We start from the raw sequence: 70,030 nt of genomic DNA, 5'->3' as shown, positions 1-70,030 counted from the left end.
GCTCAGCCTTCCTCCCTCCCTGGTTCTACCTAGCTTAGCTCAGCCTTCCACGCTCCCTGGTTCTACCTAGATTAGCTCAGCCTTCCACGCTCCCTGGTTCAACCTAGATTAGCTCAGCCTTCCACGCTCCCTGGTTCTACCTAGCCTAGCTCAGCCTTCCTCCCTCCCTGGTTCTACCTAGCCTAGCCTAGCTCAGCCTTCCTCCCTCCCTGGTTCTATCTAGACGAGCTTAGCCTTCCTCCCTCCCTGGTTCTACCTAGTTTAGATCAGCCTTCCGCTCTCTGGTTGAACCTAGCCTCGCTCAGCCTTCCTCCCTCCCTGGTTCTACTTGGCTTAGCTTAGCCTTCCTCCCTCCCTCCCTGGTTCTACCTAGCCTAGCTCAGCCTTCCTCCCTTCTCTCTGTTCCCCCTCCCTCCCTCCCTTCTCTCTGTTCCCCCATCTACCTAGCTTAGCTTAGCCTTCCACACTCCCTGGTTCTACCTAGCCTAGCTTAGCCTTCCACACTCCCTGGTTCTACCTAGCCTAGCTTATCCTTCCTCACTCCCTGGTTCTGCTTAGCCTGGTCCTCCCTTCTCTCTGTTTCCCTCTCCCTTCTCTCTGTTCCCCCCTCCCTCCCTTCTCTCTGTTCCCCCATCCCTCCCTTCTCTCTGTTACCCCATCCCTCCCTTCTCCCTTTCCCCCCTCCCTCCCTCCCTTCTCTCTTTCCTCCCTCCCTTCTCTCTGTTCCCCCTCCCTCCCTTCTCTCTGTTCCCCCCTCCCTCCCTTCTCTCTGTTTCCCCCTCCCTCCCTTCTCTCTGTTCCCCCTCCCTCCCTTCTCTCTGTTTTCCCCTTCCCTCCCTTCTCTCTGTTTCCCCCCTCCCTCCCTTCTCACCGTTCCCACCTCCCTCCCTTATCTCTGTTTCCTCCCTCCCTTATCTCTGCTTCCTCCCTCCCTTCTCTCTGTTTCCTCCCTCCCTTATCTCTGTTTCCTCCCTCCACTATCTCTGTTTCCTAGCCTCAGCCTTCCACCTCCCTTTCCCTCCTCCCTCCCTTCTCCTCTGTTCCCCCTCCCTCCCTTCTCTCTGTTCCCCCCCTGGTTCTCCCTCCCTTCTCTGTTTCCCTCCACCCCTCCCTTCTCTCTTTCCCCCTCCCTCCCTCCCTTCTCTCTGTTCCCCCTCCCTCCCTTCTCTCTGTTCCCCGCTCCCTCCCTTCTCTCTGTTTCCCCCTCCCTCCCTCCCTTCCCTCTGTTTCCCCCCCTCCCTCCCTTCTCTCTGTTCCCCCTCCCTCCCTTCTCTCTGTTCCCCCCTCCCTCCCTTCTCTCTGTTTCCCCCTCCCTTCTCTCTGTTTCCCCCCTCCCTCCCTTCTCTCTGTTTCCTCCCTGCCTTCTCTCTGTCCCCCCCTCCCTCCCTTCTCTCTGTTTCCTCCCTCCCTTCTCTCTGTTTCCTCCCCTCCCTTCTCTCTGTTTCCCCGCTCCCTCCCTCCTTCTCTGTTTCCCCACTCCCTCCCTTCTCTCTGTTTCCTCCCTCCCTCCCTTCTCTCTGTTTCCCCCTTCCTCCCTTCTCTCTGTTCCCCCTCCCTCCCTTCTCTCTGTTTCCCCCTCCCTCCCTTCTCTCTGTTCCCCCATCCCTCCCTTCTCTCTGTTTCCCCCTCCCTCCCTCTTCTCTGTTTCCCCCCTCCCTCCCTTCTCTCTGTTTCCCCCTCCCTCCCTTCTCTCTGTTCCCCCTCCATCCCTTCTATCTGTTTCCCCCTCCCCCTCCCTTCTCTCCCCTCTCTCTGTTCCCCCTCCCTCCCTTCTTTCTGTTCCCCCTCCCTCCCTTCTCTCTGTTTCCCCCTCCCTCCCTTCTCTCTGTTCCCCCTCCCTCCCTTCTCTCTGTTTCCCCCTCCCTCCCTTCCCTCTGTTTCCTCCCTCCCTTCCTCTGTTTCCTCCCTCCCTTCTCTCTGTTTCCTCCCTCCCTTCTCTCTGTTTCCCCCTCCCTCCCTTCTCTCTGTTTCCTCCCTCCCCCTTCCCTCTGTTTCCCCCCCTCCCTTCTCTCTGTTTCTCCCCTCCCTCCCTTCCCTCTGTTTCCCCTCCCTCCCTTCCCTTCTCTGTTTCCTCCCCCTCCCTTCTCTCTGTTCCCCCTCCCTCCCTTCTCTCTGTTTCCCCCTCCCTCCCTTCTCTCTGTTTCCCCCTCCCTCCCTTCTCTCTGTTTCCCCCTCCCTCCCTCCCTCCCCCCCCCTCCCTTCTCTGTTTCCCCCCCTCCCTTATCTCTGTTTCCCCCTCCCTTTCTCTCTGTTTCCCCCTCCCTCCCTTCTCTGTTTCCCCCCTCCCTCCCTTCTCTCTGTTTCCCCTCCCTCCCTTCTCTCTGTTTCCCCCCTCCCTCCCTCCCTTCTCTCTTTCCCCCCCTCCCTCCCTCCTTTCTCTCTGTTTCCCCCCCTCCCTCCCTCCCTTCCCTCTGTTTTCCCCCTCCCTTCTCTCTGTTTCCCCCCTCCCTCCCTTCCCTCTGTTTCCCCCTCCCTCCCTTCTCTCTGTTTCCCCCTCCCTCCCTTCTCTCTGTTTCCCCCTCCCTCCCTTCTCTCCCTTCCCTCCCTTCTCTGTTTCCCTCCCTCCCTTCTCTCTGTTTCCCCCTCCCTCCCTTCCTGTTTCCCCCCCTCCCTCCCTGTCTCTCCCCTCCCCTCCCTTCTCTCTGTTTCCCCCTCCCTCCCTTCCCTCTGTTTCCCCCTCCCTCCCCTTCCCTCTGTTTCCCCCTCCCTCCCTTCTCTCTCCCCCCCTCCCTCCCTTCCTCTGTTTCCCCCTCCCTCCCTTACCCCTGTTTCCCCGCTCCCTTCCCTTCTCTTTTCCCCTCTTTTCTCTCTGTTCACCCTCTCCCTCCCTTCTCTCTGTTTCCCCCTCCCTCCCTTCTCTGTTTCCCCCTCCCTCCCTTCCCTCTGTTTCCCCCTCCCTCCCTTCCCTCTGTTTCCCCCTCCCTCCTCTCCCCTCCCTCCCTGTTTCCCCCTCCCTCCCTTCTCTCTGTTTCCCCCTCCCTCCCTTCTCTCTGTTTCCCCTCCCTTCCCTCTGTTTCCCCCTCCCTCCCTTCCCTCTGTTTCCCCCTCCCTCCCTTCTCTCTGTTTCCCCCTCCCTCCCTTCTCTGTTTCCCCCCCTCCCTTAACTCTGTTCCCCCTCCCTTCTCTCTGTTAACCCTCTCCCTCCCTTCTCTCTGTTTCCCCCCCCTCCCTTCTCTCTGTTTCCCCCTCCCTCCCTTCTCTCTGTTTCCCCCTCCCTCCTCTGTTTCCTCTGTTTCCCCCTCCCTTCCCTCTGTTTCCCCCTCCCTCCCTTCCCCTGTTTCCCCGCTCCCTCCCTCCCCCTTCTCTTTTCCCCCTCCCTCTCTGTTCCCCCTCCCTCCCTTCTCTCTGTTTCCCCCTCCCTCCCTTCCCTCTGTTTCCCCCTCCCTCCCTTCTCTCTGTTTCCCCCTCCCTCCCTTCTCTCTGTTTCCCCCCCCTCCCTCCCTTCTCTCTGTTTCCCCCCTCCCTCCCTTCTCTCTGTTTCCCCCCTCCCTCCCTTCCCTCTGTTTCCCCCTCCCTCCCTTCTCTCTGTTTCCTCCCCCTCCCTTCCCCTGTTTCCCCGCTCCCTTCCCTTATCTTTTCCCTCTTTTTCTCTCTGTTCACCCTCTCCCTCCCTTCCCTCTGTTTCCCCCCTCCCTCCCTTCCCTCTGTTTCCCCCTCCCTCCCTTCCCTCTGTTTCCCCCTCCCTCCCTTCCCTCTGTTTCCCCCTCCCTCCCTTCTCTCTGTTTCCCCCTCCCTCCCTTCCCTCTGTTTCCCCCTCCCCTCCCTTCTCTCTGTTCCCCCCTCCCTCCCTTCTCTCTGTTCCCCCTCCCCCATCCCTCCCTTCTCTCTGTTTCCCCCTCCCTCCCTTCTCTCTGTTTCCCCCTCCCTCCCTTCTCTCTGTTCCCCCTCCCTTTCCCCCCCCCCTCCCTCCCTTCTCTGTTTCCCCCTCCCTTATCTCTGTTTCCCCCTCCCTTATCTCTGTTTCCTCCCTCCCTTATCTGTTTCCTCCCTCCCTTCTCTCTGTTTCCCCCTCCCTCCCTTCTCTCTGTTTCCCCCTCCCTCCCTTCTCTCTGTTTCCCCCTCCCTCCCTTCCTCTCTCTGTCCCCCCTCCCTCCCTCCCTTATCTCTGTTTCCCCCTCCCTCCCTTCTCTCTGTTTCCCCCTCCCCCTTCCCTCTGTTTCCCCCCTCCCTCCCTTCTCTCTGTTTCCCCCTCCCTCCCTTCCCTCTGTTTCCCCCTCCCTCCCTTCTCCCTGTTTCCCCCTCCCTCCCTTCCCTCTGTTTCCCCCCTCCCTCCCTTCTCTCTGTTTCCCCTCTCCCTTCTCTCTGTTTCCCCCTCCCTCCCTTCTCTCTGTTTCCCCCCTCCCTCCCTTCCCTCTGTTTCCCCCTCCCTCCCTTCTCTCTGTTTCCCCCTCCCTCCCTTCTCTCCCCCCTCCCTTTCCCTGTTCCCCTCCCCCTTCTCTCTGTTTCCCCTCCCTCCCTTCTCTCTGTTTCCCCCTCCCTCCCTTCCCTCTGTTTCCCCCCTCCCTCCCTTCCCTCTGTTTCCCCTCCCTCCCTTCTCTCTGTTTCCCTCTCTGTTTCCCCCTCCCTCCCTTCTCTCTGTTTCCCCCTCCCTCCCTTCCTCTGTTCCCCCTCCCTCCCTCCCCCCCTTTTCTCTCTGTTCCCCCTCCCTCCCTTCTCTCTGTTCCCCCTCCCTCCCTTCTCTCTGTTTCCCCCCCCTCCCTCCCTCCCTTCCCTCTGTTTCCCCCTCCCTCCCTTCTCTCTGTTCCCCCTCCCTCCCCTTCTCTCTGTTTCCCCCTCCCTCCCTCTCTCTGTTTCCCCCCCCTCCCTTCTCTCTGTTTCCCCTCCCTCCCTTCTCTCTGTTTCCCCTCCCTCCCTTCTCTCTGTTTCCCCCTCCCTCCTTTCCTCTGTTTCCTCCCTCCCTTCTCTCTGTTTCCCCCTCCCTCCCTTCCCCCCTCCCTCCCTTCTCTGTTTCCCCCTCCCTCCCTTCCCTCCCTTCTCCCTCTGTTTCCCCCTCCCTCCCCCTTCTCTCTGTTTCCCCCTCCCTCCCTTCTCTCTGTTTCCCCCTCCCTCCCTTCTCTCTGTTCCCCCTCCCTCCCTTCTCTCTGTTTCCCCCTCCCTCCCTTCTCTCTGTTTCCCCCTCCCTCCCTTCTCTCTGTTTCCCCCTCCCTCCCTTGTTTCTCTCTTCTCTCTGTTCCCCCTCCATCCCTTCTCTCTGTTTCCCCCTCCCTCCCTTCTCTCCCTTCTCTCTGTTTCCCCCTCCCTCCCTTCTTCTGTTTCCCCCTCCCTCCCTTCTCTCTGTTCCCCCTCCCCCTCTTTTCTCTCTGTTCCCCCTCCCTCCCTTCTCTCTGTTTCCCCCTCCCTCCCTTCTCTCTGTTTCCCCCTCCCTTCTCTCTGTTTCCCTCCCTCCCTTCTCTCTGTTTCCCCTCCCTCCCTTCTCTCTGTTCCCCCTCCCTCCCTTCTCTCTGTTTCCCCCTCCCTTCCCTCTGTTTCTCTCTGTTTCCCCCTCCCTCCCTTCCCTCTGTTTCCCCCTCCCTCCCTCCCCTGTTTCCCCCTCCCTCCCTTCTCTTTTCCCCCTCCCTTCCTCTGTTTCCTCCCTCCCTTCTCTCTGTTTCCTCCCTCCCTTCTCTCTTTCCCCCTCCCTCCCTTCTCTGTTTCCCCCTCCCTCCCTTCTCTCTGTTTCCCCCCCTCCCTCCCTTCTCTCTGTTTCCCCCTCCCTCCCTTCTCTCTGTTTCCCCCCCTCCCTCCCTCCCTTCCCTCCCTCTGTTTCCCCCTCCCTCCCTTATCTCTGTTTCCCCCTCCCTTATCTCTGTTTCCTCCCTCCCTTATCTGTTTCCCCCTCCCTCCCTTCTCTGTTTCCCCCCCCTCCCTCCCTTCTCTCTGTTTCCCCCATCCCTCCCTTCTCTCTTTTCCCCCCTCCCTCCCTCCTTTCTCTCTGTTTCCCCCCCCTCCCTCCCTTCTCTCTGTTTCCCCCTCCCCCTTCTCTCTGTTTCCCCCTCCCTCCCTTCCCTCTGTTTCCCCCCCCCCTTCTCTCTCCCTTCTCTCTGTTTCCCCCTCCCTCCCTTCTCTCTGTTTCCCCCTCCCTCCCTTCTCTCTGTTTCCTTCCCTCCCTTCTCTCTGTTTCCCCCTCCCCCTTCCCTTCTCTGTTTCCCCCTCCCTCCCTTCTCTCTGTTTCCCCCTCCCTCCCTTCTCTCTGTTTCCCCCTCCCTCCCTTCTCTCTGTTTCCCCCTCCCTCCCTTCCCTCTGTTTCCCCCCTCCCTCCCTTCTCTCTGTTTCCCCCTCCCTCCCTTCCCTCTGTTTCCCCCTCCCTCCCTTACCCCTGTTTCCCCCTCCTTCCCTTCTCTTTTCCCCTCCCTTTCTCTCTGTTCACCCCCTCTCCCTCCCTTCTCTCTGTTTCCCCCTCCCTCCCTTCCCTCTGTTTCCCCCTCCCTCCCTTCCCTCTGTTTCCCCCTCCCTCCCTTCTCTCTGTTTCCCCCTTTCCCTCTGTTTCCCCCCCCTCCCTTCTCTCTGTTTCCCCCCTCCCTCCCTTCTCTCTGTTTCCCTCCCTCCCTTCTCTGTTTCCCCCCTCCCTCCCTTTTCCTGTTTCCCCCTCCCCTCCCTTCCCTCTGTTTCCCCCCCCCTCCCTCCCTTAACTCTGTTCCCCCTCCCTCCCTTCTCTTCTCTCCTTCCCTCTGTTCCCCGCCCTCCCTCCCTTCTCTCTGTTTCCCCCCCCTCCCTTCTCTCTGTTTCCCCTCCCTCCCTTCTCTCTGTTTCCCCCTCCCTCCCTTCTCTGTTTCCCCCCCTCCCTTCTCTCTGTTTCCCCCTCCCTCCCTTCCCTCTGTTTCCCCCTCCCTCCCTTCCCCCTGTTTCCCCGCTCCCTCCCTTCTCTTTTCCCCTCTTTTCTCTCTGTTCACCCTCTCCCTCCCTTCTCTCTGTTCCCCCTCCCTCCCTTCCTCTGTTTCCCCCTCCCTCCCTTCTCTCTGTTTCCCCCCTCCCTCCCTTCTCTCTGTTTCCCCCTCCCTCCCTTCTCTCTGTTTCCCCCTCCCTCCCTTCTCTCTGTTTCCCCCTCCCTCCCTTCCCTCTGTTTCCCCCTCCCTCCCTTCCCTCTCTGTTTCCCCTCCCTCCCTTCCCCCTGTTTCCCCGCTCCCTCCCTTTATCTTTTCCCCTCTTTTCTCTCTGTTCACCCTCTCCCTCCCTTCCCTCTGTTTCCCCCCTCCCTCCCTTCCCTCTGTTTCCCCCCCTCCCTCCCTTCCCTCTGTTTCCCCCTCCCTCCCTTCCTTCTCTCTGTTTCCCCCTCCCTCCCTTCTCTCTGTTTCCCCCTCCCTCCCTTCCCTCTGTTTCCCCCTCCCTCCCCCTTCTCTCTGTTTCCCCCTCCCTCCCTTCTCTCTGTTTCCCTGTTTCCCCCTCCCTCCCTTCCCTCTGTTTCCCCCTCCCTCCCTTCTCCCTGTTTCCCCGCTCCTTCCCTTCTCTTTTCCCCTCTTTTCTCTCTGTTCACCCTCTCCCTCCCTTCTCTCTGTTTCCCCCTCCCTCCCTTCTCTCTGTTTCCCCCCTCCCTTCCCTCTGTTCCCCCTCCCTCCCTCCCTTCTCTCTGTTTCCCCCTCCCTCCCTTCTCTCTGTTTCCCCCCTCCCTCCCTTCTCTCTGTTTTCCCCCCCCTCCCTTCTGTTTCCCTTCCCCTCTGTTTCCCCCTCCCTCCCTTCTGTTTCCCCGCTCCCTCCCTTATCTTTTCCCCTCCCTCCCTTCTCTCTGTTTCCCCCTCCCTCCCTTCTCTGTTTCCCCCTCCCTCCCTTCTCTCTGTTTCCCCTCCCTCCCTTCTCTCTGTTTCCCCCTCCCTCCCTTCTCTCTGTTTCCCCTCCCTCCCTTCTCTCTGTTTCCCCCTCCCTCCCCCCCTCCCTCCCTTACCCTGTTTCCCCCTCCCTCCCTTCTCTGTTTCCCCTCCCTTTTCTCTCTGTTCACCCTCCCTCCCTCCCTTCTCTCTGTTTCCCCCCCCTCCCTTCCTCTGTTTCCCCCCCTCCCTTCCTCTGTTTCCCCCTCCCTCCCTTCTCTCTGTTTCCCCCTCCCTCCCTTCTCTCTGTTTCCCCCTCCCTCCCTTCTCTCTGTTTCCCCCTCCCTCCCTTCCCTCTGTTTCCCCCTCCCTCCCTTCCCTCTGTTTCCCCTCCCTTCCCTCTGTTTCCCCCTCCCTCCCTTCTCTCTGTTTCCCCCTCCCTCCCTTCCTCTCTGTTTCCCCCCCTCCCTCCCTTCCTCTGTTTCCCCCTCCCTCCCTTCTCTCTGTTTCCCCCTCCCTCCCTTCCCTCTGTTTCCCCCTCCCTCCCTTCTTTTCTCTGTTTCCCCGCTCCCTCCCTTCTCTTTTCCCCCCTCCCTCCCTTCTCTCTGTTCCCCTCTCCCTCCCTTCCCTCTGTTTCCCCCTCCCTCCCTTCCCTCTGTTTCCCCCTCCCTCCCTTCTCTCTGTTTCCCCCCCCCTCCCTTCTCTCTGTTTCCCCCTCCCTCCCTTCCCTCTGTTTCCCCCTCCCTCCCTTCTCTCTGTTTCCCCCCCCCTCCCTTCTCTCTGTTTCCCCCTCCCTCCCTTCCCTCTGTTTCCCCCTCCCTCCCTTCTCTCTGTTTCCCCCTCCCTCCCTTCCCTCTGTTTCCCCCTCCCTCCCTTCTCTCTGTTTCCCCCTCCCTCCCTTCCCCTGTTTCCCCCTCCTTCCCTTCTCTCCCTTCCCCTCCCTCCCTTCCTTTCTCTCTGTTTCCCCCTCCCTCCCTTCTCTCTGTTTCCCCCTCCCTCCCTTCCCTCTGTTTCCCCCTCCCTCCCTTCCCTTCTCTGTTTCCCCCTCCCTCCCTTCTCTCTGTTTCCCCCTCCCTCCCTTCTCTCTGTTTCCCCCTCCCTCCCTTCCCTCTGTTTCCCCCTCCCTCCCTTCCCTCTGTTTCCCCCTCCCCCCTTCTCTCTTTCCCCCTCCTCCCTTCTCTCTGTTTCCCCCCTCCCTCCCTTCCTCTGTTTCCCCCTCCCTCCCTTCTCTCTGTTTCCCCCTCCCTCCCTTCCCTCTGTTTCCCCCTCCCTCCCTTCCCCTGTTTCCCCGCTCCCTCCCTTATCTTTTCCCCTCTTTTCTCTCTGTTCACCCTCTCCCTCCCTTCCCTCTCTTTTCCCCCTCCCTCCCTTCCCTCTGTTTCCCCCTCCCTCCCTTCTCTGTTTCCCCCTCCCTCCCTTCCCTCTGTTTCCCCGCTCCCTCCCTTCTCTCTGTTTCCCCCTCCCTCCCTTCCCTCTGTTTCCCCCTCCCTCCCTTCTCTCTGTTTCCCCCTCCCCTTCCTCTGTTTCCCCCTCCCTTCCTTCTCTCTGTTTCCCCCTCCCTCCCTTCCCTCTGTTTCCCCCTCCCTTTCTGTTTCCCCCTCCCTCCCTTCTCTCTGTTTCCCCCCTCCCTTCCCTTCCCCGCCCCTCCCTTATCTTTTCCCTCTCTTTTTCTCTGTTCACCCTCTCCCTCCCTTCCTCTGTTTCCCCCTCCCTCCCTTCCCTCTGTTTCCCCCCCTCCCTCCCTTCCCCCTCTGTTTCCCCCTCCCTCCCTTCCCTCTGTTTCCCCCTCCCTCCCTTCCCTCTGTTTCCCCCTCCCTCCCTTCCCTCTGTTTCCCCCCTCCCTCCCTTTTCCCCTCCCTGTTTCCCCGCTCCTCCCTTCTCTCTTTCCCCTCTTTTCTCTCTGTTCCCCCTCCCTCCCTTCTCTCTGTTTCCCCCTCCCTCCCTTCTCTCTGTTTCCCCCTCCCTCCCTTCCCTCTGTTTCCCCCTCCCTCCCTTCTCTCTGTTTCCCCCTCCCTCCCTTCTCTCTGTTTCCCCCTCCCTCCCTTCTCTCTGTTTCCCCCTCCCCTCCCTTCTCTCTGTTTCCCCCTTCCCTTCCCTCTGTTTCCCCCTCCCTCCCTTCCCCTGTTTCCCCTCCCTCCCTTATCTCTGTTTCCCCCTCCCTCCCTTCTCTCTGTTTCCCTCTCCCTCCCTTCTCTCTGTTTCCCCCTCCCTCCCTTCTCTCTGTTTCCCCCTCCCTCCCTTCTCTCTGTTTCCCCCTCCCTCCCTTCCCTCTGTTTCCCCCCCCTCCCTTCTCCCTGTTTCCCCTCCCTCCCTTCCTCTGTTTCCCCCTCCCTCCCTTCTCTCTGTTTCCCCTCCCCCCCCTTCTCTCTGTTTCCCCCCCTCCCCTGTTTCCCCTCTCTCTCCCTCCTCTGTTTCCCCCTCCCTCCCTTCTCTCTGTTTCCCCCTCCCTCCCTTCTCTCTGTTTCCCCCCCTCCCTCCCTTCTCTCTGTTTCCCCCTCCCTCCCCCTCCCTTCTCTCTGTTTCCCCCTCCCTCCCTTCCCTCTGTTTCCCCCTCCCTCCCTTCTCTCTGTTTCCCCCTCCCTCCCTTCTCTCTGTTTCCCCCTCCCTCCCTTCTCTGTTTCCCCCTCCCTCCCTTCCCTCTGTTTCCCCCCTCCCTCCCTTCTCTCTGTTTCCCCCTCCCTCCCTTCCCTCTGTTTCCCCCTCCCTCCCTCCCTTCCCTCTGTTTCCCCCCCCTCCCTTCTCTCTGTTTCCCCGCTCCCTCCCTTCTCTTTCCCCTCCCTTCTCTCTGTTCCCCCTCCCTCCCTTCTCTCTGTTTCCCCCTCCCTCCCTTCCCTCTGTTTCCCCCTCCCTCCCTTCTCTCTGTTTCCCCCCCTCCCTCCCTTCTCTCTTTTCCCCCCTCCCTCCCTTCTCTCTGTTTCCCCCTCCCTCCCTTCTCTCTGTTTCCCCCTCCCTCCCTTCCCCCTCCTCTGTTTCCCCCTCCCTCCCTTCTCTGTTTCCCCCTCCCTCCCTTCTCTCTGTTTCCCCCTCCCTCCCTTCCTCTGTTTCCCCCTCCCTCCCTTCCCTCTGTTTCCCCCTCCCTCCCTTCTCTCTGTTTCCCCCTCCCTCCCTTCTCTCTGTTTCCCCCTCCCTCCCTTCCCTCTGTTTCCCCCTCCCTCCCTTCCTCTGTTTCCCCCTCCCTCCCTTATCTTTTCCCCCTCTTTTCCTCTGTTCCCCCTTCCCTCTCCCTCCCTTCCCTCTGTTTCCCCCCCTCCCCCTTCCCTCTGTTTCCCCCCTCCCTCCCTTCTCTCTGTTTCCCCCCCTCCCTCCCTTCCCTTCCTCTGTTTCCCCCTCCCTCCCTTCCCTCTGTTTCCCCCTCCCTCCCTTCTCTCTGTTTCCCCCTCCCTCCCTTCCCTCTGTTTCCCCCTCCCTCCCTTCTCTCTGTTTCCCCCTCCCTCCCTTCCCTCTGTTTCCCCCTCCCTCCCTTCTCTCTGTTTCCCCTCCCTCCCTTACCCTCTTTCCCCCTCCTTCCCTTCTCTTTTTCCCCTCCCTTCTCTCTGTTCACCCCTCCCTCCCTTCTCTCTGTTTCCCCCCTCTGTTTCCTCCCCCTTCCCTCTGTTTCCCCCTCCCTCCCTTCTCTCTGTTTCCCCCCTCCCTCCCTTCTCTCTGTTTCCCCCCTCCCTCCCTTCTCTCTGTTTCCCCCCCTCCCTCCCCCCCTTCCCTTCTGTTTCCCCCTCCCTCCCTTCCCTCTGTTTCCCCCTTCCCTTCCTCTGTTTCCCCCTCCCCCTCCCTTCTCTCTGTTTCCCCCCCTCCCTCCCTTCCCTCTGTTTCCCCCTCCCTCCCTTCCCTCTGTTTCCCCCTCCCTCCCTTCTCTCTGTTTCCCCCTCCCTCCCTTCCCTCTGTTTCCCCCTCCCTCCCTTCCTCCTGTTTCCCCGCTCCCTCCCTTATCTTTTCCCCTCTTTTCTCTCTGTTCACCCTCTCCCTCCCTTCCCTCTGTTTCCCCCTCCCTCCCTTCCCTTCTGTTTCCCCCTCCCTCCCTCTCTGTTTCCCCCCTCCCTCTCCCTTCCCTCTGTTTCCCCCTCCCTCCCTTCCCTCTGTTTCCCCCTCCCTCCCTTCCCTCTGTTTCCCCCTCCCTCCCTTCTCTCTGTTTCCCCCTCCCTCCCTTCTCTCTGTTTCCCCCTCCCTCCCTTCTCTCTGTTTCCCCCTCCCTCCCTTCCCTCTGTTTCCCCCTCCCTCCCTTCTCTCTGTTTCCCCTCCCTCCCTTCCCTCTCCCTCCCCCTCCCTCCCTTCTCTCTGTTTCCCCCTCCCTCCCTTTCCCTCTGTTTCCCCCTCCCTCCCCTTCCCTCCCTTTCCCCCCCCTCCCTCCCTTCCCTCTGTTTCCCCCTCCCTCCCTTCCCCCTCTCTGTTTTTCCCCTCCCTCCCTTCCCTCTGTTTCCCCCTCCCTCCCTTCCCTCTGTTACCCCCCTCCCTCCCTTCTCCCTGTTTCCCCGCTCCTTCCCTTCTCTTTTCCCCTCTTTTCTCTCTGTTCACCCTCTCCCTCCCTTCTCTCTGTTTCCTCCCTTCCCTCTGTTTCCCCCCCTCCTTCTCTCTGTTTCCCCCTCCCTCCCTTCCCTCTGTTTCCCCCTCCCTCCCTTCTCTCTGTTTCCCCCTCCCTCCCTTCTCTCTGTTTCCCCCCTCCCTCCCTTCTCTCTGTTTCCCCCTCCCTCCCTTCCCTGTTTCCCCCCCTCCCTCTGTTTCCCCCTCCCTCCCTTCCCCTGTTTCCCCGCTCCCTCCCTTATCTTTTCCCCTCTTTTCTCTCTGTTAACCCTCTCCCTCCCTTCACTCTGTTTCCCCCTCCCTCCCTTCTCTCTGTTTCCCCCCTTTCTCTCTGTTTCCCCCTCCCTCCCTTCCCTCTGTTTCCCCCCCCTCCCTTCTCTCTGTTTCCCCTCTCCCTCCCTTACCCTCTTTCCCCCCCTCCCTCCCTTCTCTTTTCCCCTCTTTTCTCTCTGTTCACCCTCTCCCTCCCTTCTCTCTGTTTCCCCCCCCTCCCCCTCCCTCTTCTCTCTGTTTCCCCCTCCCTCCCTTCCTCTGTTTCCCCCTCCCTCCCTTCTCTCTGTTTCCCCCCCCTCCCTCCCTTCTCTCTGTTTCCCCCCCCCTCCCTTCCCTCTGTTTCCCCCTCCCTCCCTTCCCTCTGTTTCCCCCTCCCCCTTCTGTTTCCCCCCTCCCTCCCTTCTCTCTGTTTCCCCCTCCCTCCCTTCCCTCTGTTTCCCCCTCCCTCCCTTCCCTCTGTTTCCCCCTCCCTCCCTTCTCTCTGTTTCCCCCCTCCCTCCCTTCCCTCTGTTTCCCCCTCCCTCCCTTCCTCCTGTTTCCCCGCTCCCTCCCTTATCTTTTCCCCTCTTTTCTCTCTGTTCACCCTCTCCCTCCCTTCCCTCTGTTTCCCCCTCCCTCCCTTCCCTTTGTTTCCCCCTCCCTCCCTTCTCTCTGTTTCCCCCCTCCCTCCCTTCTCTCTGTTTCCCCCTCCCTCCCTTCCCTCTGTTCCCCCCCTCCCTCCCTTCTCTCTGTTTCCCCCTCCCTCCCTTCCCTCTGTTTCCCCGCTCCCTCCCTTTTCTCTGTTTCCCCCTCCCTCCCTTCCCTCTGTTTCCCCCTCCCTCCCTTCTCTCTGTTTCCCCCTCCCTCCCTTCCCTCTGTTTCCCCCTCCCTCCCTTCTCTCTGTTTCCCCCTCCCTCCCTTCCCTCTGTTTCCCCCCTCCCTCCCTTCTCTCTGTTTCCCCCTCCCTCCCTTCCCTCTGTTTCCCCCTCCCTCCCTTCCCTCTGTTTCCCCCTCCCTCCCTTATCTCTGTTTCCCCCTCCCTTCTCTCTGTTCACCCCTCTCCCTCCCTTCCCTCTGTTTCCCCCTCCCTCCCTTCTCTGTTTCACCCTCTCCCTCCCTTCTCTCTGTTTCCCCCTTCCCTCTCTGTTTCCCCTCCCTCCCTTCTCTCTGTTTCCCCCTCCCTCCCTTCCCTCTGTTTCCCCCTCCCTCCCTTCTCTCTGTTTCCCCCTCCCTCCCTTCCCTCTGTTTCCCCCTCCCTCCCTTCCCTCTGTTTCCCCCTCCCTCCCTTCTCTCTGTTTCCCCCTCCCTCCCTTCTCTCTGTTTCCCCCTCCCTCCCTTCCCTCTGTTTCCCCCTCCCTCCCTTCCCTCTGTTTCCCCCTCCCTCCCTTCTCTTTTCCCCTCTTTTCTCTCTGTTTCCTTCCTCCTCCCTTCTCTCTGTTTCCCCTCCCTCCCTTCCCTCTGTTTCCCCCTCCCTTCTCTCCCTTCTCTCTGTTTCCCCCCTCCCTCCCTTCTCTCTGTTTCCCCCTCCCTCCCTTCCTCTGTTTCCCCCTCCCTCCCTTCTCTCTGTTTCCCTCCCTCCCTTCCTCTGTTTCCCCCTCCCTCCCTTCCCTCTGTTTCCCCCTCCCTCCCTTCAGGTCTGTTTCCCCCTTTTTCTCTCTGTTTCCCCCTCCCTCCCTTCTCTCTGTTTCCCCCATCCGTCCCTTCTCTCTGTTTCCCCGCTCCCTCCCTTCTCTCTGTTTCCCCGCTCCCTCCCTTCTCTCTGTTTCCCCCCCTCCCTTCTCTCTGTTACTCCCTCCCTCCCTTCTCTTTTCCCCTCTTTTCTCTCTGTTCACCCTCTCCCTCCTTCATTTTCTCTGTTCCACCTCTCTTCCCACTATTCCACCTCTCCTCCCCTCCTCTCATCCCCTCTTCAACCCTCCATACCTTCTCCTCAGGTCGCCTGTCTCCAGCAGAGGTGCTGGTGCTGATGCTGCGTCATGGAAACTGCTGGCCTGGGGGTGCTGATGACGCCATCACAGCAGCTCTTCCTGGCCTGCTGGGCACAGGGCTCTAGGGACTAGAGGGGGGAGGAGGAACACGTAACTGGCTAGAGGAGAGGGAACAATAGAGGGATTGGACAGGTGTTCGATGGCACCCTATTCCATATTTAGTGCAATACTGTGCCATTTGGGACAGAACGTCCTTATTTTTATGTATGCAACTCGTCTGACAGTTGTCTTGAGTTGTAGTTAGACAAACAAAACCAGACAATGATGTAGGTCATATGCGGTTGAATCAGTGTTCATGCGTCTGGTGTGGCTGTAGCCTTAGGTAGTGGTGTAACAGGAGGATCTAACAGGGGATGGGTCGCTCTGGAATGTTGAAGGTTGTGTTGGTGTGACCCCCTGACACCTCTTTGTCTAGTCAATGTCATTATGAGGAATCATGTACAGTAGACTGGAGTGAATCAGGTACAGTAGAGTGAATCCGGTACAGTAGACTAGAGTGAATCAGGTACAATAGAGTGAATCAGGTATAGTCAACTAGAGGGAATCAGGTACAGTAGACTAGAAGGAATCAGGTACAGTAGACGAGTGAATCAGGTCTAGTCAACTAGAGGGAATCAGGTACACTAGAGTGAATCAGGTACAGTTGACAAGAGGGAGTAAGGTACAGTAGACTAGTGAATCAGGTACAGTAGACTAGAATGAATCGGGTACAATAGAGTGATTCAGGTACAGTAGACTAGAGTAAATAAGGTACAGTAGAGTGAATCAGGTACAGTAGACTAGATTGAATTGGGTACAATAGAGTGATTCAGGTACAGTAGACTAGAGTGAATCGGGTAGACTAGAGTGAATCGGGTACAGTAGACTAGAGTGAATCAGGTACAGTAGACTAGAGTGAATCAGGTACAGTAGAGTGAATCAGGTACAGTAGACTAGAGTGAATCAGGTACAGTAGACTAGAGTGAATCAGGTACAGTAGAGTGAATCATGTACAGTAGACTAGAGTGAATCAGGTACAGTAGAGAATCAGGTACAGTAGACTAGAGTGAATCAGGTACAGTAGACTAGAGTGAATCAGGTACACTAGACTAGAGTGAATCAGGTACAGTAGACTGAATCAGGTACAGTAGACTAGAGTGAATCAGGTACAGTAGACTAGAGTAAATAAGGTACAGTAGAGTGAATCAGGTACAGTAGACTAGATTGAATCAGGTCCACTAGACTAGAGGGAATCAGACAGTAGGGAATCAGGTACAATAGACTAGAGTGAATCAGGTACAGTAGACTAGAGTAAATCAGGTACAGTAGAGTGAATCATGTACAGTAGACTAGAGTGAATCAGGTCCACTAGACTAGAGGAATCAAATCAGATACAGTAGAGTGAATCAGGTACAGTAGACTAGAATCAGGTACAGTAGACTAGAGTGAATCAGAGTGATTCAGGTACAGTAGACTAGAGTGAATCAGGTACAGTAGACTAGAGTGAATCAGGTCCACTAGACTAGAGGGAATCAGATACAGTAGGGAATCAGGTACACTGGAGTGAATCAGGTACAGTAGACTAGAGGCAGTCAGGTACAGTACACTAGAGTGAATCAGGTACAGTAGAGTGAATCAGGTACAGTAGACTAGAGGGAATCAGGTCCACTAGACTAGAGGGAATCAGATACAGTAGGGAATCAGGTACACTGGAGTGAATCAGGTACAGTAGACTAGAGTGAATCAGGTACAGTAGACTAGAGTGAATCAGGTCCACTAGACTAGAGGGAATCAGATACAGTAGGGAATCAGGTACACTGGAGTGAATCAGGTACAGTAGACTAGAGTGAATCAGGTACAGTAGACTAGAGGGAATCAGGTCCACTAGACTAGAGGGAATCAGATACAGTAGGGAATCAGGTACACTGGAGTGAATCAGGTACAGTAGACTAGAGGCAGTCAGGTACAGTAGACTAGAGTGAATCAGGTACAGTAGAGTGAATCAGGTACAGTAGACTAGAGGGAATCAGGTACAGTAGAGTGAATCAGGTACAGTAGACTAGAGGGAATCAGGTACAGTAGACTAGAGTGAATCAGGTACAGTAGACTAGAGGGAATCAGGTACAGTAGACTAGAGGGAATCAGGTACAGACTAGAGTGAATCAGGTACAGTAGACTAGAGGGAATCAGGTACAGTAGACTAGAGGGAGTAAGGTACAGTAGAGTGAATCAGGTACAGTAGACTAGAGTGAATAAGGTACAGTAGAGTGAATCAGGTACAGTAGACTAGAGGGAATAAGGTACAGTAGAGTGAATCAGGTACAGTAGACGAGAGGGAGTAAGGTACAGTAGACTAGAGGGACACTATGGTGATCAGATAAGGCGATATCAACAATAGAGGATATGTCAATAGAAATCCCCTTGGTAATAACCAGGTCCAGAGTACGGCCGTGGTTATGTGTGGGCCCAGTAATATGTTGGATAAAGTCCATAGAGCTCAAAAGATTAATACATTCAATGGCCCTGGAGTCCATGTCTTTTTCAACATGAATATTAATATCGCCCAGCACAATGATTTTATCTTAGTTCTCAAGGACAATAGACAATACTTCAGATAAATCAGTAAAGAAAGTGGGGCAGTGTTTTGGTGGCCTATACAGGGTTATGGCCAGCACTGGTGGCTGACATTTAAACAGTAAAGTATGATGCTCAAAAGACCCAAAATCGCCAAACGAAATGACCTTACAGCTGAGAGCATTAGTAAAAATAGAGGCTGTCCTCCCACCCTTTTTCCTTTTTCTGATAGAGTATGAAAAGCTGTCGTCTGGGAGGAGGCTTCATTAAGAGCGGCACTACAGTCTGATGGCAGCCATGTTTCAGTTAGAAACATGCAATCAACTTTTCACTCTGTAATTTTATTATTATTATTTTTCATTTCACCTTTATTTAACCAGGGAAAGAGGTCATTCACGAGAAAGGTTTTACTTGTGATTGCTCTAACATTTAAAAGCGCCCCTCTGAGTATGGGCCCCTCTGCCTCTGGGGCATCTGCTTTGAAGTAACCAATGAAATAACAACCAAATTATTAAAGTTACAACCACGTTTTCTGACAGTCTCCGATCCATCAGAATGGTAGGCGATAACTGTTTGTATTAACTCAAGTTAAAGGAACATAAAGTAGGTTACTCACAATAACCATAGTGCCATTTCTATAGGAGTTAATATGCTTTCCAAGTCCTCTGTTGCTTATTCTGACAGGGAGAACTGGAGCACTACCAGACCATGTCTGTCAGTCTCTAATACAGTTTGCCATGTTGCTGGAAATAATCCTGGAACCCCTGCAATTCGGGTGAATCCCGTCTCTTTTAAAAAGTGCTGGTTGCTCCCACAGTAAATCAAAGTTGTCACAAAAAGAGACATTCCTGTCGTTGCAAAGTTTCTTCGGGTACAAGTTCAGGGCAAAAAGTCGGCCGAAACGTTCCGAACCCCTTCGGTAGTACGGGAGGGGGCAAGAGGTAATTATTCTCTTCCTTGTGCTAGCCAGGGTGTAAAAATTTTTAAATATAATTGGTGTCCTCCCTCAGTTCTTCAGATCGCCTAAAACAAAGGTCATTTAAACCGATGTGAGTGACGATGGTGTCAATGTTGGAGTAGTTGCGCCTCTGTGGTTTTGTCACTAATTTTGTGGCACAGTTGCCGCGTTCACGTACTAGTCAACTAGGAAATGCTCAGAAATTTCCGACTTGCTAACTGGTTGTAGTTATATGTAGTTATATACGTGCCATGTTCAACGAATCAGCAAGCCTGTGTATATTTGGTAAATGTACTTGTATATTTTGCATGATATGGTGCTTTCACCATTGGATCACCAAGACCTGTAAATAAATCTACACTCTGAGCACATCAACCTGCCTTGCCTTCTGCTGATTTCATGCTCTTATGACTGCAATATGTCCCTATTTTACAATTACATCATCAAAATGTGTTGTAGACAAAATAATTTAAAGGCCTGGTAGCCTCAATAAATAGACACAGATTTGTAGTTGAACATTCCATGCCTAGATTTTTTAAAGCTTGACTTAAGACTTGTGACTCGACTTGACTTGCTCTTAGAATGCACGACTTGGACTTCACTCGAGACTCGACCCGTTGTTCTTGGGACTCGACTTGAACTCAGACCTTTTAACTTGAGACCTGCTTGTGACTCGAATAATAGTGAATTGGTCCCACTTCTGGTTTTCTCTCCCTCTATTGTCTGGCCCTGTGAGAACCGGAGTTGCCAGGCTGCAGAGAGGCTCTGGCAGCTAACACTGGGCCATAATGACAGACAAGGAGCCGTGCATATCTTATATACACAGACAGCATGCATCGTATCCAAAAGCTGCGTTTGACAGTGAAAGTCCCTGGTGGTGGTGACAAAGCACAGACGGACTGACAGACCAAGAACAGGGCTAATGAATTGTTTAGACTCACACAGGAAGTGGGTTGATAGGGTGAGTCCCAAATGGAACCCTATTCCTTATGTACTGCACTACTTTTGACCAGCCCCCAAGTCTCTGGTTAAAAGTAGTGCACTATATGGGGAATAGGGTGTGATTTGGGGGACACACATACTGGCTGTGAAATTATTTTAAATTCAGTGAAAGAAAGTGTGGTCAAATCCCCAATTCTGTACTCCGTCACTCAGTCAGTCCTACACTTCCTCTTCCTATGGGTTCCAAGGTTGTTAGAATTCCTCTTCCTATGGGTTCCAGGGTTGTTCCAGATTTTTGCAATGTTACGTAGATGGAAAAAAAGCTGTCCTTGAAACAGTCCTGATATGTTGGTCAAAAGAGAGATCTGGGTCCAGAGTAACGATGAGGTCATTCACAGTTTTATTTGAGACGAATGTACAACCATCAAGATTAATTGTCAGATTCAACAGAAGATCTCTTTGTTTCTTGGGACCTAGAACAAGCATCTCTGTTCTGTCCGAGTTTGAAAGTAGAAAGTTTGCAGCCATCCACTTCCTTATGTCTGAAACACAGGCTTCCAGTGAGGGCAATTTTGGGACTTCACCATGTTTCATTGAAATGTACAGCTGTGTGTCATCCGCATAGCAGTGAAAGTTAACATTATGTTTTCGAATGACATCCCCAAGAGGTAAAATATATAGTGAAAACAATAGTGGTCCTAAAACGGAACCTTGAGGAACACCGAAATTTACAGTTGATTTGTCAGAGGACAAACCATCCACAGAGACAAACTGATATCTTTCCGACAGATAAGATCTAAACCAGGCCAGGACCAATTTGGGTTTCCAATCTCTCCAAAAGAATTTGGTGATCGATGGTATCAAAAGCAGCACTAAGGTCAAGGAGCACGAGGACAGATGCAGAGCCTCGGTCTGAGGCCATTAAAAGGGTCATTTACCACCTTCACAAGTGCAGTCTCAGTTCTTCAGTCTCAGTTCTTCCAGGATTCTTCCAAACTTCTTCTTCCTATGGCTTCCAGGGTTGTTCCAGACTTCCTCTTCCTATGGGTTCCAGGATTCTTCCAAACTTCTTCTTCCTATGGGTTCCAGGGTTGTTCCAGACTTCCTCTTCCTATGGGTTCCAAGGTTCTTCCAGACTTCCTCCCAGAAGGCTTTATATTTTGGATGGAACATTTGATGTTACTAACCTCCCGTAGACATTCATTATTCATTACAATCATGGTCAAAGTCAGATCAACCGAAGCACTGTGAATCTCAAGGGTGTCAAACTCAATTCCTGGAGGGCCGTGTGTCTGTTTTTCAGTCCTCCCTTGTACTTAATTGATCAATTAAGGTCAATGTTTAATTAGCATCTCCCCTCACCTAGTTGTCTGTCTTAATTGGACATGAATTGAAAGGAAATAACAAAACCAGCAGACACACTGCCCTCCAGGAAGTGAGTTTGACACCCCTGCTCTGTAGTGTGGTTTCTATGGTCCCTCTCACCTTTCGTCTGTCTATCTCTCCCCCAGGTTTCCCCAAGACCTTCCCTCTGGACAACACCCTGTTTGACAGCTGGCTGGCCCAGTCGGTGCAGATCACGGCTGATGACATGCTGAGCAAGTGGGCCCTGGAAGCCGGGCAGCACCGTGACAAGACGGCCAGCCTGCTGTCTGACCAGCTGCTGCAGGGAGAGGAGAGCCTGCTCAGTCTTATGATGGACCACTCCATGAAGTCCACCTGGAAGACCCCTCAGCTGGGCCGCAAGACCCGGGGCCATCACTCCACCACCAACACCGCCGCAGCAACAACCGACACCCCCCCTGCTGCTGCAGCCACTGCAGCCTCCACAGCCAAGGGGGCTCTACTGGTAGAGGAGAGGCCAGGCCATGGGGCTCGTAGAGGGGAAAGGTCCCGGGGCACCAAGGCCCTCCACCACCGCCACCCCCAGACCAGGAGCACTGAGACCCCCCTGGACCCGCCACCGCAGCCGCCCACCTCCAAAATGGACTCCTGTCACATCTCGGAGGAGCGTGGCCCCTGGGACAGCCTCACGGGTACTGGGGTAGCGTCCTCCCCCCTGGCCTCCTGTTTCCCCCCATGCAGTAGTCCTGGGACAGTGCCTGAGTGGGGGTCAGGGGGGGGTCCCATTCCCCGCACGGCCTTGCGCCTCCGCCTGCACCGGCAGGGCAAGTCCCGGGGGAAGGGTGGGGCGTTGCAGGAAGCTGTGGAGCGCCCCCTGGAAAGGGAGAGAGAGAGGGACCCCCACCCCGTCTCCCACCCAGTGAAGGAGACATCATCATCGCTGCTGGACCCCGAGACAGACTGCTACTTCTCTGACGCCGAGCAGAGCGACTCAGACACACACTCCAGCGCCCGCAAGCTTCGTCTGGCTCAGTTGCATTCTGGGAGCGAGGACCTGCTGAGGAGGAGCGTGCTGGCTTTGTAGAAAAAACTGAGATGCGCGCACACATACACACACCATCGACCAGAACACACACTGTTTTCTCAGACTGACTGGAGCTCCATCCCAGCTCCCTCTGCCACGGCTTCTGTCTGTGCTCTTGATATTAAAATTGTAGTTATTTTCTTTCTAGATCGATTTAATGAACCAAATCTCCGTCATGAATCAGTTTATCTGCTCTGTTCTGGGGATTTGAATGTAGCTGCTACATAGTTAAACAATGAGGCCCTAGATGTTCGTAGTTAAAGTAGCTGTATGATGATGTAAGAAGAGAAAGTGTATTTGGACTACGTTACGTTTAGGTTTTATTTGGTTTAGATGTATAACTCGGTGGTAAACCATGTCATCAACCCTTTCTAGCAACGTGGGGTCAGTGGTAACTAACCACAAGAGTTGGGCTGAATACTTTGTGGACATTATAAGCTAGTTCAGGTGAATCACTTATTTTCAAATGACCGAAGATGGATCCCATGATGCAATCCCTGGGATATGATGTTTAAAAAGCCTTTCAGTTCAGAATCAGACCCAGAACAGGTCTAATGGGCTAACCCATCAGTCTGAGAAATATACAGAAAATATCACACAAATATTAGCCTTTAAAAGCACAAATAGCTAACAGGAACTGTAATGCAAACATTGTGCATAAACACACTCACACACATATACAACACACACATTACACAAACACACACATGATTACATTCTCAAAGCTACTCCCTCTGCATTCAGCCGTTGTTGTAACATACTGTTTGAGAATTACGTCAGCTCTTCACTGACTCTGCCTCCTCTTCCGTTTGAATCATTGGAGAAACAATATTTAACGAATTGTGTGCCTTCTGTCGCTCCCCCAAAATGAGTTTATCAATCACTTCTATAATCTGATTTGTTACAATCAAAAAAGGGAAACCTGTTGTATTGGTAATCAAGCGTACCGAAACAGATGACCTTAATTGTAGTGCCTAAAAAAGGATGTATATACAGCTTTTGCCATGAATCAACCCAACCGCACGCAAAGCCACACAGATACACAGTTCTACCATATTTGTGCAAATTGCTGCCCCAACAAAGCAACTTCTAGAGTCATTGTTGCTCCCGTCAGACGAGTGGTATAATCAGCTACAGTACAGACTCCTGGATTCTGACTTATTTTTTTAGTTCTTTGTAAATTTGTTTTAACTCTTGTTTTTTCGTCTCAGAGAGTTGTATTTTATACTTAAAGTGGTCCACAGTATTTTCTCAGGGTTTAAAAAAATCGAAGAAGACATATAAGAAGGGTTGAAAATGTATTGAAATCAAAGTTAAACCGTAAATATATTATACTATAAAAGGCTATTTTATACATATAAGTATGTATAGAAAAAGTTCCTTTGGCAAAGCTTCACTGTTTGAACTGACTACTACTGTACTGAGAGATTTTCTCCTGTCTCAATCAGTACACTACTACTGCTCCTTCTACTACCCAACTGGCTGTCTCCTGAGTTGATGATGCCAAAGAACAGTGTAAAACAAACTGGGCAGCATGCACTCACTCTGGTAGCGTCCTAAACAACACCCTATTCCCTAGACAGTGCACATGGTGCCGGTTGGGACGCAGGCTCACTCTCCGGTGTCACCATGGGATCCGCTGAAGGACATGAATACGGAAATCTACCTGATGCCAGCAGCGCTGTTCTAGTCGTTCTAGCTGTTCTGCATTGCTCTGGCCTGGTGTGACTCGGCTTTAACACCCACCACCACTATTTCACCTTGGACCCTCCTATTCCCTGCTCCCTTAAGGCTGTTACTTACTGGCCCTCTGTGCCACTGACCTACTCTAGATGGAGTGTCGCAGTTCCCCCCTGCCCCCTACCTGGGAAGAGTTGAATGCTGCTGAACCGTGTGTGTGTGTGTGTGTGTGTGTGTGTGTGTGTGTGTGTGTGTGTGTGGCTGATGGTTCAGAGCCCACTGACACCCCCAGTGCTGTTATCACAGAGTTGGAATGTAGAAGATGACTAGATTTTTGTGTTTTTGTCCGGTCCCCAGATGGGACCCATATTCAGGATGAAAACCCCCTAAAACAGTGTATTGGTCAGGTGGCTCTGTCTGTCTGCAGCCAGTCCGGTTACTTCCTTTGGCCACTTCCTTTCCATCCACCGTAACCCTTGGAGACAGACCAGTATAATCATAGAAATAGAATGAGTAGCACATTCTATTCATTCTTACTCTATGATTGCAACGTACACAATAACAACAACCATGCTTATTGTTGCCTGCAGATAAGTCGTCTGGGTGGATGAATAGGGTTAGCGCTGTAGTAGCCCCACCGAATCCACCCAAACACCTAGTCGTTTACGTGTTGCTAAGACGATGAAATGTAAACTTGGTTTCAATATTTAATATATACACCAATTTAGACTAGACAGTGTTTTAGACGGAGCCCTTCATGTACGGCCCCTAACGTAGTAGAAAACAGGTTGTTATTATTGGAGTGGGGCATCTACGCCCTCTTCCTCCGCTTCCTCTCAAAAACAGTAGGCTGCCATTTTAGTGAGGTGGTGAGGCCTTTTAGTACAGCAGGCAGCAGGTGACTGCACTTTTCATACAGATTATAGATGATGGAGGGATAGATGGTAGTATATCCTCGATGGACAGTAATATCCGACAGAGTACCTATGGATTACTATTAACCTCCTCAAGCAGCGTTTCTTTGCCCCATTCCTGAGGACCCACAGGCTTCGTGTTTTGTTCCAGCCCACACTAACACACCTGATACAGATCATCAAATTGATGATCAGTTGAATTTAGGATGTGTTAGTGCTGAGCTGGAACAAAACATACATTTGGACGGTTGGTCCCCTGAAATAGGGTTGAGAAAGGATGCTTTGGTGTAGCTGTGGATGAATGTCCTAGTGCTGTCTCCGTACCACCTAGGAACTGCTGCTGCTGTTGTTGTCGTTTGTAGCGTGAAAAGGCCATCAGCACACTAACAGAACACAACGATGACGTCATTGAGAAGGATCTCCTCTTCTGTGTTAGTTGCTTCCTCCGATAGGGAACTGGTTCAAGGCTGTAGTAGTTCGACTGCCGTTTACCCGTCTGCTTTTTGTATGCACCAACAATAGTGTATGATACTGTACTAGAGACCGTTTTGTTTCCTTGTTAAAAGCCTTCGCAAGCTGTTTTTGTAACGCTTCTGCCGCGGCTCATATAACTAGAATGCTGACTCATAATCAGACCAACTGCTTCCTTATTGGCGCTTTAGCTCTCTGACAGTTGACGGACTGCTTCCACACAGTGAAGTATGGTTCCAATCCAACACCCACCCCACAGACTAGGGTTCTGTCTCACTCCCCTCCCTGCTTCAGTGTTCCGCCAGCCCGCCTTGACTCCTTCATTGTTTTGAAGCACAGCAGGATCAAAGGAACAAACTTTAAGGTCAAATAATGACATGCATGTGTAGTGGAGAGCGTTTGTCACTCTGCTGCTTAGAGAGAGAGTGTTTGCGCCCTGTCCACACAGTGTACTTAAACAGGCAGTGAATCTGAACAACACCCGTCTCTCCCTTTTTCTGTGTGGCACACAAACACTTCTGTTTTTACTGGAGCTCATTTTATTTGCTTTCTTTGCTTTTGTTTTATACAACCAGAGAGAAAATTATTTGATAAAACAAAAGGGGGAATTGCTAATTGCAGTTTAAATGGTCAGGCCGGTTCCCCAGTGGGCTGATAGTTCAGTTGGCCAGGCCGGATCCCCAGTGGGCTGATAGTTCAGTTGGCCAGGCCGGTTCCCCAGTGGGCTGATAGTTCAGTTGGCCAGGCCGGTTCCCCAGTGGGCTGATAGTTCAGTTGGCCAGGCCGGCTCCCGGTGGGCTGATAGTTCAGTTGGGGCCAGGGCTGATAGTTCAGTTGTTCCCAGGCCGGTGGGCTGATAGTTCAGTTGGCCAGGCCGGCTCCCCGGTGGGCTGATAGTTCAGTTGGCCAGGCCGGATCCCCGGGGGGCTGATAGTTCAGTTGGCCAGGCCGGATCCCCGGGGGGCTGATAGTTCAGTTGGCCAGGCCGGCTCCCCGGTGGGCTGATAGTTCAATTGTCCAGGCCGGATCCCCTGTGGGCTGATAGTTCAGTTGGCCAGGCCCGGTGGGCTGATAGTTCAATTGTCCAGGCCGGATGGGCTGATAGTTCAGTTGGCCAGGCCGGCTCCCCGGTGGGCTGATAGTTCAATTGGCCAGGCCGGCTCCCCTGTGGGCTGATAGTTCAATTGTTCAGGCCGGCTCTCCAGTGGGCTGATAGTTCAATTGTCCAGGCCGGCTCTCCAGTGGGCTGATAGTTCAGTTGGCCAGGCCGGCTCCCCAGTGGGCTGATAGTTCAGTTGGCCAGGCCGGCTCCCCAGTGGGCTGATAGTTCAGTTGGCCAGGCCGGCCGGTGGGCTGATAGTTCAATCCAGTGGGCTGATAGTTCAATTGGCCAGGCCGGCTCTCCAGTGGGCTGATAGTTCAATTGGCCAGGCCGGCTCTCCAGTGGGCTGATAGTTCAATTGGCCAGGCCGGCTCTCCAGTGGGCTGATAGTTCAATTGGCCAGGCCGGCTCTCCAGTGTGCTGAACAGCGTGCAGCTGAAGCCTGGAAGAGACCTTTTGTTCTCTCACTTCCTCCATGGAGAACGCTCACAGGAAACTAACCCCTGTTCTCTGGCAGCACAGCGGCCGGGTCTCAAAAGGTACAATATTCCTTTTATAGTGTACTACGGGCCCTGGTCAAAAGTAGTGCACTTATCAAGGAAATAGGATGCCATTTGGGATGCACACAAACTATTTCTGACCAGCAGGGTCACAGAATGTGTTGCTCTCATTAATACCAATAGTTCCCCTCCAGAAGTTAGAGGCTCAAACTGAAAAATAAAATAAAAATGTAATCCAATGACATTTCAAATGTTTTTTGCGATGTTCGTTTCCTGACCTGTATGCACTTATGAGTCCATTTCCAGGAGATAAGGTTTAATATCCAGAACCACAGCTGCTCCTCCTAAGGTTGGGCCAATTTACCATTAGTGTCTCTGCAAGCGAGCCAAGCTCAGATTTTTTGCAGTTTTTGTAACTGATCTGGCATCACTTTTCTGCCTCCAAATTCAGGCTACATCCCAAATGGCACTGTATTTTCTATGAAGTGCACTACTTTTGACCAGGGCCTTAGGGCTCTGGTCAAAAGTATTGCACTAGGGAACAGGGTGACATTTGGGATGATAACTCTCTAAATACCTGTCCTGTATCTCCTACTGGTCACATCCATCATTTTGATAGGAGTCAGTGATCTCTCTTATCAAAGCAGACTCTGACATGGTTTCCTCCTCCCTCCTCCACCTGCCTGTGTTATTTGTCCTTAAAAGGCGCTGAAATCTACTGCTGCCGTGTACAATTCAATTCCTCACCCATTTTGGCTCTATCTGCATCAGTTATACAATACGATAATATGAATGTTGCAGGAGTTTATCCTGCTGTATTTTTTGTTTCAAAGAATATTGTGCCATTTGTTAATAGCAAAGATAAATATTGAACATATATTAAAAAGAAAAGCTATTTTAAATTATTTTGGGGCTTTTTTTGCAATATTTATTTTCTTGTATTAGAATCTTCTTTGTAGGAGGAAAAATTAAACATGTATTTTTCATTAGTGCAAAAACCTATTTTTCCTTTTTGTACAATTTCAATGTTAAGCAAAACATTAAAAAGCAATATGATGTTCCATGTGACTGTATCTGCATGCTGTTTGTGTTGCCTTGATGACGGCTGCGTCCACTATGACCCTGTTCCCCCCTCCTCCCCCCGGCACTCTAGAGTGGTTGACCAGTGTAGTCAATAAAGCAGTGCTTTCTGTGTACATATGCTCTCGCTCGTCTCTCTGTTCAGGTCACCATCCCAACAGCTCATTACTTCTTTTTAAAGGGCAATCTGCGATTGAAATAACAACAAAGGAGACACCCCAACACTTTTTGGTAAACAGTTGAGGGATGGGGTACGATAGTTGAACTAAGCTCATGAGGCATTTATAAGTTATATGCTTCAAGAATCAATGGCTTGATATCATTCATTTAGAAGTCCAAAAAATGGATGTATCATTGCCAGAATTCCCCTTTAAAGAGCATTCCAGGTTGATTGATTCAACACAGTGCGACTCTGAATCGATCTGGGCCACTACATGGACTCGGCGGTAACTAGACGAGATACTCCCTGGATTGTTGTCAGAGACTGTTTCTATCACTTGTATTTCACATGTAGGTTGTGAGATTGATTGCCCCATAACATACAAAACATCCCAAGTTGTAGGCCTAGTGAATGTTGACATCATAGCTGCATGTGTAAGAATAGCTTAAGGTGATGAATTAGTTGGTATTAATACATTTACAATATAATCCTCATACAGCTAGTTACTTTCAGTGCTTGATGGCACATTCTGTAGATAACTATACCATGCCCCTATATCAACAGTTGACATTTCCAAATTAGCATCCAAACCAAAACATACCATTAATTGAAGAATCGATGAAGCAAGATCATCTTTATAACAAAATGTTCATGGACTTCTGCCATGTTCATACAACACCACCAGGACATCCAGCATGCAGAGCAACTTTGGATTGAAACATAACACCATGGATACGTCCTAAATGGCACCATATTCCCGTTATAGTGTACTACTTTTTACCAGATCCCTTTGGGCCTGTGCACTAAATTAGGGAATATGATGCCATTTGGGATGAACCCAAAGGCTAGTTTGAATAAATAATTCTTACATTATCTGGAATCGCTTGTTCCCATCCATAAAGGCTAAATGTTAAGAGCGTGTCTGTCTGTATGCTCTGCTATGAATTAGAGTATCCCGCTGCTCTTAAAGAAACAGGCGTTGACTTTGTGGAGTGCTTGTTTAAAGTATCCTACACACCAAGCTGCTGGAAATTAAAGCTAGTTTGTTATTGTTGCTCTTGACCTGGGTCCAGGCAGGGCACTTTGCTGTAAGTGACGTATGACTTCCCATACTACCCCTAGTAAATACTCAGCATGGCTGCCACTAGCCTGCATGTGGGAAACTAGTGGGAGTAGAGCAGCTGCTTTTTAAGGAAGGTTTTACTTGCAATGACTGTGATATGGGATTGTCGTAGCTACCTTTGTTCAATGCACTGTAAGTCGCTCTGGATAAGAGCTGCTAAATTACCTCAATGTAGTGTGTGTGTTTTAGGGGGGGGTTTACCTTTATTTAACTAGGCAAGTCAGTTAAGAACAGTGTGTTGGACTGTACAGACATACTGTACAGACAAATAATCCTTGAGGGAAAATCAATCAAAACTAAAAGTTGGTTGATTCAATAAGTAGTGGTAGGGTGTCTTTAGGCCTCCCTTTATTCTTATTACATATACTGAACAAAAATATCAACGCAACATGTAAACTGTTGGTCCCATGTTTCATGAGCTGAAATAAAAGATCGCAGAAATGTTTGATACACACAAAAAATGTAGTTTTCCTCAAGTTTTGTGCACAAATTTGTTGACATCCCTGTTTGTGAGCATTTCTCTTTTGCCAAGATAATCCATCAACCTGACAGGTGTGGCATATCAAGAAGCTAATTAAACAGCATGATCATTGCATAAGTGCACCTTGTGCTGGGGGCAATAAAATTCCAGGGATGTCCACTCGAGCTATTGCCAGATAATTTCATGTTAATTTCTCAACCATAAGCCGCTTCCAACGTCATTTTAGAGAATTTGGCAGTACGTCCAACAGGTCTCACAACCGCAGACCAGTTGTATGGTGTTGTGTGGGCAAGCGTTTTGCTGTCAACTTTGCGAATAGAGTGCCCCATGGTGGCGGTGGGGTTATGGTATGGGCAGACTTAAACTACGGACAATGAACACAATTGCATTTTATTGATGGCAATTTGAATGCACAGAGATACCATGACGAGATCCTGAGGCCCGTTGCAATGTCATTCATCCACCACCATCACCTCATGTTTCAACATTGATCATGTAAGAAGGATCTGTACACAATTCCTGGCAGTTGAAAATGTCCCAGATCTTCCATGGCCTGCATACTTACTAGACATGTCACCCATTGAGCGGGTTTGGGATGCTCTGGATTGACGTGTACGACAGCATGTTCCAGTTCCCGCCGATACCCAGCAACTTGGCACAGCCATTGAAGAGGGGTGGGCCAACATTCCATAGGCCACAATCAACAGCCTGATCAACTCTGTGTGAAGGAGATGTTGCACTGCATGAGGCAAATGGTGGTCACACCAAATACTGACTGGTTTTCTGATCCACACCCCTACCCTTTTTATTTTTTAAGGTATCTGTGACCAACAGCTGCAGTCATTTGAAATCCATAGATTAGGACCTAATTTATTCATTTCAATTGACTGATTTCCTTATATAGACTGTAACTCAGTAAAATCTTTGAAAATGTTGCATGTTGCATTTATATTTTTGTTCAGTATACTTATTTGATAGCCTCACTGCTGGTTAGATAGACTCATTGATACCTCTGATGTTATTCAGTCGGTCAGTGTGAACAAACAGTTGGTAAATGTGATGTGACTGTAATGTGTTTGTTGGTGAATAACCCCCATGTCCTCTTCTTCCTCTTGTGTAACATTCCTAAACAGAAACAGGTTGCAGTTGGGTCATCCTGCCACACGAGGGAGCAGCCATAATTTTGTCTCCTGCAGGGTAGGTGGAAAAAAGTTACTTCGGAGTGGCATTTGCTGCCATGATTATGCCAATGCTATAGCCGAGCATCACTTAGTAACATAAATGGTGGCTGCTACCATGACAGGACGTCAACATCAACTGGCCTGACTGGCAGAACAGTGTACATAGGAAGGGAGGTGTTGACAGTGAAACACTCAATTACTCACCTCTAGTGACCTCTTGTGGCCGTATTAAATGACTTCAAAATCAATGGCTTCTTCATTCCTCACCTCGTACTCGGCTACAGTTACAATACAACACTGAGGACAACTAGCTACAATACTGTCCTACTTTTGAGATAAGCTCTATCGACAGTCCCAAACCTGACACTGGATCTATTGTCAACACCAACCTATCACTTTCAAAGATGCCTAGGACCTGTAGCCTTCAGTCTAATTGTTTATTAAGCTGTACAATAGTAGGTTAATAATGAATTACTGTGGGTCTCTGTTTATCATCAGGGGAGGGTATTTCAACCGGTTGCATTATCCTCTGTCATAGCCCTGGGCTTTCTCCTTCTTGGCTCTTTTGAAGTGTCTGGGCTCACAGATCTGTGAGTCCCCCTCCAATAGCGCTGTCTCCACTGTTTAAGTTTGTATATTTAGGGGCGGTGTCCTCTGGGATTGTGTGTGTCCGTGCGTGAAAAAGATCCAGGCAGCATTATTCTGAGTGCCTTCACTCAAGGACCCCCACTGGCCTATCCCAGAAACTGAAAATACAGCGCTGCTTTTGCAGTTCCCTTCTCTCTTTATTGCTCACCTTTTCAGAGATGTTAACCAGTGTGATGCCGCCAACAGCCACCTAGCCTCTTCCCATGGTAACAAGGAAGTGATTCTTCAGTGAGGAAGACGATAGGTTTTCACTACATGAAGGGCATTCCATCCATGCCTGTACAGTGGCGTAGATTCTTCCTAGTTTGTACTTCTAGTTTGTTTTTTGTTTTTTTGGCTCTAACCCTCTCCTCCTCCTTTCCCCACCCTCTCTTTCGTTCTCCCTATTTCTCTTCACTAAAGCCAAACAGAGCCAGTGATCTCATTGATGTGGATGTGTCATAGTCAGAGCCAGTGATCTCATCGATGTGGATGTTGATATGTCATAGTCAGAGCCAGTGATCTCATTGATGTGGACGTGTCATAGTCAGAGCCAGTGTTGGTCCAAGTCTGTCCAGCCTGAAAACATTGTGTGTGTGTGTGTGTGTGTGTGTGTGTGTGTGTGTGTGTGTGTGTGTGTGTGTGTGTGTGTGTGTGTGTGTGTGTGTGTTTTTTATCTGCATTTCACCTAATGGAAAGTTGTAAAAGTCTGAACTTGATTTTGTCATGATTTATTGCTAGGCAAGAAGATGTGTTTTATGTGTTTTGACAAGACTTGGTCCGGCCTCATTCTCAGTAGTGTTGGTCCTATAATGTAGTGTTGGTCCTATAATGTAGTGTTGGTCCTATAATGTAGTGTTGGTCCTATAATGTAGTGTTGGTCCTATAATGTAGTGTTGGTCCTATAATGTAGTGTTGGCCCTATAATGTAGTGTTAGTCCTATAATGTAGTGTTGGTCCAATAATGTAGTGTTGGTCCAATAATGTAGTGTTGGTCTTATAATGTAGTGTTGGTCCTATAATGTAGTGTTGGCCCTATAATGTAGTGTTGGGTATAATGTAGTGCTTGTCCAAATGTACAACCCTATAATGTAGTGTTGGCACAGCTGTAATTTCAAACTCACAACCCACTGGTATGTAATTTCAAGGTATAGTTTTGAATTATATTTGGTTGTTGTCAACTAACGTGAATTAAACAAAAAAAGTAACCATGTCATTGGATTTGGGGCGGCAGTGTAGCCTAGTGGTTAGAGCGTTGGACTAGTAACCGGAAGGTTGCGAGTTCAAACCCCCGAGCTGACAAGGTAGAAATCGGTCGTTCTGCACCTGAACAGGCAGTTAACCCACTGTTCCCAGGCCGTCATTGAAAATAAGAATTTGTTCTTAACTGACTTGCCTGGTTAAATAAAGGTAAAATAAATAAATATTTTTTTTATGTTAATTTAATGTTAATTTTATGTTGATGAATGTTTGCAAATTAAATCTGTTTTCCACATTGATTCAACATCATTACATTGCATTTTTTATGTGGAAACAACAGTGATCCAATCAGTTTCTGCCCTTGGGAAAGGTCTCTTCAAACAAAGATTGGATTTATAGTTACGAATATACATTTTTCAAGTCTATCAGATTTTTGTCTCAACTTTTGCCTCAGCAAACAGTTAGGCTCCAGTCAAGTCAAATAACTTTGATAATTTAGTTGAGAACAAGTTCTCACAACTGCGACCTGGCCAAGATAATGCAAAGCAGTGCGAAAACAACAACAACACAGTTACACATGGGATAACCAAACATACAGTCATTAACACAATAGAAAAATCTATATACAGTGTGTGCAAATGTCGTAAGATTAGGGAGGTAAGGCAATAAATAGGCCATAGTGGCAAAATAATTACAATTTAGCATTAACACTGGAGTGATAGATGTGCAGATGATGATGATGTGCAAGTAGAGATACTGGGGTGCAAAAGAGCAAAAATAAAAAACAATATGGGGATGAGGTAGATGGGTAGGCTATTTACAGATGGGCTGTGTACAGGTGCTGTGATCGGTCAGCTGCTCTGACAGCTGATGCTTAAAGTTAGAGAGGGAGATATGAGTCTCCAGCTTCGGTGATTTTTGCAATTCGTTCCAGTCATTGGCAGCAGAGAACTGGAAGGCGAGGCGGCCAAAGAGGAGTTTGCTTTGTGGATGACCAGGGAAATATACCTGCTGGAGCGCGTGCTACGGGTGGGTGTTGCTATGGTGACTAGTGAGCTGAGATTAGACTTATAGATGACCTGGAGCCAGTAGGTTTGGCAACGAATATGAAGCGAGGGCCAGCCAACGAGAGCATACAGGTTGCAGTGGTGGGTAGTATATGGGGCTTTGGATGGCACTGTGATAAACTACATCTAATTTGCTGAGTAGAGTGTTGGAGGCTATTTTGTAAATGACATCGCCGAAGTCAAGGATTGGTAGGATAGTCCGTTTTACGAGGGTATGTTCAGCAGCATGAGTGAAGGAGGCTTTGTTGCGAAATAGGACGCTGATTCTAGATTTAATTTTGGATGGTAGATGTTTAATGCGAGTCTGGAAGGAGAGTTTACAGTCTAACCAGACACCTAGATTATTTGTAGTTGTCCACATATTCTAAGTCAGAACCGTCCAGAGAAGTGATGCTAGTCGGGCGGGCGGGTGCGGGCAGCGATCGGTTGAAGAGCATGCATTTAAGAGCAGTTGGAGGCCACGGAAGGCGAGACAAACCATGAAACTAATTTCCATTCCATCAAATACAAACAAATAAAATGCTCAACATAGATCATACTGAACTTCAATAGTCTCAATAACCACAGAGCCATTATTAAATATCCATACAGTATACTCATTCACACGAGCGTCATCGTCACGTTCGGACACTCTATGGAACACTTCCTCAAACATTCCAGTCACCTGTGTAGTGTTTGTGTGTCTGGTCTCCTTTTTTTGAGCTGAGAATAAGAGCCCCATGCCAGAAATACCTGTTCTCTCACCCATCGATCAATCAGCTACTGTAATAATAACAGACTGAATCTAGACTCGGAGTGCAGTACAGAGACACGAGGTCATGTCTAGCACTGTGAATGGTTGACATCTCACTGGGGATGTCATCCTTAGTTAAACTTCTAACACAAAGTTATAGGGAGGGACATTCTGGCCAGTTTACATATGTACCGCTTTCCCCAGCGCAACGACAAATAGGAATGAAGTACCATTGTTGTCTATGGCCTGTGTAGGGTTGAGTTGACATGCTCAGGTCTGTAGAGAACAAAATAAGTCTCTTTCCCATTCCCACAGAATATAAAGCAGTTCATATCCTCTGAATTAAGGTGTCTCTTGCAAAATATATTTTATCTCAATGAGACTAACCTGGATAAATAAAGGTTATGTAAAAAGGAAGAGAACTCCTTTCCGTTATATTCAAATATGAATTATTTCATGCAGTTAATTTAAAAGATGTATATAAGAAACATAGCTAAAGTCACTAAAATGGAATTATATCAAATGTGTCTTCTACGTTCAACCATTACTGATGAGTCTCATATGTATTCATGAGTTTCAATAACTGTCATCAGAAGTTTAGGAAGTTCACTATCAAATCAAATTTGATTTGTCACATACACAAGGTTAGCAGATAATTGGTTAGCAGTTAATGTGAGTGTAGCGAAATGCTTGTGCTTCTAGTTCCGACGATGCAGTAATATCTAACAAGTAATCTAACCTAACAATTTCACAACTGCCGCCTTATACACACAAGTGTAAATGAATGAATGAGTGATGCCCGAACGGCATAGGCAAGATGCAGTAGATGGTATAGAGTACAGTATATACTGTACATACGAGATGAGTAATGTAGGGTATGTAAACATTATATAAAGTGGCATTGTTTAAAGTGGCTAGTGATACATTTATTACATCAATTTCTCCATTATTAAAGTGGCTAGATTTCAGTCAGTATGTTGGCAGCAGCCACTCAATGTTAGTAGTGGCTGTTTAACAGTCTGATGGCCTTGAGATAGAAGCTGTTTTTCAGTCTCTCGGTCCCTGCTTAGATGCACCTGTACTGACCTCGCCTTCTGGATTATAGCTGGGTGAACAGGCAGTGGCTCGGGTGGTTGTTATCCTTGATCTTTTTGGCCTTCCTGTGACATCGGGTGGTGTAGGTGTCCTGGAGGGCAGGTAGTTTGTTAGAGATAGTTTTAGGTAATAAAATACAGACATGGGCGAGTTGTTGAGAAGGATGGTGCTCTCTTCATGCTGATTTAATCAGAAATTGGACAAAGGGAATATCATCATAATCAATGGGAAGTCACCTCTGTGTCGTACTGTATGTCCTGTGCTGTCACTATACGCGCCACAACAGTCACACTACTCTCTGCAGCAGGACAGACATCATGGCAGACTCACAGTAGTAGGAAGGAATACTTTTGGTCTTTGTATAATGAATAATGACATATTTTCAATATGGAGGAAAGACCACCAGGGTGCCCCTGAAGGAGAGCCAGATGTTGGCCATCTCCCAGCCCCAGAAACATCCCCCTGGACCCTGTGAGGCGGTGGTGGAGGTGGCAGGACCGAAGTGGGAGACTGATGGGAGTATTCACAAGAGACAGTAGCATAGCGAGAGAGAAGCTGAATCAGGCAGGTCTAAAGAAATAATGTGTAAAAACACTTACATTTGTACTTAAACTGTTTGATACTGTATTTGATCATTTGAAAATTGCATCACTAAAGCAGCAATGTTTACCTATCAAATATATTGTTTACGGACTACCTGTCTGAAATGTAATTTAAAGGCTACCGTTAGTACAACGTTTCAGTTTTCTGCCTTATCAGCTATGCCCTCTAGTGGACTAATGTTGCAACGCATCGGCATGACCATGTAGGTCAAATCATATTGCCCTATACTCGTCAGTCAGTTCCCCAGGGTAAGCAACCAAATGATCTAAAACACCTTGTGTGTCCCCCCAAATGGCACCCTATTCAGTACACCACTTTTGACCAGGTCCCACAGGACTCTGTTCAAAAGTATTTCACTATATTTTACCTTAATTTAACGAGGCAAGTCAGTTAAGAACAAATTCAGCAAACTATAGGGAATAGGGTGCCATTTGGGACAGATCTATTGTCAGTAGAAAGTAAAACATGTTCCTGGTCTATTGGTATACCTTGATAAGAGTCCATCAGAGCAGAAAACAGTTGTGTAATTTCTTGCAAAGTCAACCGACTGAGCCACACCAAAATAACGGTTGGTTACAGACCACTGTTAATTCGGTTATTCATTGCAAATGTTTATTACAATTTATGATGCAAACAGTAAGTCTCTCCCTTATCGGAACAGTTCATGGAATATGAGGAAATGAAAACAAAGGGCAGAACAGGAAAAAAATGACAGGTTTTGAGATAAGCACTCAATTCCTTACACTGTAATTTGGCATTTGCTCCCTCGTTGTACTTCTGTATACGGTCGATAAAAAACAAAGAACAAGGCATGCATAATAGTTTCATAATGCACATTGATCAAGGAAACCACTTATTTAAAAAATCCCATATGGTCCCTTTCTGCTAGGTTTTCACTCGTGGAATATTCCTCATATCTAACTTGGACACTATATTCATCCTGTTCAGGGTCGGTTTCCCAAAAGGATGTTATGTTTCTAAGGTGAACCTGGGCCCAGCTCTGCTTAAGGGAAATCATCTGACTTTCTAACATTGCCAACTACTGAGATGTTACATAGCTCCAACCACTTTTACGGCATATTATCATCAAGCTATTTTCAATCATTTCATTCATAGTTAAATATCTTTCTGGTCTTGTCTGCTAGCTAACAATTTGAACCTCAGAGAGATGGTTATATAGCCAATATTATTCCTTTTCATTCTTCCAAATTAAAATGTCCCCTCCCATTGTCGTATATGGTCCTTTCGATCTTACCACAGCATGTCGACCCCCAGAGTTCCATGCTGCCTACAACCCATTGGCCTACCTACACTCCAGTCTTGGAGCATGGGACTAGTCCGTGTCCACAGACAACACATTGGAAATGGGGTTACCTTAAATGCCAATACAAGTGACAAACTCTTAAGAAATTTAACTATTTCCAATACATTAATGTAGATCAATGCAGGGCTCAGTTTATTATAAGAAAATGACACAGCCAGAGAGACGGAAGGGTTTTCTTTAAGGTGAGTGCTGCTGTCTACTTGGCCACACTTCTTACGATGTAAAAAATAGAGGATGAAGAAACGACATTAATGAAACATGATTAAACATGAGTCATGTCTGTATGTTGCCTTTCCTGTTAAAAAAAGTGTATTGCGATGTGTACAACTAATCAGATGTCTCACTGCTCAAAATGTGTTGGAAGGTGGAAGATTAGATTCATTTACAGATTTACAATTATATACTGCATTTGTCACACCAACAGATGTCATGGGGAGGCGAATAGATGGAAACAAAATAGAAAAGATTAATCCGTTTGAATTTTTTTTTTTACACTTCTGCAGAACCAATGCTATGTTAATTCTCTTGGGGAAAAAGAGGCAGTGTAACCCCAAAAAAGTGTTCTGGAGACCAATAAAAGTCTTGGGTTCAAGTTGTACTGTTTTTTTCTGGTGGCGGAGGCAGACGTTATAAACCAAACATGGGACTGAGTATGGTGGCGGTAGAAGTGGGGTGTCTCCCTGTAGCACTTCCTGGTGCCGGGGCCCTAGTCAATGTACTGGGATAGCCAGCGGAAGCCCTCGCCGTAACCCTGCCTCTTCAGCACGCTGCACATGAACACCTCCAGTGGTCTCGTGTTCAGCTCCTTCATGGGAATGTTGCCCTGGAGACCAGACAAACATCGTCAGGGAACCACATCATTCAAATGTATGGTTATTCTAAGCAGCTGTGGCTCCGTTTGTTCTTCTGTTCTAAAAACCTTAACTACATCATAGAGGTGGCCTTTCAACAGGATATTGCTTTGGTTAATGGTGGGGCCAGGAGCCAACAGGGTGAAACTGTAGGCCCTAGTTATAGCCATGTCTTGTCCCTATGAGCACATACAGACTCTTGAATGGATGAGGGTTTGGATAATTCTGAAAACAGGTGCACTGTTATGTGTTGTACAGTTCAGTAGTTCTACTGGGAGGAGAAGTGGGTGGCACAGTAGTAATCAGGAGATGTGTTCGTGCAGGGATCTCCTTACCTTGCCTGTTGTCTGACCATATAATCCAAACATCTCACGTAGTTTCTCCTCACTGACGGCTTCTTTTTTGTCAATCTTGTTGCCGAGGACCAGGATAGGCACATTTCCAATGGTCTCATCTGTCATTAGAGCCTGCGTGGACCACAGGACGGAAATGTCTGGTTAGTTATCACAATAGTGCACTAAACATGTCATGATCTTCGACATTATCTACCTGTGAAACGGCAAGGCATGCCTTCATTGCAACTGAAAATTGTATCTATTTTATTTTTACCCCTTTATTCTCCCCTATTTTGTGATAACCAAATTGGTAGTTGCAGTCTTGTTCCATCGCTGCAACTCCTGCTCAGACTCGGTAGAGGCGAAGGTTGAGAGCCGTGCGTCCTCCGAAACACAACCCTGCCAAGCCGCACTGCTTCTTGACACACTGCTCGGTTAACCCGGAAGCCAGCCGCACCAATGTGTTTGATGAAACACTGTACAACAGGTGACCGAAGTCAGCTTGCAACTCGCTAGAGTGCGATGGGACAAGGAAATCCGGCTGGCCAAACCCTCCCCCCACATGGACGATGCTGGGCCAATTGTGCGCTGCATCATTGGTCTCCCGGTCACGGCCGGCTGTAACACAGCCTGAGATCAAACCCGGGGCTGTAGTGACGCATCAAGAACTGCAATGCAGTGCCTTAGACCGCTGCGCCACTCGGGAGGCCCCTCAACTGACTAACTTTTAGCAGATATCATGAGGGTTCATGAGACTTTAGGAATGGTAAAGAAACCATTCTTTCATCAAGCATATAAAGAAATCAGTATGAAACATTAACTGCTTATGAAAAGGCCATATTTTGATAGAACATCTTTGACATGGTTTAAGTTGAAATGTGTGTTTTCAGTCCCATCCATTTTATGAGGTTTTTCCAATGTGGTTGTAAATCAATGACACTCACATCAAGTTCTGTTTTGGACTCTGGCAATCTAAGGACGTCGATGCAATCCACAAGGAAGACGATGCCGTTGATGGCGGGGAGGTAGTTTTTCCACACTCTGCGAGCTTTGTGAACACACGCACAAAATAAAATAAATTAGTGCAGTTTTGCTGGGATACACAAATTAACAAATCAATTCTCTCTCACACACACACACACACACACAAGGGCAGTCGGGCACGCATACCTTGTGCATGGCCTCCAAGGTCAAAGGTGGTGAAGGTCATGCCAGCGATCGTCAGTTCTTCCGAGGCTGGTGGGTAAAATGGGTCATGTTTACATTGGAAAACTACTACACAAGCTCAGTCAATTGAGTAACCATCAAATAGCGCTGCCTTTTATGAACAGAGAGGATGATCCATACTTCACTTGATTGTCAAACCATTAGGTCTGTCAAGATGTTGGATTGAAAAATTATAAAAACGTGACTATAAAAGATCTACTCACTTGGATGTAAAGTTGGCACATGCTGTCCCAATCTGTCATCTTTGAGCATGTGCAGTAGCGTCGTCTTGCCAGCATTGTCCAGTCCAAGAAATACTAACTTGCCCGATTTCTTGTACAGTCCTAAAATGTCATTTAAATGTGTTTCTGAACATTTTCTGTACATTGAAAACAAAGAAGCTGTGACTTTATCACCTTGTCCTGTTGAGACCTGTTGTCTGTCCTTTGCCTAACAAGGTATTCACAATTAAACCAAATCTTTGGAAAGTCTAAGAAATAAAAAGGAAGTCAAATTTGAAAGTATCAAGTTAAAACAGGTATGCATAAAATATAGTGAACCAGACTTTTTATCTGATTCAAAATTCACTGCTGACCTGCACTACCACACACAAACATTATACCTAGAGCCCTGGATGAATGCCTGTATTTTCTGAGTCAGCTCTTAGGCCTCGTCATCATTACGCAACACCAAGAGAACCTCAGCAGTACCTGTTTAACAAGGTAAGCAGGAGTGCCACCACACCTCTCTGAGATAAGAGCTAGCAAGTGTCACAGAAACTAGAGAGGGCTCTAGAGGGAGGCTAAAGGGAGTGGTAGCAGCAGCCTGAAGTGAGCTTGTTTGTGTTTCACTGTAGCTAGGCAGTGGGCACACGTAAAACACATAGGCCTCGTCCCAGACTACTCAAATCACCAGCTTCCATGTTCAACCATGTTCAACCACAAGAGGGACCATATGGATTTCTAGGAACGACAGACAGCACCACACTTGTTGTCAGTCTTTACAACAAGTGGTAATTAGGAAATACGAAAAGTTATCAGTACAGGGTTGCTTGAGATCCAGCTTCCTATTCAAGCCATTCAGAGGAAAGTATTGAAAGTGGAATAGGTGATGTTTACATGGTACTTACCCAGAAACTGCAATACGCTACTGAAACCACTATAAATCCAATCAAATATGAAGGACATATCCGGAGCTAGTGAATCCTGAAAGAAAGCAAGAACAGAAGTGATGAACAGACATGCAAGTACAGCACATGTCAAAACGATTGACTGATTACTTGGCTCTGTAAACTTCCTTTGACACATGAACAAAAAAACATTAGGCCTAATAGAAGCTGTTTCCTAAATCTCAAAGGAGACGACGTTGTGATCAGCCACAAATCCTGAGCGATCCTGAGTGGCACAGTTGTCTAAGACACTGCATCGCAGTGCTAAAGGCGTCACTCCAGACCCGGGTTCAATCCTGGGCTTGTATCACAACCAACCGTGATCGGGAATCCCATAGGGCGGCGCACAATTGGCCTCGCGTCGTTCGGGTTCGGTGAGGGTTTCGCCGTGTAGGCCATCATTGTAAATAAGAATTTGTTCTTCACTGACTTGCCTAGTTAAATTAAAGGATACATTTTTTTAAAATCTATTAAAAAAAATCCAACAGTGGATTTTAAATATTACTTATTTATCCCCGGATTCCAAAACTGTTGATCATCATCAATCCATATTACAAGTCTAAGAGTTGGCTACTTCAACCAGCAGAAGTATCAGTGACACAGGCAAAGTAACAAGACACGATTAGGATAGTATATTTGACTTTCCAAAGATAGACTCTTGGTTAATTGTTAGTTTACGACCTAGAAGACATTACAATCCCTGCTATCAGAGTTCAGCCTGAAGAACATGGTACATGTTGCACAGTTGCAAGGAGAGAGGCCCTCCTATCTGAAGGATTTAGCCACACGTGATAAGAACCATGACAATAATTGGCTCCCCTCAGGAAGTATCATCTTGTTCCAGTCGGATTAATTGGACAGAAGTACATGCAGTTCAGACCAATCTTCACACGGTCTCTTTCCTAACAGCCCAGACGTGTGTTCCTTAACAACACTGACTCAGAGCATGCTGAAGTGGACCATGGGTCTTAGTTGGGATAATCCCAACCCCCACCAGATTTTGTTTGCCAAACGTTATCTTATGGTACTTTCTATGACAAAAGAACAAAGATTTCTGCATAGCGCATCCGTAAAAACTGTTTGACTAAACAAACCAATGACCATCTAAAAGTCCCCTAAAATAAAAGTTTGTCCTCTAAAATAAACTGCAATTCACATTCAAAGGGTCAGTTACCCTTGAATATCTTATTCCCTTTCCTATTTTTCACTGCAACAAATGAAACGTGCTCTAACATCTACACATAAACGCTTCCTTCAGTGAGCACTGAGCAGGAGAAAAAATATTTTATCTGGGGGAAGAAAAAAAAGAAAGAAACGTGGCTGGCTGAGGAGGCTATTTTCCACCGCAATTCCACGACACCAAGACTTTTGTCTCAGCACTCAGACTCAACTCTCTCCCTAGCTAGTGTGGCACCACAATGTGGCAGGCAGGCTGGCCAACCCGTGGCTCTAGTTACACAACATGCAAACAGCTCCAGGGCTAAAGTATAAGGGAGTTAAAGGTCAAGACCATGCAAATAGCTTCTACACCTGCATTGTTGCTGTTTGGGTTTTTAGGCTGGGTTTCTGTACAGCACTTTGAGATATCAGCTGATGTAAGAAGGGCTATATAAATACATTTGATTTGAAATACAGCTGAACTCGGCTACACGTCAGCAGGAGCTCTCCTCCTGGCTGGCTCCCTGTGTGTGACGTGATCCAGCAGAAGATGCTGGTCTAACAGTGAAGCCAGCAGATATAGGCTAGTGGAGATGTATCATCTAGCTATCAAAGCAAGCTAACAGAGCCCTACTCTGAACAGTTTCCTTGATTACTTTAATTTGGCGACCATACCATTCTGATTTTAAATTACTACTATAGTCACCCTGCATAGAGATACAATATATTTAGTATTCTATTGTGTTTTAAAAAACTGGAATCCTTAAGTCCTACTATTTCTCCTCAAGCATGGGGTGAGGCCGATGACAAAGGACCCCATCAAGCCAACTCCTTGAATGGCACACTCCAATCTATTTATATGTACATTACTGTATTTATACATGTGGTATTGTTTTTCAACAGGATAAGTTTTTTTTAAATAGCTGGAGTGTAACTTTAATGGTGAAACAGCCATGTATGTTTGTGATATTAAAACAAAGAAGCTGCAAACAATGAACAAACACTGTTTTATCCCACTTGGACATCATTGCACACGCGATAGGTGCGCCCAATATCTATTTCAAAATGTTTTTTGCCCTGCTGCATGGCACTCATCAGCTTGGGGGGGGGTCTATGCTGACATATGGAATTGCTTTAAAATGATCCTACCATGGATCACTTGGCTATTTGATATCTGATTTAGAATTCTAGGACCCCTTTAGGTATCCCCCATAAAAAAAATATATAAAATATTGATTTTGGACTTTACTACTATAGCCCATAGAAATGCATTAAATAACACATTCATAAATAGCAAAAAAGACAGTTGAAAATGTTTTATCATAAGGAATAGGGTTTTCAAGTGTCTGTCCTATATCTAGGAGATATAAGAAAGCTCATGAAGTAAATAAATATATATGACAGATATTTAACCCATTTTTGGGGGTAGGCACAAAACGACATTTTATTTTTATTTCACCTTTATTTAACCAGGTAGGCTAGTTGAGAACAAGTTCTCATTTACAACTGCGACCTGGCCAAGATAAAGCAAAGCAGTGCGACACAAACAACAACAGAGTTACACATGGAATAAACAAACATATAGTCAATAACACAATAAGGAACTAAATCTATATACAGTGTGTGAAAATGAGGTAAGATAAGGAAAGGCAATAAATAGGCCGTAGTGGCAAAGTCATTACAATTTAGCAATTAAACACTGAAGTGATAGTTGTGCAGAAGATGAATGTGTAAGTAGAGATACTGGGGTGCAAAGGAGAAACACATTTTTGTTACGAAAATCCAGTAATAAACATTTATTTGACTGATTTAGTTATTTATATTAGCGAGCAGAATAGTGTCCAACTAATTCACCAACTACCTCCCATTCACCAACTACACCCCCATACACTTTTTTACCTAGTACCAGTTACCTTCAGACAATTCCTGTGACACTCACAGAACCAAACGGAGAGAACCTCCCCTTTCCACAGTGGGGTCACATTAGTCTGCCCAAACGGTTCAGATGCTACAAACAGGTTGGCACCTCGGCGGTACCAACTTCAGCCGAGTCCCATGGGGCCAAACCGTTCAGACACTACAGACGTTTTCATGAGAAGACAGATTGTCGGGATGTTTCATGGTCTGACAGCTGTATCTCGGCCACCTAACACTGCAAATGCGGAAAGCCACCATAGGCAGAAGCGGTGGATCTCTAGCTTAAATCCTATCAAAATCTGCCAGTTTTTTACATCAATAGAGTCTAGGGGGTTAAATAATGTTCTACTTAATTATTTTAATTCCTCTGAACATCTCAGTCCTTTATGTCATTGATCAATATAAGCCCAACAATAATATTTAATGCAACCGTTTCTACAGTTTGGACTGATGATTACACCCCAGACAGATCTAAATGCAAGCCCAGCTGGCTCGTGTTCTCACCTTGTTGCTCGAGCCTCTCAAATTGAAGGATTTGAATTAAAACGGAAGCAAACTACAGGTTCTGACAGGTCGCTATAATTTACATACACTGATCAATCAAGTCACCGTTTTCTAGACCTAGTAGAATTTGAGGTGAGAGCAGATAGCTAAAAAAATAGCTGCTATAAATGGGGGAAAGGTAATGTTACTGGGATTAAATTCAGTGTAGTCCGTATCAAACATTTAACATTGTCAGGAATTGTTAGACAAAGGACAGTCACATCCAAACAATGTGGATTATGTCTCCGACACCTATCGATTTTGATTTTTTTTACTACAAATAAAAACAATTTGAGCTCGAAATGGTGGCTGTCCGTAACATTGAATTTTAATTTACGATGCAAAACCGTTATGATTAATAATATAGTTATGACGACTATATCCAGCTGGCTAACTAACGTTTGATAGCCAAGCTAGCTAAATGATAGCGAGCTGTGAGTCACAAATTGTATCTTTAGCTGGCAGCGATAATGTTTTGTTCACAATTGTTGTAGCTTGCTAGTTTGCTAACATTGTTAGTAACTAACATTAAAATCTAGCTACAGTAGCGTTGACATGGTTACACAGGTAAGTTGCTATTAGCTAAGTTAGTGCATCTGAATTCATAGATACGTGTCAGTTTCATAGATAACTAAGTTATAGTAGCATCGAGTTAATTGCAAACATAAGGAAGCGCTAGGTGTATGGACAGTAAAGCTGTTTGTTACAGCTAGAGAACATAGCAATATAAAAATGCACATACAAATGGACCTACTTTAAGGTTACCACATTACATGTCAAAGTAACTTGAAATTGTTCATTAGCTACCGTCGGCAATTTGATTGAGGGTTCCTGACCGACTAACTCACGTTAGCATATACCGTTAGCTAGCTATCCGCGCTAGCCTTAATACCGAACGTTCAAATACAATTTCGCAAACCCCATATTTGAAATAATTTATGCTTACACTTACCCGTTATCTAAGTGTAGATCAATTGAGGAAATATGTTTGCTCTTAAAATCATGAAAAGTTGCTATACGGTCAAATGAGAGTACGCAATTCACGTCTTCTTCTACCCCTTCGCGTTATGTTACAGAGCCACGACACAGCAATGCAATCTGTGTCCAATAACTCTCCAGGCCCAGGTATAGCCGCTTCCTGTTTATGTTTCACAATCATCTTTCCGGTAGGGGAACATAAACGTGAACCATATTCTAGCACTTATGTCATCTAAACGTGTTAACACAGAACACATTTGATTTAAATAATAATATTCATCCTGTAATGTTATTTGATAACAAAGCAGTTTGGTATGTCTATATCTCTGATCTGAACATGTTTCTACTATGGGTCCAGAGTCTTGAACTCCAGGAGAAACCCTGGAGAAACGAATTAATTAAAAAGTTAACCATTCGTCTGGTTTTATATAAACTAATTGTATTTGTAATACACAGTCTGTTACCATGTATTTAACCAATCCTACATGTTTTTACTCAAACATAGGAAGCGAAGACAGTACAACATTGCGAGTGTTTCCAGTAGTGTAGAAATCCACTATGCACCGGAAGTGCCACGTGTACCAACTGCGCATGCTTGAAGAGGTTTTACGTTGTTCGTGCTGGGTGGGGAATCCCAAGAAGAGTGAAGGAACACAGATATTACGGAAAGGACAGTCTCATACGATTTTATTGACAAGGCCTATACCCGTAGTTGGACGGGGAACGGTCCTAACCATGGTCTGTGATAGCTAACGAGTCGACTAATTCACTTTTTTTTTTCAACCTGAAAGACGCTCCGTTAAACAAACATATCCCATTGCTAGCTAAACAGCTATCTTAGCTGGTTAGCTAAGTAAGACGCAGCTAACTATTCGCCAACGACGCTTTTAAATTTGATTACGGTCGGTGTCTATTTCAAGATGTCCAGTACGGGGTTCAACTTTCAGAATGGACCAGGAGGACAGCCATACGCAAATGGTGAGCAATTTCGCACTAATATTAGCTAGCTAGCATTACCTAACCACAACTGTTTAGTAACTAGCGCGTTAACAAGATAGGCTTTTACTTTATCCTAATCTGATTTGGCTGGTTAGCAAGCTGGCTAGCTAACTACATTAGCTTGCTACCTTGCTAATAATGCTAACCTAAAAGATGGCTAATGTTAGTGGTGGGCTAATGTACTCTTATCAAGACTACAGTTTAAAATTAACATTGTTCATGTTAGTTAAGTTAGCAATTTGGATATAAGTGATCGCTTTGATTGATACCTAACTTTTAGCTAGCTAGGATAATCTGTTTTAGCTAGAGTCGTTGACAAATTTACTCACGTATCTAGCTATTTACACTTACTTATAGCTGCAATTTGTGTCAGTCTCTAGTCTAACTGATAATTAACGTTAGCTAGCGACTAGTGCTACCTTGAATGACGTTAGTCAACTCAATTGAAGATCAAGTTCAGGGGAGAGACTGATAGTTTGGGTCATGATGATGCTACAAGTTGTCAGTTGAGCTCGCCAATTTTCTACTGTAGTTAGCTATAACTAGTTGACTCGTACGTGGATCTTATTTGGGTAATTGACCAAAAATATTAGCTATATAATTTGAGTCTTGTAATTTGATTGATACCCTGTCGACTGATAAACTGTCATCTTCTAGTTGATTTAGTCTTTGTTTAGGGCTAAACTTTCCTCATTTGTTGAGGTTCTTTGTGTAATGGTCGCGTGACTTTGTTGGGTACTTCGTTGCGTGACTTTGTTGCGTACTTCGTTGCCTTTTTCGAATCACTTGGCTGGTGTCACAAAATGTAAAATTATAGTTATAATCGTATTATGCTTTGCAACATCTACTCAGAAGTGAATGACGTACCACAGCGCTTTTTTTGTGCTCTACCTCTGTGTACATGTGGCACATTGGGACGATCCGTTTTAGTTGCATTACTTTTTTTTATTTTTAAATTCAGTAGTATAAATATACTTTTTGTCTGGCATTTCTCTCCCTGAATGACATGTAAAGTACATGCATACAGTACCAGTCAAAAGTTTGGACACACTTACTCATTCCATGGGTTCTCTTTATTTTTTACTACTTTCCACATTGTAGAATAATAGTGAAGACATCAAAACTATGAAATGACACATGGAATCATGTAGTAACCAGAAAGTGTTAAACAAATCAAAATATTTGTTTATATTTGTGATTCATCAGCAGCCACTTTTTGCCTTGATGACAGCTTTGCCCACACTTGGCATTCTCTCAACCAGCTTAATGATGTAGTCACCTGGAATGCATTTCAATTAGCAGGTATGCCTTAAGTTCATTTGTGGAATTTTTTTCCTCATTGTGTTTGAGCCAATCAGTTGTGTTGTGACAAGGTAGGGTTGGTATACAGAAGATATTATTTATTTGGTAAAACACCAAGTCGATATTATGGCAAGAACAGCTCAAATAAGCAAAGAGAAATGACAGTCCATCATTACTTTAAGACATGAAGGTCAGTCAATCTGGAACATTTCAAGAACTTTGAAAGTTTCTTTGAATGCAGTCGCAAAAACCATCAAACGATATGATGAAACTGGCTCTCAAGAGGAACGCCACAAGAAAGGAAGATCCAGTGTTACCTTTGCTACAGAGGATAAGTTAATTTGTTAACTGCACCTCAGATTGCAGCCAAAATAAATGCTTCACAGAGTTCAAGTAACAAGACACTTCTCAACATCAACTGTTCAGAGGACTGCATGAATCAGGCCTTCATGGTGGAATTGCTGCAAATAAACCACTACTAAAATACACCAATAAGAAGAAGAGACTTGCTTGGGCCAAGAAACACGAGCAATGGACATTAGACTGGTGGAAATCTGTACTCTGGTCTGATGAGAGCAAATTTGTGATTTTTGGTTCCAACCGATGCGTCTTTGAGACGCGGAGTAGGTGAGCTGATGATCTCTGCATGTGAGGTTCCCACCGTGGTGGAGGTGGTGTGATGTGGAGGTGCTTTGGTGGTGACACGGTCAGTGATTTATTTAGGATTCAAGGCACACTTAACCAACATGGCTACCACAGCATTCTGCAGCGATACACCATCCCATCTGGTTGGTGCTTAGTGGGACTATCGTTTATTTTTTTCAACAGGGCAATGACCCAACGTACCTCCAGGCTGTGTAAGGGCTATTTTACCAAGAAGGAGAGTGATGGAGTGCTGCATCAGATGACCTGGCCCCCACAATCATCTGACCGCAACCCAATTTGAGATGGTTTGGGATGTGTTGGACTGCAGAGTGAAGGAAAAGCACCCAACAAGTGTTCAGCATATGTGGGAACTCCTTCAAGACGGTTGGAAAAGCATTCCAGGTGAAGCTGCTTGAGAGAATGCCAAGAGTGTGCTAAGCTGTCAAGGCAAAGGGTGGCTCCTTTGAAGAATATAAGATATATTGATTTGTTTAACACACTTTTTTTCTTACTACATTATTCCATATGTGTTATTTCATAGATTTGATGTCATCACTATTCTACAATGTAAAAAATAATGTAGTGCACACAAGTCAAAATAGAGACGAACCCTTGAATGAGTATGTGTATATAAACTCTTGACTGTGTGTACAGTTTGAAAACTTCATATCAATAATCTCTGGAGGGAACGTTAACCATCCAACTGGACTGAATTAAATACTAACTGTCAAACTGTGTTATTTGTACTGAACCAGGAGTACTCATTCTTTGTCTATAGATAACCAGAGAGTGTTTTGATTAGAGCAGGACATGTTCTTTATGCTGTTGGATTTGGCTATTGATGATTTATGATTAAGCTTCATATTTTCCTTATCTCTGTAATCGAGGCAATAAAAAGTCTCTACTCCAACAGGTTTTTGAACTCTGATCATTCTGACCAAAGTGGATTTAATCTAGGGTGAATTCATCCTTCTTAATTTACTTTAGGCCTAAGCAGTGCACTTATCGAAACAATTGCATATTTTATCAGTGACCTGTTTGCTGTACAGTTGTGCTAAGATTTTGTCTCCATGTTTGACTCTTATACTTGCCTCTAATTGGCTGAGCATGTGTACTCGGCACAGGCCAGGTTCACTGTGATTGGAGGGAAGCCTTCAACACAATCACTGTGGCCAGCAGGCAGCTTAATGTTGGCGATTTCACTGGCGCTGCCTGGAAAGACAGGGATTATGGGTGTTAATCTTCACCATTGAGGAGTTGTTTTCTAATCCCACCTGTTTATCCTGGCTTGTAATGTAGCTCAAGACTTGTTGGACATGTAGCACGCTGTTGCCGCCAGTCATGACTATTTAATTATAGTAAACCCTGTTTCTACCTAACAATCTTCAAGGTTAGGAGGAGTATTTGATTGGAAAAGCTCTATTTCTGTTTTTGTGTCTGGTATCATTTTTTCAGATCCTCTATTTTCACTCACTGTCAGTACAGGAGTGTCGTCCAGGTGAGATTAGACTTGAGAAATGTGATTGCTGTGTCAGTCTGTCCACATATCGTTTGCCTTATTTTGGAGACTGTATTTTCATCCCAATTTCCCTCACTGCTATTTAGTGATGGGGGGGGGGGTAAATCAATAGTTACATATCGGGATATTATTTTTGACAATATATTTAAATCAATTATAACTTATAGTTTTTACAATATCGCAATATTATTTTGGGCAAGCTTGCTGTACCTGCACAAACTCCAGTATTTGTCCTTTATAGCATATTCTCCATCTTTTGAAATGGGGAGCTAATTTGTTTTCAGCACTTATTTCTGTGACTGATCGAAACTTGTTTTCTCATGGCTCTCTTGTCCCTCTGCATCAGACATATGGTGAGCATATTGTTTGGACATCAAAACACAATGAGAATCGCAATAAATATCGTATTGGCACCTAAAGTATCGTGAAAATATTGTATTGGGAGGTCCCTGGCAATTCCCAGCCCTATTGCATTTAGCCTGATGTTTTTGCTTTTTGCTACTCAAAGTTATCTAGCCCAAATCCTCCTTCAGAGCCACAAACTGTTGTAGGACTAGTCAATCAATATTGCCAGGCAGTTCTAAATCTAGTAATGGAACATTTTCTCATCTTTTTTATTAACTGGCAGGCAAATGAGGGAGTCAACTATTACTCTTCAGGCCTTTGGAATGCAGACTCGAGTCATGGGATATTCACATGGGATGTCAGTGTGTTGCTGTATTTTATGTCAAATTCTGGCCTGTAGTCTAATCTGTCATGATCCTGTCTTCCAGGTCCCTTACAGAATCAAGTAGTGCTGCAGCCACCAGGACCGGGTTACAACATGGCCCACCAGCCTCCATACAACCCAATGCAAGCCAAGGGCCCCATGCCGCCTGGCCCTGGACTCTATAACTCTGGGCCCTACCAGCCCATCCCACCAGTCAGCTCCTACCAGGCCTCCCCAGGTCAGCCCAGGTTAAACAGGCCTCCTATGGGACCTCCCCACCCCATGACGCCCCCTCAGTCCACCAGCCCTTGCCCAGGCCTCAGGATGCCCCCAGTGCAGGCCACCCCTGCTCTACCTGTATCTGCTAACAGCTACTACCAGCACCCCCCATCCTGGCAGTATGGGGCCCTTCCACTGATGGGAGCTCCTCCGCCAATGGGGGCGCCGCCTCCTATGGCCACTCCTCCCCTTGCTTTTGTGGATAATCACGTGACCTCCTCGCCTAACTTGGCACCACTCCAGGCCCCCTCGGCGGGGTACAGCGCTGCTCCTTCTCCTGTCTACCACAACGCCATGCAACCCTCGGGTCCTCCCTTGCCTCCTACCTCCCTCCACAGATCCACCCAGCCAGGTAAAACAGTGCAGAAGGGCTCTGTGATTAACACACTGTTACATATGCTACAGCAGTTTGACTTCCTACGATGAAAAACACTTGGTTGAAAAACATTTAGGCATTGTGATGTTATGACATTGACTGGTGGTTTGACTGTGTTGTGACACTTCATATCAAGATTAACAACAGTAACAACAGGTCACTATGATGTCACAGGGAAGCGCCAGAAGTGTTCTAGCAAGCTGATGTTGGAAGTGGACATTGCCCCCTGCTGACACACACACACACAGATCCAATTGGCTGCACATATCTTCTTGGCAGACACTCTTGAAAAGTTGTCCAGGGACCGATGGAGAGTTCCAGTAACCTCTGGTGATATTCAAATCCATCAAATCAAAAACAGATTGTATTGCCGCATGCGCTGAATACCACAGGTGTAGACATTACCATGAAATTATTGATTACTAACCTTTACCAACGATGCAGTTAAACAAACATATATAATATAAAATACAAGTATTAAAATAAGGAATTAAATGAACAGGGTAATAAGGTATTTGAGGTAGATATGGACATGAAAGCAGGGTAAAGTGACTAGGCATCAGGAAAGATCACAAGAAGGGCTCCAGTGGGCACTCGATCACCAACACTGGACAACTGAAGAGTGGAAGAACTTTGTCTGGTCCAACTAATCCCGGGTACTGTTGCGTCATGCTGATGGCAGTCAGCATATGGCGTAAATAGCATGAGTCCATGGCCCCAACCTGCTGAGTGTCAATGGTAAAGGCTGGTGGCAGAGTACCAGATCAATGTGCAGAGGTATTTGAGGTAGATGTGGACATGAAGGCAGGGTAAAGTGACTAGGCATCAGGATAGATCATAATAAGGTATTTGAGGTAGATATGGACATGAAGGCAGGGTAAAGTGACTAGGCATCAGGAGATGTAGTAATAACAATAAGATTAAGAACAGAGTAGCAGCAGGGAGTGTGCGCCTGTTCTTCAGTACATTTTGGTAATTTAAACTGGAATAGCTGAAAATAAATATTAATTTATAGTGTTCCTTTTTTATATCTGTATGTGTTCATGAGTTTCTAGTAGATAGAGAAAATAGCCTAATTAATGAACAAAACATCTAATCAGCAATGGCATTATTTTCAATTAACTCTGCAACCCTTCTAGCTATTGACTTATTTCACAACTGACAACAGTTTGCGCCAAAACAAAGACACATTAACATAGTAAAATATGTCTGCCCTATATAGAATCATTCTGAAACCCTAATTTTAAATACCAATAGTATTCACAAAATTGAAAACCATCTTATTTAATTATTTCATATATTTTTATGTGATGAGAACCTGAGATCATTAGATGTCTGTAAAAATCGGATAATTGTCATTTAGATGACATAAAATTAAAGTTTCTAGTAATTCACCTTCCCTTTGCAAGCCTGTGTGTGAGAGTGTCAGTGTGTGTGCGTATATAGTCTTGTGACTGTGCGTAGAGGCAGTGCAGGATGGTCTGGTTAAGCGTCATTTCCTGGGTTCAGATAGGCAGTTTAGTCACTTACTCAGGACTCACCCACACCACTAGCGGTATTTATGGTGTGTGGCTGTTATGTGGTCAGAAGACATCAGTGATTCATGAATGACGATTATCACATTATGTAACAATGTGGTGTAAGAAATATCACGTTCAGCATCAAGGATGACTCCTTGATCTTGAATAGGATTCACTCCAATTTGAATGACTATTGAATGACTATTTTCATTCAAATTAATTTGATGACAGTATATTCACACTTACGATATCTGAATGACAGATTTTTGCTATTGGAAGAATGGTACACTCTTGTCTGAAATGCACCAGTCAGTGTAGTCTCTAGGTACTGGGGTTCATTGACATTAGCTAGCTCTGGGTCACCAGCATCAGCTGTCATGGGACTCGTCACCTCCAGTTTAGGGATATAATGTTACTCTCCTCAGAGGGCCCTAGTTTCCTCTTATGCACGATAGTCCCCATACCATATACGATATACTCAATTTCTCTATGGCTAATTGATCTTGTGACCAATCATATCATATTTTTTTCAGAGTCAAAAGACTTGTGAAATGAAAAATCAGTTGGGCTGCCTGTGTAAATGCAGCCATAGGCTTCATTGCCATGATATGCATCAGGTATCATCATGCAGCCTATAGGTGCCAGTTTTATTGCCTTGGGTTAGGCCTATGTACAGGTTAGCCTTGACCAAGCCAGTGATGCATGGGCTGGCAGCACAAGACTATGTAGGAGCCACTTCTGTAAATATATAATTGTTATGTTGACATTGGCCAAGGTTTGTGTTGCGGGTTGTGATAGGATACTGTATAAGACATTTTAATATATATGGCAAATGATCCTGAATGATATGTTGTGGTTGTCCAGGCTCTGCCCCTCCTCCAATGAACCCTGTGGCTGCTCCTCACACATACCAGCCAGGTATGACAGCACCTTACGGCCACCCACCTACAGGACCCACACCCTCGATGAGACCCACTCCACCCCCCATGGGCAATGCTACCCCTCCCCTTCCCTTTGGCCCCAAGACTGATGGTAAGGAAATATCAGTTCTGGGATTGTAGTCTTACATCTCAGAGCTGGAGTGCTGATCCATATTCAGTTTTGTATTTTAAATCATAAGGAATTAAGAGGGTAACCTGATCCTAGATCAGCACTCCTACTCTGAGACCTTTTGTTTTTATCCTCTCATCTAATAATATGTTGTTTACCTTAGTCTTCGAAGCATCCACAGATATTTGTGGTTTATTTGTTGTAAATTGAATTTTTAGTGGGGGGGGCTGTATCCAAGCATCTCCAGCAGCCACCCTTGTGGTCTCATTTCCTTCTCTTTCCTCCCACTGTGACAGCTCAGTGTGGGAGTGATGCTAGTGATGATGCTGCCCACACTGAGTACGACAACCAGGAGAATGATATTGAGTGTCCAGGTGTGGTTTAGTCACTATCAGTGTTGTGGTACTTGTGTGTGTGTGTGTGTGGTCCCTGTGTACTTTTGATGTCCTCTTAGAGTTTTAGCGTGTTTTCTTAGAGAAAAGGCATAGAGAACTTCCATGGATCTTTCAGATATTCTGTGTTTACATTCAATACTGTCTTAGTTTTTGCCATTATTACATTTTAGTGACCTCATGGGTATCAGATTTTTCATTAAATTGTCTTTCATTGTGACTGAAATTAGGTGCGTTGAAGATGCAATTCCTACATTTCCTCTCATGTGGCAATGAAACAAAGTGACCTGAAACATAAAACAAAAAAATCTATGCTAATTACTAAGTTCTCCAAAAACATTTTGTCAACTTTTTTCCCCCCCCAAAAAATAAACTAAACTCATCCTGACTCTGGAATCTTTGCTCTGTAACAGGACACATACCCACACCTGCTAATGGCGCTCAAGTTCCCAACAGCTTTGATCACTTGGAGACAAGCCCTAAAATGGGTAAGTCCTCTACTACTCCATAGTTTAATCAGAAATGAATAACTAATATTACATTTTAGTCCCCTATATTTACTGCTAGCAACACTCAGAACTGACATGAGGCCTGTTTTGGTGCTTGTCCCTATAGCTGGCCCACCCCAGCAGCCAGCCCCCCCTGTTCGACACATGGGTCTGTCCTACCCCTCTTTACCCCCAGGGTACCAGAACACCTCCGCCTCCCCCATGCAGGCCCAGACGCAGCCTTACAGCCATGCACCTCAGTCATACCAGCAGGTAAAACACCAGACTGCTTTCTCAAACCAAATCCAAGACTGACATACTGACAGTACAATGCTCAACTTTCTCTATTATATACAGAGCTTTGCACTTGTCTGATCATGTGAACACTTAAACATTTTAAAATGAACTCTGAATGTTGAAATGGTAAATGGATAGACTGTTGAAATATTGAAACTTACCAGTGATGCGTCCCAAATGGCACCCTATTCCATATTGTGCACGTCTTTTGACCAGGCCTTTGTTCATTGTACTCACCACTGTACTGTCCTATGTTTCCTCCAAAGCCGTCTGCAGGTCCAGCCCAGCTGAGCCCCTCCCTGGCTGGTTTGAGTCTGCAGTCCCAGACCCCTGAGACCCTGAGGGTGGTTAACCTGCTGCAGGAGAGGAACCTGCTCCCCCCGGGCCCCATCACCCCTCCTACACCCTGCCTGCCCCAGGACCTGCAGAAAATCAACTGTCACCCAGAGTGAGTGATAGTTTGTCTGGCACTGTTTTTCAACGTCAATCCCCACCACAATATTGAATATTGTCAGAAGTGTTAATGTACTTTTACTGTGAAATGTACTGGTTCAGACCTGTTGTTTCTCTTGCCTCATCTCTCTACAGGGTCTTCCGCAGTACCCTGACCAACATCCCCCAGACCCAGTCTCTGTTAAACAAAGCCAAGCTTCCACTCGGCTTGCTGCTCCACCCCTTCAAAGATCTCTCGGTAAGATGTTGCCCACTATCTCCCAAGCCTCAGTAGACTTCCTTCAACCCTTCCCTCTTCTGGTGAAAGATAGAAAAATGCATTTAGCCTAGAATAACTGTATTTAATCTACGCATCTATGATCATGTCTTTTAAATGTAATTTGATGTTTTTCATTTGTATGGAACTTGGCATTGACGATTGTCAGGACATGTTAGGTTATGACAAAGGGTTTGATTTTTCTGTGAACTGCAGCAACTAGCTGTATTAAGTTTTATTCTTCAAGAATCAATGGTTACAGCTTTTTTTTTTAAATGATGTACCAATCCGATTGTACCTCTTTTTTTTATGATTTGGTTTGTCTGTACACTGCAGCAACTGCCTGTAGTCACCTCCAGCACTATAGTGCGGTGTCGCTCCTGCAGGACGTATATCAACCCCTTCGTGACCTTCCTGGACCAGAGGAGATGGAAGTGTAACCTGTGCTACCGGGTCAACGACGGTAAGGACCACAGCCACGAGCTCCTCTTAAATGACACCCTGTCTATTCCCCATATTCAGCACCACTTTTGACCACATCCAATGTTTTTAAGTTCATTTTATTTTTACAGGGACAGTGCACATTAATCAACGTTTCAGTAAAAGTGCCGGTTTTAGCCAGCCGGCAAATTTTCAACCGCAGTCCCTGGGCAGGTTATTAAAAACAATTACAATATAGACAATCATTGAGCAGTGAGCACATGCAGAGCAACATAGGACAAGCAAGATGTAGCATACAGACAGAGCAACATAGGACAAGCAAGACGTAGCATACAGACAGAGCAACATAGAACAAAAAGCAGCAAGACAAAATTCATAAAAGCAACAGTGTTTCCACACCTCACAAGCTACAGACAACATGGAAAGCGGCAATGCACAGCTAGGGACCATGTTCACAAATCTGATTGACCTTTAGCCATGTATTCATACATCTTGTGAAAGTGTGATAGGTGGTGCAGTTATGTGTGTCTGATGGCAGTGTATTCCAGACATGGGAAGCTCTCACAGAGAAAGCGTATTTAGTAAAGGTGCTTTTCCTTAAGGGAACTATACAGTCACCTCTCATGGCAGACCCTGTGGATCTGCTGCCATATGTTTGGGTTTTCTGTTTAACAAAAATATTGAGTGGAGGGGGAGCCAGGCCATTTAGGATTTTGAATACAAGACATGCGTCGGTGTATTGCACAAGATTCTCCCAACTCAGGAGCTCATGCTTTCTCAGGATGTAACCGTGATAATGGCTACTGGGCTTCCTATCAAGCACTTTGAGCCTGTTTGTAGACAGACTGAATAGGTTTTAATGTACAGCAAGCTTGGGCCCAACTCGTCAAGCAGTATGTTAACTGGGGGAGTATCATAGATTTGAAGTTACATTTACATTTAAGTCATTTAGCAGACGCTCTTATCCAGAGCGACTTACAAATTGGTGAATTCACCTTCTGACATCCAGTGGAACAGCCACTTTACAATAGTGAAAAGTTCATTCCAAACACATGTTTTAAGTGAGAAGTTAGGCTGGTCTGAAGCGGAAGGACATTCACTTGAGCACCAAGCACATAGCTTTGACCTAAACATTCAGAATTTCATTCACCTGATGACAGTAGTGATGGACAGTCCTGTTCTTTTCTGACTGATGACCATGTCCATGTTTGTTGTACAGTTCCAGAGGAATTCATGTACAACCCAGTCACCAGATCGTACGGAGAACCACACAAAAGACCTGAGGTCCAGAACGCCACCATCGAGTTCATCGCACCCTCAGAATACATGGTAAATACACATTGTATTGTTTTAAGATTTGTCTATATAAAGCATTGCATGTTATTTTGCCTGAATCTGTGGTAAGTGGTTACATTCTCCCCTTTTATCTGCTACTTAAATGCAGATGAAATGAGCAGTGTTCCACTGTTGCCACGTTCATAGTGATTCCATCAGGCTTTCTGACTCCATGGAGTTGTTTATGATTTCCTGGAGTTGTTTATCTAGGAAGCATTTGCATGTTTTGTTAGGATGTGGTAAGAGTGTGGTGTATCAGTGTGTTTGTATTGATGGTCTGAAACCTCTCATCCTCAGCTGAGACCCCCCCAGCCTGCCGTTTATCTCTTCGTGCTGGATGTATCCCACAACGCCGTGGAAACGGGATACCTAGATGTCGTCTGTCAGTCACTGCTGGAGAACATCAACGCGTATGTGTACACCAGTTACAGACTGAGGATGCTTCCCAAATGGCATCCGGAAGCCATTGGGATGCAGATTAAATACACTCCTGGGATAATGTCCACAGCCCTGATATGATGGTTCATTACGTATTGTCCTATTAAGCTATGTAATAACATATTCTGTACTGATCAATACTAGGAGGCTTAAAGACTTCAGTTTAGCATCAGATAGCCCTAAAACAATGTTTATTTGAGTTTTTAATGTGCCTATATACACATTTTTGTCATTAAGATTAATAACAAAAAGTGATTCAGACACAGAAATAAAATAACTTACAGAAGTATTGAGCAAGAAGAAGAAAGTCAATATTAACTGAACCGGACCACACATCACTATGACCTGTGAGTAGCCGCTGACTGACCATGTGTGTTCCAGGCTCCCTGGAGACTCCAGGACAAAGATTGGCTTCATCTCCTTTGACAGCACCATCCACTTCTACAACCTCCAGGAAGGCCTGGCCCAACCACAGATGCTCATCGTCTCGGACATTGAAGGTGAGAGACCAGAAAGTGCTTACAAGCTTTGTCATTAGAATAATTCACTGTCTAGAAATGCTTAGGAAAATGAGGAAGGTCCACACACTATTTACAGTGAAAGAAAGGAAAATGTATTTGTTATTTTGTGACACATGCTTCACCCAATCGGGCTTCATCAATGTATAAGTTGTGACAACATGGAAAAACACCCTATAGATAGGGCTGCAATATAAATGATGCTGTACTTTTAAAGTCTTTATTTCAGGAGGTTGCAGTGGTCTAAAGGTCTTCTACACTGTCTTTTCCTTTCTTCCAGATATATTTTTACCAACACCAGACAGCCTTTTAGTGAACCTCAATGAATGCAAGGAGGTAAGGAGCTCTTAAAACTATTCCTGTGTAGATTCCTTAGACAAGCTCTCAACAAAATGTTAAACGAAAATGTTACAAGTCCAATCTGTAAAGCTATTCACAGCAACATCGTGAAAATGCATCAAGACACACTCACATTGGGTAACTTTGTTTTGCCTGAACCTCTTTCACACTGTTTTGCATTTCAAAACTTTATTGAAAAGTGTGTTTTTATTCATACAGCTGGTTCAGGATCTGCTGAAGAGCTTGCCCCAGATGTTTGGCAAGACCATGGAGACCCAGTCTGCTCTGGGCCCGGCCCTGCAGGCAGCCTTCAAGCTGCTGTCGCCCACCGGGGGGCGCATGTCCGTCTTCCAGACCCAGCTGCCCAAACTGGGCGTGGGGGCCCTCAAGTCCAGAGAGGACCCCAACCAGAGAGCTTCAGCCAAGGTCGGGACTAGCGAGAGCCTGGGTCTCACTGGTTTATGTATTTTGTATCCAAAATGGCACCCTATTACCTATATAGTGAACTACTTTTTAGGTCCCATGTGTAGGAAATGGGGTACCATTTGCTGTACATTTCTTTTTAATTACTTGGTAAAGAGAGGAATGCAGTGTGCACATCTGTTCTGCAGTGGCGGTAGAAACGTCATCTTTCTCAATACTCAAGATATAGTTTCAGACATTTCTTATGCCTAACATTCTCATTTAGAAATGTTTTGTTGTGCTCATTGTGTGGTGGTGATTCCCCAGGAAATCCCGAACCTGTCTCCTGCCACAGACTTCTATAAGAAGCTGGCCCTGGACTGTTCAGGGCAGCAGGTGGCTGTGGACCTATTCCTACTAAGCTCCCAGTACTGTGACCTGGCCTCTTTAGGTGAGTGGTGCCTTCTGACTGATACATCTGAGCGTCAGTGTGTTATTATTAACAAAGTCACCTTATTTCAGCAGCCAGCAGTGCTCTTTAACTGTCTGTGTTGCTGTATACAGTACCAGTCAAAAGTTTGGACATACCTACTTAAGGGTTTTTCTTTATTTTTACTATTTTCTACATAGTAGAATAATGATTAAGACATGATTCCATATGTTGTTTTGTTGTCTGATCAAAATTCTAAACGCAACATTTTACGGTGTCGATCCCATGTTTTATGAACTGAAATAAAAGATCCCAGAAATGTTCCATACGTACAAAAAGCTTTTCTCTCAAATTCTGTGCACAGATTTGTTGATATCCCTGTTGGTTAGCATTTCTCCTTTGCCAAGATAATCCATCCACCTGACAGGTGTGGTATATCAAGAAGCCAATTAAACCGCATGATCATTACAAAGGTGCACCTTGTGCTGGGGACAATAAAAGGCCACTCTAAATGTGCAGTTTTGTCACAACACAATGCACAGATGTTTCAAGTTGAGGGAGTGTGCAATTGGCATGCTCACTGCAGGAATATCTACCAGCGCTGTTGCCAGAGAATTGCATGTTAATTTCTCTACCATAAGCCGCCTACAATGTCGTTTTGGAGAATATGGCAGTACAAACCACGTGTAACCATGCCAGTCCAGGGCCTCCACATCCGGCTTCTTCACCTGCGCAATTGTCTGAGACCAGCCACTCAGATAGCTGATGAAACTGGGTTTGCACAACCAAAGCATTTCTGCAGTGAAACTCATCAGTGTTCTCGACGTCTTCACCAGGGTCCTTGACCTGACTGCGGTTTGGCGTCATAACCGACTTCAGTGGGCAAATGCTCACCTTTGATGGCCACTGGCATGTTGGAGAAGTTTGCTCTTCACTGATGAATCCCGGTTTCAACTCTACCAGGCATATGGTGTTGTGTGTCTGTGTGTGCAAGCGGTTTGCTGATGTCAACATTGTGAACCGAGAGCCCTGTGTTGCCTGTAGGGTTATGTTATAGGCAGGCATAAGCTATGGAAAAAGAACACACTTTGCATTTTATCAATCAAAATTTGAATGCAAAGAGATACCATGACAAGATTTGAGGCCTATTGTTGTGCCATTCATCTGCCACCCTCACCTCATGGAAGCTGAAAATGTCCCAGTTATTCCATGGCCATACTCACCAAACATGTCACCCATTTAGTTTAGCACAATTGGGATGCTCTGCATCAACGTGTTCCAGTTCCTGCCATTATCCAGCAACTTCGCACAGCCATTGAAAAGGAGTGTGACAACATTCAACAACCTGATCAACTCTATGCGAATGAGATTAGTTGCGCTGCATGAGGTAAATGGTGGTCACACCAGATACTGACTGGTTTTTCTTAAGGGATCTGTGACCAACAGGTGTATTCCCGGTGCCATGTGAAATCCATAGATTAGGACCTAATTTATTTCAATTGACAGATTTTCTTTTATGAAGTATCACTCTGTAAAACCTTTGAAATTGTTAGATGTTGCGTTTTTTAATTTGTATTTATTCAAATGCCACAAGACCCTTTGTATAGAACATTGTACTCTGGTTGGACTCATGTGTAATCTCTGCTTCATCTTCTCTCTCTCGTTTTCTCAGCTTGCATATCCAGGTACTCAGCAGGAAGTGTGTACTACTACCCCTCATACCAGCAGCAGCACAACCCAGCCGGGGTTGAGTGCTTCCAGAAGGATCTCAAGAGGTACCTCACCAGGAAGATTGGCTTGGAGGCTGTAATGAGGATCCGCTGCACTAAAGGTAACAAGTCATCACTCAATATTTTCTAACTATGTTGATTGCCTTGCATTATGTTATTTCACATGGAAGCAGCAGCACTTTAAATGTCAGACATTATATTCTATAACGTCCTTGTGGAAAGTGTTCGCTGAAGGAAATGTCAATGACAATTGATGAAGGATACTGTGAACCCTGTAAACTTATGGTTGTGAGTCTGTCTGTGCTCCAGTTGATTTCAGTATCTGGTAGTAAAAACTGTCAGATTAAATGTATTTAATTCAAATCTCTCGGACCCACTTCTATATCTAAACTTAGCAAAGAAAGAAACGTCCTCTCACTGTCAACTGCGTTTATTTTCAGCTAACGTAACATGTTTAATTATTTGTATGAACATAAGATTCAACAACTGAGACATAAACTGAACAAGTTCCACAGACATGTGAGTAACAGAAATTGAATAAGGTGTCCCTGAAAAAGGGGGGTGTCAAAATCAAAAGTAACAGTCAGTATCTGGTGTGGCCACCAGCTGCATTAAGTACTGCAGTGCATCTCCTCCTCATGGACTGCACCAGATTTGGCAGTACTTGCTGTGAGATGTTACCCCACTCTTCCACCAAGGCACCTGCAAGTTCCTGGACATTTATGGGGGGAATGGCCCTAGCCCTCACTCTCCGATCCAACCGGTCCCAGACGTGCTCAATGGGATTGAGATCCAGGCTCTTTGCTGACCATGGCAGAACACTTGCAGTAAATCATGCACAGAACGAGCAGTATGGCTGGTGGCATTGTCATGCTGGAGGGTCATGTCAGGATGAGGCTGCAGGAACGGTACCACATGAGGGAGGAGGATGTCTTCCCTGTAACGCACAGCTTTGAGATTGCCTGCAATGACAACAAATTCAGTCCGATGATGCTGTGACATATTGCCCAAAACATATTGCCCAAAACCATGATTGACCTTCCACCTCCACCTCGATCCTGTTCCAGAGTACAGGCCTCGGTATAACGCTCATTCCTTTGGAGATAAACGCAAATTCAACCATCACCCCTGGTGAGACAAAACCGCGACTCGTCAGTGAAGAGCACTTTTTGCCAGTCCTAGCCTTACAACAGGCCTACAAGCCCTCAGTCCAGCCTTTCTCAGCCTATTGCGGACAGTAAGAGCACTGATGGAGAGAGTGTGCGTTCCTGGTGTAAATCGGGCAGTTGTTGTTGCCATCCTGTACCTGTCCCGCTGATGTGATGTTTGGATGTACCGATCCTGTGCAGGTGTCGTTACACGTGGTCTGCCACTGCGAGGACGATCAGCGTTCCGTCCTGTCTCCCTGTAGCGCTGTCTGTGGCGTCTCACAGTACGGACATTGCAATTTATTGCCCTGGCCACATCTGCCTCATGCCACCTTGCAGCATGCCTAAAGCACGTTCACGCAGGTGGTCAGGGACCCTCGGCATCTTTCTTTTGGTGTTTTTCTGGGTCAGTAGAAAAACCTCCGTAGTATCCTTAGTTTTCATGACTGTGACCTTAATTGCCTACCGTCTATAAGCTGTTAGTGTCTTAACGACCGTTCCACAGGTGCATGTTCATTCATTGTTTCCCATGCTTGTTCAATGAACCATAAAGTGTTTAAACCCTTTACAGTGAAGTTATTTGGATTTTTGCGAATTATCTTTGAAAGACCAGGTCCTGAAAAGGGATTATTTATTTTGTATGTTGATTATTGTGAAAAGAAAATCTAAAACTCTGACCCCTCAACTTCCATGCAGGTTTGTCCATCCACACGTTCCATGGGAACTTCTTTGTGCGCTCTACGGATCTGCTGTCCCTGCCCAATGTGAACCCAGACGCGGGCTTTGCTGTGCAGATGTCCATTGAGGAGAACCTGGTGGACATGCAGTCCGTCTCCTTCCAGGCTGCGCTGCTCTACACATCCAGCAAAGGTACACTGTCTGGAGCTGCTGTGATGGGGGTGTAGGGAGCTTTACCATAAAAAGATTAGATGTGTTCGAATACTCACACTAACCATACTATTGGTGACGTACTTTGAGTATGTAGTGTGCTTATAGCTCATACTATGAATATAGTTAGTATGCCAGAAGTTCCTGGATGTTGTACTACATTCACCAAAATTTAAAAGTATACAAGAAGTGGGACACTATTTCTGTGTTTTTAGGGCCCATAATGCAATTCTTCAGAATGGACGTGGCTTCACATTTTCAGATTTGAAGAAAATGGGGGTGGGAATATGCTGCCGAAGTCCGAGAGCGGATACAAATTCATCCATTTAACTAATTATGACAAATGTTTAAATGTTGCTCAATGTAATAAAGTAATGACTTTTCAAATAAGGTACATTACATGTTATGTTGTCTGACACTTTGTTAGCTATGCTGTCCTTATGAACCACATAGCATATCATTACAGCAGTTGCTTGTATGTTGGCTAGCTACCTAACTTTTGTTTGCTACTAATACATTGAACTTGCCAGTATATTAACTATATACTATCTAACTTCTTTTGACTTAATTATTCACGTCATACATAGCTTAGTTACGTGGTATAGTTGTTGTGCTTTCTCAATGGACATTGTTAATGAAGTCCGTAAGATGTCTAGCTAATATTTGTTTGCTAGCAAGAAGTTGAATAGCAACAGCATCGACTTCCAGTAGACAGGCGAAGCGCAAGTACACTCAACTGAAAGGATTCCGTTGGAATACAGTAAACTAAAATGAACTAATAGTATGTAGTGTATATTCTCATTAAGTATACAGTATGTTAGTATGGCTATTCGAACACAGCTTTTGTCATTATTTTTCTGTGGGATTTACTTGGTTTAGATTCACTGTGTGCGTCCCAAATCGCACCCTATTCCATACATGGTGTACTACTTTTTTACCAGGACTCAAAAGGCTCTTGTCAAAAAAAAGTGCACTATATAGAGAATGGGGTGCCATTTGGGACTCAACCTCACTGTTTGTAAACATGAACAAGTGAGATGGAACACTTTTTGTAATGGATACTGAAATTTAAAGATGTTATTTCTTTCTGAAGTTCAATTTAGCTATGTTTGTTTCCTTTCTTGACAAATCTATTTCCGATTGCATACCAATTGTAATGCTGAAATAATAACTTGTTGCTTGGTGTTTCTACAGGAGAGAGAAGAATTCGAGTCCACACCATGTGTTTGCCTGTTGTCAACTCCCTGTCGGACGTCTTTGCTGGGGCTGATGTCCAGGCCATCACTGGTCTGCTGGCTAGCATGGGTAGGTAGTTCCAGGGACGCAGTGTTGGTGTAGTTATTAAAGGCATGTTTATTTCCATCAGTACCAGGTGAAGTCCTTAGACTGTCCCATCATCCTGTGGTCTTTAATGTCTCATAGTGAGAACACGCTTGTCATCCACACAGTGCCATCCATAGCTGCCTCATTTGCATGGACAGATGGTGATGTCAGATGGTTGCCTGGTTACTGTGACCTTTGTGGAATCCAAATGGCTATATCAAACTGACTGAAGACTAATCTTCTTATAATGTATTGGAGGTTTTATAAGTATCAGTCACTGATAAAATATCATTATTCTACATGTTATTCAGTCACATTATTTGGATGGTCTGGAAAGTCCATCTGTAGAAGCTCTACAGATAAGCAACTGCTTACTACGGTTAAAGTTAAGTTTTTAGAATAAGGGTAAGGGCTAAGTTTAGGGTTAGAATGGGGGTTAGTAGATGGTGTGTAGAGCATCTACAGATGGGCTATCCAAATGGTGTTACCTGTTTTAAAGAGAAACTACTGTAATATAAGGTACTATTATTGCTGGTTTACCCTGATATGTGTATGTATGTGTGTGTGTATATGAGAGAGAGGAGAAATGGTTGAACCCAATGGTTGCTTCTGTAATGAAGGCCATGACTGCAAACTTGTACTGTACAATCATGTAACTTGTGAATCCCAATCCCTGAGGTAAAAATGTAGCTGAGAGTTTTGAATTCAATGCCCTGTTCCTGATGTGTCCTCCCCCTCTAGCTGTGGATCGCTCGGTGACGTCCAGTTTGAGTGACGCCCGGGACGCGATGACCAACGCTTCCATTGACTCTCTGACATCCTACCGCACCTCTGTGCTCACTATCCAGCAGCCTGGCCTCCTGGCCCCCGCCTGCCTCAGGCTGTTTCCCCTCTACATCCTGGCCCTGCTCAAACAGGTACACTACCCACCCACTCTCTCGCTGGCTAGTACCCTGGCAGTCTACAGCTTCTTCCTATATGGTACCCTGTTCCCTGCACTACTTTTGACCAGGGCCCATTGGGCTCTGGTAAAAAGTAGTGTGGGATGAAGCCTACTTCCCATTGGGATTTCAACTTTCACCAAAGAGAGGCTATTCCTGTAGTTATAATTACAACTCAGTATAGCATAAAAACCAGCTTTAAAATACCATAAGAAATCCAGTCAGTCAGAAACTGACCAAGCTACCTTTATTGGCTTACGGATCTCCTTTGTGCTGCTTTGCTCATATGTTGTTTTTATTCTCTGTGGTCCACAGAAAGCCTTCCGAACCGGAACAAGCACCAGGCTGGACGACCGTGTGTTTGCCATGTGTCAGCTGAAGTACCAGCCCCTGGCCTACGTCATGCTGATGATCCACCCAGCGCTGTACCGCGTGGACGACCTGACTGACGAGGTGAGGGCTAAGGGAACAGAGCATAGATAATGAGAAGAGCAATATTTTTCTCTACTTTTATAGTTTATCACCTCTTATACGCTCAGATAATTTAAAGAACGAACACGGATATTCAGGTCTATGCTTCGACCTGTGGATATATTGTACTTTTCCTCTTTTATTAACCAAACTTCTCTTTTTGTTCCCCTCCTTCCACCCCCTCCACAGGGAGCCCTGAACATCAGTGAGCGTGCCATCCCCCAGCCCAGAGTCCAGCAGCTGTCTGTAGAGAAGCTGAGCAGAGAGGGGGCCTTCCTCATGGATGCTGGCTCGGTTAGTAGCATGATGATGATGTACACCATATATGCAAAAGTATGTCGACACCCCTTTCAAATTAGTGGATTAATCTATTTCAGCCTCACCCGTTTCTGACAGGTGTATAAAATAGAGCACTCAGCCAATACAATATCCATAGACAAACATTGGTCATAGAATGGCCTTACTGAAGAGCTCAGTGACTTTCAATGTGGCACAGTCATAGGATGCCACCTTTCCAACAAGTCAGTTCGTCAAATTCCTGCCCTGCTAGAGCTGCCCCGGTCAACTGTAAGTGCTATTATTGTGAAGTGGAAACGTCTAGGAGCAACAACTGCTCAGCCGCGTAGTGGTAGGCCGCTCAAAGAACAGGACCGCCGGGTGCTGTAGCACATAAGGTGTAAAAATCATCTGTCCTCAGTTGCAACACTCACTACCGAGTTTCAAACTGCCTCTGGAAGCAATGTCAGCACAAGAACTGTGCGTTGGGAGCTTCATGAAATGGGTTTTCATGACCGAGTAGACGCACACAAGCCTAAGATCATGCAATGCCAAGCTTCGACTGGGGTGATATAAAGCTTGCAACCTTTGCACTCTGGAGCCGTGGAAACGTGTTCTCTGGAGTGATGAATCACGCTTCACCATCTGGCAGTCCGACAGACGAATCTGGGTTTGGGAGATGCCAGAAGAATGCTACATGGCCCAATGCACAGTGCCAACTGTAACGTTTGGAGGAGGAATAGTTGTCTGGGCTGTTTTCATGGTTTGGACTAGCCTCCCTTCGTTCCAGTGAAGGGAAATCTTAATGCTACAACATACAATGACATTCTAGTCGATTCTGTGTTTCCAACTTTGTGGCGACAGTTTGGGGAAGGCCCTTTTCTGTTTTCAGCATGACAATGCCCCCATGCGCAAAGCGAGGTCCATACAGAAATAGTTTGATCGTTGTGGAAGAACTTGTCAGGGCTCTGTGCAGGCCAGTCCTCAACCCCATCGAACACCTTTGCGAGCCAGGTCTAATCACCCAACATCAGTGCCCTACCTCACTAATGCTCTTGTGGCTGAATGGAAGCAAGTCCCTTACGCAATGTTACATGTGAAAAGCCTTCCCAGAAGAGTGCAGGCTGTTATAGTAGCAAAGGGGGGACCAACTCCATATTGATGCCCATGATTTTGGAATGAGATGTTGGATGAGTAGGTGTCCACATACATTTGGTCATGTGGTGTTTAATTTATTAGGGACAGCTACAATGACAGCATTGACACATTGCATCATCAACAGTCGGATGCATTTCAACATCATGCTTTAGCTTGAGCTAATTTGCATGATTATTGAGGAATTCTTCTGTCATTTGGCGCACAAAATAGATACTTACAACACACCTACAGTGGATTCTTCTCAACAAACACACAGATGCATAACACGAACACAATGTGACTGACTTCTCCATTCTCCAACAGGTGATCTATCTCTGGATCGGAAGAAACTGCAACCCCGAATTCCTCACGCAAGTCCTGGGGGTCCCAGACTACGCTGCTGTGCCTCAGAACATGGTAAGGAACCTAAGCACCTGCTCCCCCTTTAACTGTTTAACTTAGCCCAGCTCCCCTGCTCCTGACAAGGTTCTGTATCGCTCACCAAGACCTCTGTTTATAACAGTATAATACACAGTGGTTCGAGCCCTGAATGCCAATTGGCTTAAAGCCATGGTATGTCAGACCATATACAATGGGTATGACACCATTTATTTTTATTAAATTGTTAACCAGTTTATGTAATAGCAATAAGGCACCTTGAGTTTGCTGTAAAAGGCCTATATTCCACGGCTAAGGGCTGTATCCAGGTACTCTGCGGTGCGTCGTGTTTAAGAACAGCCCTTAGCCCTGGTGTATTGGCCATACAACCAACACATGTGAATTAAGTGGTATATCTTTTGTTTGTAACTTATATTGTACTGTGTGTGTATATATTGCACTATAATGCTGTTTAAAATGCGATGCACAACACATTTCCTGAAAGGGAGACCATAAAGATATTCTTATAATGTGTTGTATCTCCCAGAACCTTCTCCCAGAGTTGGACACTGCAGAGTCCCAGAGAACCAGAGCGTTTGTTGGCTGGCTGAGGGAACAGAGGCCCTTTTTCCCCATCCTGCATGTCATTAGGTAGGCAGTAGTAACTAGATGAGATCACTGGGGGAGTTCAGAGGCAATGTCTGCATTCCAAATGGCCCCCTATTCCCTTAATAGTTCATTACTTTTTACCAGGGCCCGTAGAGCTCTGGTACAAAAGTAGTGCACTGTTTAGGGAATAGGGGGCCATTTGGTTGAGTTTGAAGCCCAAAATTAAATGAGAAGTATTTAAGATCAGGTTGAACTCATTGACAGCGGGTTTTGCTGACCTGTCAAACGACTGAGTTCAATTCTGCAAGAGACTATGTAAATGTTGTGGATCCAACCTTCCCTTTTCTGTTCCTTTCCAGGGATGAGAGCCCACTGAAAGCCAGCTTTATGCAGAACATGATTGAGGATCGGACAGAGTCGGCCCTGTCTTACTATGAGTTTTTACTCCACGTCCAACAGCAAGTCTCCAAGTAAACGCAGCGTATGGAGTCAGCCCTGGGAACACTGACAAGATGTGCATCCGTGTGTGAACGAACGTTGGGAAGATTGAACCTGTCAGGAACGGCTTCCTCTCACAGCATCTTCAGTTATGGCGCACTATTCTTGTGTCTAGAATTGCCTTTCTTAAAGATTGCCCCCCCCTCCATCCGCAGACTTTCTTTCTTTCAAACAGATCAAACTTTATGTGATGAGCAGGACATGGACAGAGGCAACTTGGCTAATTCTGATTTGGCTCTTTTTGTTTTCAGCTGGAACATGTTGTCAAGGCCAGGGAATCCATGACACGATATTATGTACATCAGTGATTTGAGCAAATCAGTGTTTATTCTCGTAGAACTATGCTTTCTAAGAGATCTTTTCAGATACAGTTCTGGCTATGGATGTGAAGTCTTGTTCAAAAAGCTCCGTTGTATTTGTTAATAAAGTAATATATGTATCATGCTGAAGGCCATGTTGAAGGAGTATCGTCTAACCTCAGACTGTTTATTATTGGATGTCCTTATGCATAAGAATACAGTATATTTCAGCTATGATGATGACAGTCATCTACCAATTAGTGGTAAAGGACAGAAGGTTGGTTATTGTGTCGAACAAATCTCTAGACTTAATGTAAAGTCCGAAATGTAGATGTTTTTAAAGGTGAACAGAGCTCGTTATAATTTCCTGCCTTGAATGTTGTTGACTAAGGGGAATTCCACGGTAACAGTGACACTGAGACTCAAATATTTCACTTTAAAATGTATTTCAAACAAAAACCAGTGATTGCAAAGTTAAACAAACCATATAACTCTATGCATGATGTCTGTTACTGTGGAATTGGAATTGCCCCTAAGCAATGGAATGCCGTCTCATCTCTTGGGTCAGGTCTTTCCTTCAAAGACTCACTCACCCATTCTCCTATCCTCATGGACATTCAAAACAACTAGCTTTTTTTTGTTTTTAGTTTAATTTATGAGATTCCCGATCTGATTAAATACTGTTATTGCCTTGTAGGGGAACTCACTTTCTATTATTGAAACTGTTTAAATACAGACTATATATTACATATTTTAATATAATAGGATATGGGAAATTCTTTAACACGGACATATAACAAAGCCATTGTGATCTTTTAATCATGCTTATTGATACTTGTATATTGAAAATACTCCATTATAATGGTAAAGAATTGTTAATTTTAGTATGAAGATGAAATGACGCTAATAAATTGTTTGGGACTTTTTAAACGTAGTTGTGATTTGTCATGGATGGGCAGAGTACTTTTTAGGTTTCCTGACTATTGAAATTAGAACGTTTGAAAAATGTGTGAGATGAAAATGGGCAAACCAAAGGGTGTGCGACAGAAGGGTAATCAGTGGCCAAAATGGACAAACCAAAGGGTGTGCGACAGAAGGGTAATCAGTGGCCAAAATGGGCAAACCAAAGGGTGTGCGACAAGGGTAATCAGTGGCCATTCTGAACCTTGTTTGAGTCCAGTAGGTCACATGACCAAGGAGCTATTGAAATTTTACATTACATTTTCCAAAATGTATGTAAAAACGTGCGGGATCAAAATGGACAAACCAAAGGGTGTGCAATTTGTAGTCCTGCTG

General features: G+C 46.5%; 3 protein-coding genes across 4 annotated transcripts in view; 2 read left to right on the top strand and 1 right to left on the bottom strand.

The window, feature by feature from the left end:
* The window catches only part of LOC135550942 (E3 ubiquitin-protein ligase Jade-2-like), a 121,823-nt gene extending 96,603 nt beyond the window's left edge, over positions 1-25,220 (top strand). Inside the window, exon 8 of the mRNA XM_064982227.1 lies at positions 20,435-25,220. Within this exon, the coding sequence (XP_064838299.1) occupies positions 20,435-21,351 (917 nt within the window). The 3' untranslated portion in view covers positions 21,352-25,220. The remainder of the gene's footprint in view (positions 1-20,434) is intronic.
* Positions 25,221-35,958: 10,738 nt separating this feature from the next.
* LOC135550941 (GTP-binding protein SAR1b-like) lies at positions 35,959-44,984 on the bottom strand. The gene is made up of 7 exons (XM_064982226.1): positions 44,823-44,984; positions 40,214-40,289; positions 39,309-39,428; positions 39,049-39,114; positions 38,823-38,926; positions 37,879-38,010; positions 35,959-37,515 (listed from the first exon to the last, which is right to left on the bottom strand). Exons 2-7 carry the CDS (start codon positions 40,269-40,271, stop codon positions 37,399-37,401), a joined length of 597 nt encoding a protein of 198 aa, XP_064838298.1. The 5' UTR covers positions 40,272-40,289; positions 44,823-44,984; the 3' UTR covers positions 35,959-37,398.
* Positions 44,985-45,452: 468 nt separating this feature from the next.
* Positions 45,453-69,664, top strand: LOC135550940 (protein transport protein Sec24A-like). 2 transcript variants are annotated; one of them, XM_064982224.1, is made up of 24 exons: positions 45,453-45,826; positions 50,087-50,653; positions 53,062-53,229; positions 53,544-53,621; positions 54,053-54,127; positions 54,255-54,400; positions 54,691-54,872; positions 55,013-55,115; positions 55,470-55,596; positions 56,794-56,903; positions 57,207-57,319; positions 57,729-57,847; positions 58,146-58,201; positions 58,424-58,630; positions 58,934-59,057; positions 60,709-60,867; positions 62,611-62,784; positions 63,997-64,107; positions 64,867-65,042; positions 65,382-65,519; positions 65,727-65,831; positions 67,275-67,367; positions 67,876-67,979; positions 68,297-69,664. In XM_064982224.1, exons 1-24 carry the CDS (start codon positions 45,769-45,771, stop codon positions 68,409-68,411), a joined length of 3,408 nt encoding a protein of 1,135 aa, XP_064838296.1. In that variant the 5' UTR covers positions 45,453-45,768; the 3' UTR covers positions 68,412-69,664. The 2 variants fall into 2 exon arrangements, with proteins under 2 accessions (XP_064838296.1, XP_064838297.1); XM_064982225.1 differs by lacking the exon at positions 53,544-53,621.
* The last annotated feature ends 366 nt before the right edge of the window (positions 69,665-70,030 follow it).

The sequence above is a fragment of the Oncorhynchus masou genome, chromosome 12 (assembly GCF_036934945.1).
Source record: "Oncorhynchus masou masou isolate Uvic2021 chromosome 12, UVic_Omas_1.1, whole genome shotgun sequence".
NCBI lineage: Eukaryota > Metazoa > Chordata > Actinopteri > Salmoniformes > Salmonidae > Oncorhynchus > Oncorhynchus masou.
Note: the sequence above shows the minus strand (reverse complement) of the source record. Positions and strands in the feature narration are given on the sequence as shown.

Excerpts from the sequence above, each read along its gene's own strand:
- LOC135550941 (XM_064982226.1), bottom strand. The coding sequence starts at position 40,271 with ATGTCCTTCATATTTGATTGGATTTATAGTGGTTTCAGTAGCGTATTG. Across the intron at positions 38,927-39,048 it reads CCTTGGAGGCCATGCACAAG|CTCGCAGAGTGTGGAAAAAC; the intron begins GTATGCGTGCCC and ends GTGTTCACAAAG. Across the intron at positions 37,516-37,878 it reads ATGGTCAGACAACAGGCAAG|GGCAACATTCCCATGAAGGA; the intron begins GTAAGGAGATCC and ends TCTGGTCTCCAG.
- LOC135550940 (XM_064982224.1), top strand. The coding sequence starts at position 45,769 with ATGTCCAGTACGGGGTTCAACTTTCAGAATGGACCAGGAGGACAGCCA. Across the intron at positions 45,827-50,086 it reads AGGACAGCCATACGCAAATG|GTCCCTTACAGAATCAAGTA; the intron begins GTGAGCAATTTC and ends CCTGTCTTCCAG. Across the intron at positions 58,631-58,933 it reads ACCAGAGAGCTTCAGCCAAG|GAAATCCCGAACCTGTCTCC; the intron begins GTCGGGACTAGC and ends GTGATTCCCCAG.